Source organism: Martes martes (assembly GCF_963455335.1).
Source record: "Martes martes genome assembly, chromosome: 4".
NCBI classification, from domain to species: domain Eukaryota; kingdom Metazoa; phylum Chordata; class Mammalia; order Carnivora; family Mustelidae; genus Martes; species Martes martes.
Window position 1 is genome coordinate 119,543,849 of NC_137891.1, and position 72,089 is coordinate 119,615,937.

Sequence of the window (72,089 nt, forward strand, 5' to 3'; positions counted from 1 at the left end):
TTGATTTGTTTCTGATGACTTTCATATTTAAAGTTTTTTTTGCATGCTTAGAAACCCTCATTAGTTAATTATAATATGTTTACATTAATTAAGATTGGACTTATCCAGGGAAAGAGACAATTAACTATTATCCAGATATTTTATAAATTTTAAAAACTAAAACTTTAAAGTTTATTTTGTGCTCACCTTGTGCTAAGCACTGTGATCATGCTTTACTCATACTACCTCTTGTGAACCTAACAATAATAACCTGTGATGTATTATAATTCCCCTTTATGGGATGAGAGAACTAAATTTCAAGAGAACTTTACAAGTTTGCTTGTAAAGACACGGTTGAAAATGACAGACTGGGTTTTGATATCAAGTCTTCTGACTCCAAGACACCTGTTCTTATCCACTCAACTTTATACATTGAAACCAGATATTTCAGGCCAAACATTAGCTTTAAAACTTGAATTATTGGGGCGCCTGGGTGGCTCAGTGGGTTAAAGCCTCTGTCTTTGGCTCAGGTCATGATCCCAGGGTCCTGGGATGGAGCCCCGCATAGGGCTCTCTGCTCAGCAGGGAGCCTGCTTCCTCCTCTCTCTCTGCCTGCCTCTCTGCCTACTTGTGATCTCTTTCTGTCAAATAAATAAATAAAATCTTTAAAAAAAAAACAAACTTGAATTATTGTGTTATTATTTTGTAATTGATGAGACTAGTAATTGTGAACTTTTCCCTTAAGTTTGTTATGTAGAAACAGAGCCGTGCACATTTTCACAGTATCACTTCGCAATAGCTTGATATACTACAGTGTGAAGGTACTACAAAGTCTAGAATGTCAGTACTTTTCCAAAGCTATAGAATGAGTTACTTTGGAAAAGTAGTATGATTAACACTTAGAAGAGAGAATTAAAAGTAAGGTTGTAGTTTTAGAACTACACAAATCCACAGAAGTCAAATGAGGGAAGAGATGTTGTTTTAAAAAATTATGTGACATCAGTGAAAAGGGTACAGTTCTACTTCTGAAGAAAAGAAACTGGTTTATAAAAAAAGTTGGAAACTTTTCCAGGCAAACCCTGACACAGGCTGGAAAATGGCTTTTAGTTAATTGTTTGAGTAATCTCCTTCATGTCCTTTGGTATACATAATTTCATAGTAGAAAATACAGCTTCCCTAATTAATTTTTTCTGAAGTGTTCCTTTGTGAAACTAGAAAAAGAAGGTACTTACAGAATTGAGACTTTGCATAAACATTATGGAGTCCCTTGCAGCCTGGGATTTTTCTGGGATAAATGTACATTTTGCTTCATACAGTCCTGTCTGTGAGTCACGCCTGCATGGCCTTGTTATACAGCTGCCTCCCTGACATTCCTTGAAAACCACATTAATGCCGGTAATGTGAGTTGAACATCTATGATGAAAGAATTAAATTATATTTATTTATGAAGACCAGAAATCGTGAGAAAAGACTAACATTCTACAATCTTTCCCTTAATGATAATTACTACAGATCATGGGCAAATACTTCATTTTGACAGAATTAGTCACAGTCCTGCCTCTATTTATAGTTGATGTCAATAAGAACAATCATGCCAGTTTATAGTTATTAACATTCATTGCTCACTAATGTAACCAATGAATCTATTATCCTTGTGACCTTGAATTAAAGACAATTCCTAAGGTATAGGGATGTTGTAAAGATAAAATGAGTTAAGAGATATGGAGGAGTTGCTTCCTAGTGGGGATGAGAGAGTCAGCATAATGCTTAAAACCCTCTTACATTTATGTATATGTGATACAAACACATACATACTGGTATGTAGATATAAATGTATATACACATATGTGTGTATACCATCCATACAAAACCATGTGTGGTTTGTGTTGATAGCATTTTACAATTTACATTTTGAAACCACTGAGCTAGATTGAAGGACAAAGTAAAAATAAACATTGCATGGAAATGCTTGTGCATTCAAACAAACTCTAGTCTTCATGATAAGTGAGATAATTGTCAAGTCCCAGGCAAGGAATGGGGGCTAGAGTTATGGGTAAAAGATTTTAAAGAGTTCTGATTTATTGGATTTACTTTTATTCTGCATTAATATTAAGTGTCATGATATTAATCCACTTAAATTTTTTTTAGTATTGAAAGGATTAAAGGAGATGGTGAGTCATATATTCCAAGAGGGTTAGCTCTAGGGAAAGCCGGAAAATTAAACTTACACTGCCTCAAACAAAGTGCCTGTCACACAGTAGGAGTTCATTAAATGTTACTTTAGATAATTGTTTTTACCAATATATCTCTTTTTATGATTAATAAGAAAACATATTCATTTTCCATTTGATTTATCAAAAATTTGTTATTTGATACACTCTTTGTTTAGCTGTTACTTCACTCTGTGCCAGGCTGAAGTCTAGGGAATTAAAAAACAAAAAAAAGTCTTCAAGGATCTTAAAGTCTAGTGTGGAAAATAAAATTACACAGACAACTTCTGCTCTGTGTGAGAGAAGGCCATGTGTATTGCTTTGGGGACAGTCTCAGATCTTAAACCAAATAGAGGGAGAAGAAAAAGACACTTGGGAAACAAACATTTAAACTGAGTCTGGAAGAATGAACAAGCATTGTTTGAATAAGGGAGGTGGTGGGGGAGGAGTTGCATAGGGTGAGAGCCCTGTCTGCATGATACTCCAGCAGCTCAGTAGGGATAAAGCAAACAACATGGAGAACATGGGGAGATGTGTGTTTCTCTCACGCCTCTTTAATATGTTTTTTTATCCCAAAGACCTGTTTCCAATTACACTGATTTCTATTTTTCTTTAATATTCTTTAAATACTCCATATTTAAATATCTCATCCATTTATTAATAGGATGTGTCTAAGTCTACCCAGAATTATATTCATATTTAAGGAATATAATAGTAAAATATTTATATATTATATGTAATATATAATATAAAATATTTATATTTCAAAAATCATTTACTCACTTATCCTTATGAAAAATACTTTTTTAAAGCTTAAGCTTAAATGAAGAATAAATATACTTAACATGGAGCTTATGTTCCATGATTTCACTGGAACAGATTCACCTTAAAGAGTGGAATCAAATGGAATAAAACATTGGGGAAACTAAATAAATAAAATGAAATAAAGGATATGATAGGAATGAATTCCAGTTCTCAGATATCTTATGGTTTTGGCTACAGCTTTTTCCTTTCTCCTCTGACAATAACATATTTTAGTACAATCCCTATGAATACTGAAATGAATCCCAATTCCAGCTTGATCTTGATTCCAAGGTAGCATCCCCAGAAATATTTGGACATATACATAGTGGGTCTGGTTAGATATTGCAATTAACTGTATGAGCATTCAACCACTAAGACAGCTTTTGTTTGCCTAGTATAGAAGATTTAAAAATAATAAGTGAAAACTTTTGAAAATAAATTTGTTCAATATAATGTTACCTTGTTGCTTCAATAGTGTTCCGTCTGGAAATATAGAATGGCCGGTCCACATTATACTCATCAAATATTCCCCATCGGAGGTGGGCCCACTCATGGACAAACACTCTGCCTATGAGAGAATATTGCCACTTACAAATTTATATTTACTATATTTTAATACAGTGTCCATGTATTTTATGTCTCCCTGCCCCAGATCCTTAGCTTAATTGAGTCAAAGAACTTTAGAAATTGATCTTTTATTAGGTTGAAAATGTTGAAATGGGTTAGTATTTATTACTTATTTTTAATATATTATTTTTTATTAAATTTATTATTAAACACAGAAATATAATTATATTGAACATAACTACTATATTTCTAGATAAAGATATTAATCAGTACTTCTCTTTTAAAAAAATCTTTAAAAATACTATTAATCACCATGTCATATTTGTTTCCATGGAAATAAAAATAGAAGTATAAAATATATATCCCTACCTCGGGACCCATAGATGGGCAAATTATTAGTCAATAAGAAGTTTGGAGTAAAATGTATATATTGTCCCTTTTCCCCACATTGTCCATATTGAAGTGTATAGGGATCATCTCCATATTTTAGGTAAGGATTGGCAACTATGACATCTGCCTAAAAAGCAGAAGAATAAACCAAAACATCACAAGTGATAGAAACAAGGATTTCTTTTATCTAAATTAAGATAAGTAATATTACTAATTTAATTACTGAAGTAGTGGCTAGGAATTTTTTAAAAATTATGAGTATTAATCTTTAGGAAGCATAGGAAGAAAAAAGCAGTGTAGGAGCTAGATAAAATACCCTACCTGGTCATATGATTCTTGTTTTGGCATTAAGTACTCAGATTTTGACTTCCAGGTCATTGGAATTAAGATGCTTACATTCCTGAAATAAACTCTTCGTTGGGTGGCATGAAACAGGTAAGTCGAAGCTTCAGTTACCATTTCCTGACAAAATATGGTAACAATTTCACAATGAAATGAGCATGAAATTGTATACACGAACAAGAAGAAGCAAATCTAAGCTCCCTTTCCCAAAATATTTTAGCAAAGCCTAACTGAAAAATAAGTTGAATTTTACTCTCTTTAGTCTGTAAACTGTTCATTTTCATATGCCCAAAAATCAACTGTATTTTTTTTTAACCTATCCAGACCTGCATTCAGTATTATGGGTTGGAGAGGGGAATGAATTCTGGATGATATATAAAGGTAATTAAGAATGGGAGCTTGTTGGCAAGTTGTTTAATTAAACAGAAGTGTTTATAAATGGGCTGAGAGTTTAAAGTTTTGTAGGTTTTATATTTTTAATTGAAAAAAAAAACACTTTGCTACGTTTGAGTTACTTTTTCATATGGAGTATTTTCAGAAAAGGAAAAATTTTACCAAGCAGTAATGAAAATAAAAATATGTATGTCTCATTGGCTTCACATTCCAGTTTTACCACTTATTTTAAGACTGTATGAATTATTAGCTTCTCTCACTTATGCAACAAGGGTAATAATTTACCTCATAGAGATATTGAGAAGAAGATCAGAGAAGATAGTATATATTAAAATGCTATATATAAAGTGTTTCTGTTATACTGACTAACCCAAATAAAATTAAGAAGTAAATCAACTTCAAAAATATGCAACATTTTCTTTAAAATCAAATACACCAGAGCTTGTTAATTTTTCAGAGTTGAACAAATATGAACAACTGAAAAAATGTACAGTGAAGATCTAAGGCTTAAGTGTGGGTCAGCTATATAAACATTATAAAAATAACTTTACAAAGGTAAATTTGAAAAGAATTCTCCAGTAGGGGGAGCCTGGGTGGCTCAGTGTGTTAAGTTCTGTCTTTAGCTCAGGTCAGGATCCCAGTATCCTGGGACAAGGCCCCGCATTGGGCTCCCTGCTCAGCGGGGAGCTTGCTTCTCCCTCTCCCTCTGCCAGCTGCTCCCCCTGCTTGTGCTCTTTCCACTCATTCTCTGTCTCAAATAAATAAATAAAATCTTAAAAAAAAGAATGCTTCAGTAGGTCTAAGGTCTTTCTGTTAGCTTAGTAAGTCGAAGAAACATTGTAGTTTTGCCTTTTAATAATTTATTAGGGGAATGACTACTACCATAAATATATGAGAAATCATACTTAAACTAAGCAGATATTAATCTTAACAATTTAGATACATACTACATAAATGATGAATACTGTCAAAACAGTTCTGGAAAGTTGTTACTGTGTGAGCATGTGTATGTGCCTTGGCAACAGGGATGGAAAATACTTATTGGAATAAAAATAAGTGCGTAATAAAATTTTCTCCCTTACCTTTATGTTTTGAATGAGTTTTTCATCTTCTGGTACCCTAGGGTTAATTGCAATGACAATGCCGTCATATCCATTGTTATTCAAATGTACCATTGAGTTTTTCACTCCAGGCAAGAGATGTAAAGCTAGAAACAGAATAGGATACAGAGTGAGTACCATTATTGCACATTACAATAAACCTTTTAGAAATGCAAGGAGAGTATTTATGTATCTCCTTAACTCAGGAATTTGAATCTAGACTAAAATATTTGCATAAATATAACATTATGAATTACTAAAGTATTTTGATGAACTTCCTTATCTCACTTCCTTATCCTAAAGATTTAAGTTGTTAAATAGCAATGGGGATTATGCTGAACACATTTATCATACTTTCTAAGACAGTTGAGGTCTTAAGTTCTCATTGAGTTGAGTAATTCTTTAGATTGTGTAGTTGTCATCCTCATCATGGTGGTTAGTAATGGTCATCGTCATCACCATCAAGAGATTGTCCAGTCCTGGGATCTTTTCATAGAAAAGCACTTTATGGAAGGATGAGACACTAAAATAAAAAGCACCAGGAAAGAGCAGATGAAACAAGTGTGTTTAAAAAAACAAAACAAAACAAAAAGCAAATGAAGGAACTGGATTGGGAGTGGCAATGAATTAGGGTCAAAGACTTTCTTTAGGTGGGAGTGATACAAGCATAGTCGTCAGGGACAACTATGGATCAAGAAGAAAATGGTTTTTTTTTATTACCTTCTGTGATAACTATTTGTGTATTTCAGTTTTCAAATAGCATTAAATACTATGTCTTATATTACTTGAAAACTTAATATGCTTTAAAATTTTTTAAAAAGATCTTTATATTTTTATTTAAGAGAGAGAGAGAGTGAACATGAATGGGTGGGGGACAGATAGGCAGAGGGAGAAGCAGACTCCCCCTGAGCAGGGAGCCTGACATAGGGCTCAATCCCAGGACCCTGATATCATGACCTGAGCTGTGGGAAGACACTCAACCAACTGAGCCACCCAGGTGAAACTTAAAATGCTTTGATTAAGATGTCTTTTTTGGACTGAACACAAATCTGCCAATGTCCCTTAGCTTAAAATAGTTCTACACATAACCTTGTGAGCTGGCTTTAGAGTCAGATGAATCTAAAGCTAACCCTTGCCTTGGTCACTAATAGTCACATGATTCTTAATAACAGGTGTATGGCTCTTTGGGAAGGACTTCATACAAGACTTCTGCACTTAATGAGCACTCACTAAATATTACCCATTATTATTAAACATTATATATTATATTATGAATATAAAGCTTGTTATAAATTTTTTCCAATTCTATATTTTCATTGGCTTCTTTTGTAAAATTTAAAATATAGTCTTCCAGTGTTTAACTGGGGAATAGTCTCTGAACCTACTGCAAAAAGACTAGAGCAGGAATTGTCAGAAGTGAAACTGTGAGCTCATTGTAATGTTCTTTGGCCATCTCCAACTATTGATGATTTTCTTTGCTTTTAGTCCCACTTAGGTAATGTCTCACCCATAAAATCTCAAATTATCCACATTAGGCTCCTTCCTTTTGTCCTCATTTGAATCACTTATATAAACTGTATTGCATTTGTTTTTATTAGTATACATAGTATACCTCCCCTACCTCCCAATAGACATTTCCTCATTGGAGGAAAGAGATAGATGTATTTATTTATTTAGTTTAACCCCTCTTATTCTGAATTCTCTAAACTATAAAATGCAGACAGTAATAGCTCTCTGGAAGAAATGTTTTGAGGGTAAATGAAATAACATGTGTGAAAGCTCTTATGTGTACAGGTGCTGGTATAAAATAGGCCCTCAATTAATATTCCTTTATTTTCATTGTCCCTATAAATTAATATAAAAAAATACTTACATGAGTGCTTCCTTGTGCCAGGCTTAGTGCTCTGCTCTTTAAAGGCTACAAAATGAGTAAAAGACAAGCAGTATGTCCAGAAAACTTGCAGACTCATTGGCATGAATTGGATTAGAATAAAAAAAGACTGAAATACAAGGTAGTAAAGTTCTATAAGAGGGATACAGATACAGTGCTAGGGAGCCAGAAGTTGGGGAATAGATTTTATACAATGAAGGGAAATCAGAAAAGTCTTTTTTTTTTTTTTTTAAGATTTTGTTTATTTTATGACACAGAGAGATCACAAGTAGGCAGAGAGGCAGGCAGAGAGAGAGAGAGAGGTAAGTAGGCTCACCGCTGAGCAGAAAGCCCGATGCGGGACTCGATCCCAGGACCCCGAGATCATGACCTGAGCCGAAGGCAGAGGCTTAACCCACTGAGCCACCCAGGCGCCCCCCCCCCCCTTTTTCTTTAAAGATTTTATTTATTTTATGACGGGAAATCAGAAAAGTCTTTAGGGCGTATCATTCTTCAGGAAACTAAGGTATGGAGAAGTTTATTAGTTTTCTCTAGATCACACTTCCAGGAAGGAGCAAATTTGGAATTTGAAATCAGGTCATCCAGTTTCAGAATCTATGTTTTTAAAGTATATATATGACTTTTACTCCTTCTTAAAAAGGTAAGTCAGTGAATATTAACCTTGAAAATTATTGTGAAAGTAGTTTTTTTGTTTCTATTATACTCTAGAGATTGACAGTAGAAGAGTCAAGAGAATGTGAATTGCTATGATTAATTTGTATGAATCAATAGAATTTTTATCTTGTTTTAATTTTAGATTAAATAATAGAATTTTCTTTTGGCTGTTTGTCATGAAAACTTAGAGTTACTAATTCAGAGATTTATGAACTATCCCAACCCATATAACCACTCATGCTCCAGTACAGTCATTCTTAGATGTCACAGTTAATCCCTAGAGAGATTATGCTGGAATTAATGAACTGTTACACAAATTTGAAATAGAAGAATACAGTCAATTTGCAGCTTAATTTCTATGTAGGTATTCCCTTGGAATTTTCTTTTTTAGTTCCTCTTTATCTTTCCTTCTTCTTCCATGTCATCACTTTTGGATCATCATTCTATTTGCTACTGATATTAATGCTCAGCACTTATGAATATTCTCTTCATTCTTTTAATTTATTAATCTGTTTGTTCATTTACTCATTCATTCATTTATTCGACAAACTCAATTGACATTTGCTATGTGTCAGGTCCTCTGCTAGGCAGAGGTATATCAGATTGAGTTATGATCCATATTATCTTCAAGATGTTTCTGGTCTAGTGGACCTTCTGGGCACTGTAATTATTTTTATTAACTTTTTTTCACTGCTCTTCCTACAACATTGAACATTATTTTAATTCAGAGAATACTCTGATTATTATGCAATTTATTATTGTGATTTTTGTATTTAACATTATCATAAATCAACTTTGTTAACTCCTATATTGCTATAGCATACCCTGAAGGGTGATTTGATGTCCATTTACCCTTTCCTCCTTGCTAATAGAACTTTAGTTTTGTTTGGGTATCTTCACCTCTCATGTGACTGACATAAAGGTAACTCCTATCTCAGTCTCAAGGGTAAATTCAGGGTGATCTAAATCCATGGTTCTCAAGTGTGGTTTACAGGCCCCTAAATGTCTCCAAGACCCTTTCAGAGGATCTGAATGGTCAAACGTTTGATAATGATAGTAAGAAGTTATTTCTACTTTACAATGTGTTCACATTTAATGGTGATGCAAAACATATAGAAGATAAAACTGTTGGGACCTTAGCACAAATATAAACAGTGAGATTCAACTATACTTATACTCATTTGAGTTCTTCACTGCCAAGCACTTGCAGCATAAAACAATGACCTGGTGGCTCTGTTGATTAGACATCTGACTCCTGATTTCAGCTTGGGTCATGATCTTGGGGTCATGGGGCTGCATGTTCAGTGGGAAGTCTGCTTGGGATTCTCTCTCTCCCTCTTCTTCTTCCCTTCCCTCCACAAAATTAAAATAAATAAAAAATAAAACAATGCCTGTTTTACTTAAGAATGGAATTGATGAAGCAGTAAAAATTAACTTTATTAAAATCTCTAATCCTGAATACACATCTTTTTTATATTCTTTGTGATGAAATAACACTTTTGCTGCATAGCAAAGTATGATATTTGTACTTGAGAAAAAACACCTGGGTGAAAGGTACGTGCTGAACTAGTCGTTTTCACAAGAACCATTTTTACTTGAAAAAAACAAAACTGGGGCGCCTGGGTGGCTTAGTGGGTTAAAGCCTCTGCCTTCAGCTCAGGTCATGATCCCAGAGTCTTGGGATCGAGCCCCGCCTCGGGCTCTCTGCTTAGCAGGGAGCCTGCTTCCCCCTCTCTCTCTACCTGCCTCTCTGCCTACTTGTGATCTCTGTCTATCAAATAAATAAATAAAATCTTAAAAAAAACCAAAAAAACAAACCAAAACTGATGAACTATGGTTTTTCAGACTTAGATACTTTGTAGACTGTTTTCAAAAATGTCATCATGGAGGAAGATAACCAACCAATGGTATTTGTTGCCAATGATAAAGTTTAAGCTTTTAAAAATTAGAATTTTAGAAACCTTGTGTTATAGCAAATTTGACCACTTTTCTATACTTAAGGACTTATCTGATGAATTTGGTGGTGGTATTAATTAATGTGAGTTTTTGGTGTTGAATAACAAAATATATCAACGTTTGGAAGATTTGTATGTCTCACTGAACCGATATTTTTCAAATTACCAATGTGTGGTATTAAAAAATTATGCAGAGCTAATGCCATTCAAAATATAAGATATACCAATTGATATTTATTTGGCAGAGAATTTCTTGCTTTGTGATATGATTTCTAAATCAGTGGATGTTTAAAAAATACTTATTTCTAAAATTTCAGTAAAACCAGTATCACTTAAAATTTAATTACCAGTTAATAAATATTTTGTTTTAGTGCTATCTTTTCATTAAATACTCAAAAATATTAATAAATAGTAAATAGTTTCTAAGAAGCCACACTTGGCTTGCATTTTAATCATTCATTCCTTAAAAGCCAGGAAAAAAAATTTTTTTGTTGTTGGTATATTTGTGGGTATACTTATGGATGACATGAGGAGAAGTTTAAAAAAGTTTAAAAGAAGTTTAAAAAATTTGAAAGAAGATGATAACCAAGGGAAGGACCCAGTATTGAACCACTGAATCATTTCTTCATAGTCATTTATCAGGAATCAATATTTGCTACTTCCTTGAAATTATTTGGGTAGTTTGAAGAGTATACATAAACACATATTAAATACATACAGTAAAATATAGGCATGATGGGTTAGGAAGACAATTTATGGTATAGAAAATAAGCATCTTGAAAGTTAAATATTTTGTAAAGCATTGTGATTAAACTACTTTTGGAGAAATTTAGTTAAGTTTGCCACTTGACTTGGGAATATTTTAGAGTTTTATAGGCAGCCAGGAGACCAGTGTTTGAAATCTATATATACAACTAGTTTACTCTGTACAAATTGTTTCAACTTCTATAACCTGTATTTCCTCATTTATAGCATAAATTAACATCTACCTCTAAGAGTTTCCATGGAAATTGAATGAGATCATATACGACATACAAAATGCAATTCAAGTAGGAAGCATTATTTTTTAGGGTATTCAGTGGGGTTCCCAATAGCACAAGTCTATTCCATACAGTGAGTATAAGAAGTCAGGGATAGCTCTTGATTAATGAAGAGACCTCACTGTTGAGAGGCATGTGGTCTGAGTAGTTTTTGACATAGTAGTGATATATTTGTGCTGAAACACAGTTATTTTCTGATATCTACTTAATAATTTAATTATCCATACATAACATATATTTTACTTGAGTTTAAAGCCCAAAGTGTCAGCCATAGAGCAAATTTTCTCTGTAAAGTCAATTGTTCTGTATACAAATAAATCATGCAGAAGCAGTCTTCCTTGTGGTGAACCTTACTGGGCTCAAGACTGTCAGACAGTTCCCTTGCCATTTTTTTCTCCTCTAATAGTTTAGAAGTTATATGCTCTATTTCTATTTTTTTTTTCTAGAAATTTTAACATGAATGTTTGTCTTAAACTCTAAAGTTACTAAAATTATCTTTTGTTCCAATTAAACAAGGACCTTAGAAAACCTGAATTTCAATCCCCACCCCCAATTTATATTATCATTTTCATATATCTTAATTCTACATATTTAAAACCACAAGACTTTATTTTTTTAATTTAATTTAATTTTTTTAAAAGATTTTATTTATTTATTTGTTAGAGAGAGAGAGTGCAAGCACAGGCAGACAGAGAGGCACGTAGAAGCAGAGGGAGAAGCAGGCTCCCTACCGAGCAAGGAGTCCGATGTGGGACTCGATCCCAGGATGCCGGGATCATGACCTGAGCCGAAGGCAGCCGCTCAACCAACTGAGCCACCCAGGCGTCCCAAGACTTTATTTTTATTTATAAATAATCAGTAATTGTTTATGTTTACTCACATTTTGGCTAACTTTGCTCTTCATTTCTTTTTGTCTCTCAGATCTTCTAACTAACGTTATTTCCTTCTCTCAATTCTTATTTCCCTGAAATATCCTTACTTTTTACTCATTCTTAAAAGTATGCTTCCTGTGTATAGAATTCCAGCTTGACAATTCTGTCTGCTTAATGAAAACAAATGTTCAACTTACATCTGGCTTCCATTGTTGCTGTTGAGAAGTCATCTGTCAGTCTAATTGTTATTTTTGAGAGCCTTCTATTATCTCTCTCTTCAGTGTTCTGCCACTGTCACTGTGATGTGATTAGGATTAGACTTTTTAAAATTATCTTGCCTGGGATTTTTGGAGTTGAGGTCTTCAGTATTTCAATTGGTTCTTTAATCAGTTCTGTACATTTAGCATTCATTATTTTTTTCCATCTTATTTCTGCTTCATCTCTCTCTACTCCCCTTCTGGAGGGACCTAAATGTGTTTTAGTATTACTCACTCTATCTTCTATGTCTTTTAACTTCTCAAAATCCCCATTCTTTTGTCTTCCTGAGCTGCTCACCTGGATATTTTCTTCTAATTTAAATTCCAGGCCAAAAATTTTGGTTGTTGTTTGAAATTGTTTGGATCTGTTCATTGAAGTTTTAAAATTTTATTACAATTAAAAAATTATTTATAGGCTTACTCTTTGGTACTTAAAAAAATGTGCTTGTGGGGCACCTGGGTGGCTCAGTTGGTTAAGCATTTGCCTTTGACTCAGGTCATAATCCTGGGGTCCTAGAATTGAGCTCTGCATTGGGCTCCCTGCTCAGTGGGGAGTCTACTTCTCTCTCCCCCCCCTCCTCATGCTCTCTCTCAAATAAATAAATAAAATCTTTGAAAAAAAATCTGATTGCTTTTGATCATGTGTTTTAAGTCTCCCTTTTATTTCTTTAAACTTAAAAAAATATTTTAAACATTCTTAGTCTATATTCTGTGTCTACTAATTCTAATAGTTATATATATATGTACTTATATTTATATATTTACAAATGTGTGTACTAAAGTTTTTCTTGAAATATAGTTGACATGCAATATTATATTAGTTTCAGGAGTAAAACATGATAATTTAACATTTATATGCATTATAAGCATTACTGTATTCTTACTAGTTACCATAAATGTAGTTACTATCACCATAAAAAGTTATTACAATATTATTAACTATATTCCCTATGTTATAATTTTCATCTCTGTGAATTATTTATTTTAAAACTGGAAGTTTGTACTTCTTAATCACCTTTACCTATTTTGCTCATTCTTCTACTTGTCCTCCCTCTGGGAACCACCAGTTTGTTCCCTGTATTTCTGAATCTTTTTGGGTTTTTGTTTGTTCATTTGTTTTGGTTTTGATTCCATAATTACTGAAATCATATGGTATTTGTCTTATTCTGACTTATTTCATTTAGTATAATACCTTGTAGGTCCATCTCATGTTGTTGCAAATGGCAAAATTTCATTATTTTTAATGACTGAATAACATTTCATTGTATGTGTGTGTATATGTGTATGCACATGTGTGTGTGTGTGTATCACATCTTCCTTATCTATTCATCTATCAATGGACATTTGGGTTGCTTCCATATTTTGGCTATTGTAAATGATGCTACAATAAATATAGGCATGCATGTGTCTTTTTAAATTAGAGTTTTTGTTTTCTTTGCACAGATATATAGAAGTGGAATTACTGGATCATATGGTATTTCTATTTTTATTTTTCTAGGAATCTCTACAGTTTTCCACAGTGATTGCACTAATTTACATTCCCACCAACAGTGCACTAAAGTACCCTACTCTCAACATCCTCCCCATCCACTTGTTACTTATTGTCTTTTGATTCTAGCCATTCTGACAAGTGTAAGATCACATCTCATTGTGGTTTTGATTTGCATTTCCCTGATTAATGCTGTTGAGCATTTTTGTATGTCTGTTGGTCATTTGCATGTTTTCTTTGGAAAAATGTCTATTGGGTCCTCTATTCATTTTTTAAGTAAGATTGTTTATCTTTTTGGTGTTGAGTGGTATATATTCTTTGTATATTTTGGATGTGAACCTCTTATTGGATATATCATTTGCATTTATCTTCTCCATTCAGTCAGTTTCCTTTTTGTGTTGTTGATAATCTCCTCGCTGTGCAAAAAACTTTTTATTCTGGTGTCATCCCAATAGTTTATTTTTGTCTTTGATTCCCTTGCCTGAGGAAACATGGCTAGAAAAGTGTTGTTAAGGCCAATATCAAAGAAATTACTGCCTGTGTGTTTTTCTAGAAGTTTTATGACTTTAGCTCTCACAGTTAAGTCTTTAATCTATTTTGAGTTTATTTTTAGTGTGTGGTATAGGAGAATGGTTTAGCCTAATTCTTTTGCATGTAGCTGCCTGTCCAGTTTCCTCAACACTATTATTGAAGAGATTGTTTTCTTCCCACTGTATATTCTTACCTCTTTTGTCAGAGATTGATTGACCATATAAACATGAATTTATTTCTGGACTCTTTATTTTCTTCTATTGATCCATGTCTCTATTTTTGTGCCATAGTATTTTGCTTACTATAGCTTTGTAGTTTAGTTTGAAATCTGGGATTGTGATACCTCCAGCTTCATTCTTCTTTCTCAAGATTGCTTTAGCTAATCAGGGTCTTTTGTGGTTTCATGCAAATTTTGGGATTATTTGTTCTAGTTCTATGAAAAATATTATTGGAATTTTAATAGGGATGACATTGAATCTGTACACCAATTTGGTTATTATGGACATTTTGACACTATTGATCCTTCTAATCCATGAGCAGGGTATATCTTTCCATGTATTGGTGTTGTCTTCAATTTCTTTTATTAATGTCTTATAGTTTACAAAGTACAGGATTTTTACTTTCTTGGCTAAATTTATTCTTATTTTTTGCTGCAGTTGGAAATGGAATTGTTTTCTTACCTTTCTGTTACTTTTTTTTAACAGATTTTATTTATTTATTTGACAGAGAGAGTGAGAGAGCACAAGCAGGGGGAGGGGCACAGGGAGAGAGAGAAGCAGACTCCCCACTGAGTGGGGAGATGGATGTGGGGCTCCATTCCAGGACCCTGAGATCATGACTGGAGCTGAAAGCAGATGCTTAACCAACTGAGCCATCCAGGTACCCCTCTACTAGTTTATTATTAACATTTAGAAACACAAAAGATTTCTGTATATTAATTTTGTATCCTGTAAGTTTACTATATTTGTTTATTAGTACTAATAGTACCACTTTTTGGTAGAGTCTTTTTTTTTTTTTTTTGTGGAGTCTTTAGGGTTTTCTACATATAAAATCATATTTCCTGCAAATATGCAGGATACTTCTTCCTTGCCAATCTGAATGCCTTTTATTTCTTTTTCTTCCCTGCTGTGGCTAGGACTTCCAGTATTATATTGAATAAAATTGGAGAGTGGTCATCTTTGTTTTGTTCCTGATCTTGGAGGAAAATCTTTCAGCTTTTCACCATTGAGCATGTTGTTAGTTGTGGGTTTATTTATGAAGCCTTTGTTATGTTGAGGTATGTTTCCTCTACACACACTTTGTCAAGCGTTTTTATAATGTATAGAGGTTGAATTTTGTCAAGGGCTTTCTCTGTATCTATTGAGATGCTCATATTATTTTTCTCCTTCAAATGACAGAAGCTGAAGTTTGCCTCTTGGGAATGGGAAGGAATGGGAAAAGATATAGGTAGGATATTATAGAACATAAATACTTACAATAATCCTCCTTGACCTGATTTTATGTCCTCATACAGGGGAAGATACGTAGAATAACCAGTTCATTCTTCCCTTGTCTCATTCAATAGTTAATTTCTGAGGATTTATTATGAGCCAGGTCCAGTTGTAGTTCATGATGTGAGCAAAACCAGCAGGTCACTGTTCTTATGGAACTTATATTCCATTGGGGACGATTAACAATAAACATTCTAATGTTTCATTCAACATTAAAATATATCAGCTAGTGTTAAAAGCTATACAGAGAAATTTGTAATGAAAGATGATGGTGACAAAGTTGTTGCTTAAGATTAGGTTGACAGAGAAGGCCTAGGTATAGAGATATTTAAACAGAGATGTGAAAAGAAGGAGTCAGCAATGAAAAATCAGGTTTTTCAAAGAATGAAAATCACTTCTGAATTTGAATTCAGGCAGCTGGGTGGAGCAGTGTTGCAATTTTTTGTAGAAGTACAGGAAGAGTGACAGGCTGACAGCAGAGTAAGGAGGGACTGCATTTCTCAAGTGTGAAATCAGTTTTTAGTTGCTTTTGAATGAGCCTGGCCTTGATATCTTTAAAATAGATTTAAAGGACTAAAGTAAAGCCCTGAACAAGTGTAAACATGGTTACAGAAGGGATTAGTGTTAGAGGATTAGGCAGAAGTAAATTCACATAAAATTTGAATCAAACTAAATAGAGGCTTTAAGGCTAGATGGAAGATTACTTAAGAGGAAATGTTAAACCAAAATTTGTTATTGCAGTAACAGTAAGGATATAGTTCAAGATAGTGTTTTTTTTTTTATTTTTTTTTTAAAATTTATTTATTTGTTAGAGAGAGAGCGAGTGAGCGCAGGCAGACAGAGTGGCAGGCAGAGGCAGGGGGAAGGAGGCTCCACACCGAGCAAGGAGCCCAATGTGGGACTTGATCCCAGGATGCTGGGATCATCACCTGAACTGAAGGCAGCCGCTTAACCAACTGAGCCACCCAGGCGTCCCAGTTCAAGATAGTTTTTCCTCATTAGTTGGGTGACTCAATATTCCTGTCTAAGGGTATAATGTTGTCTTCCTATGGCTAAAGCCCATACAATAAGGTAGCAACTGGTTTCTTTTAGTGGTATTTTTGTTAGCTCTGGGATGGATTTATTACAACTGGTAGTCTGGAGAAGACAAATTCTATGCTTTCTTTTTTTTTTTTTTTTTTTTTTTTGAAAGAGAGAAGGAGAGAGTGAGCATGCATGGGTGTTGGGGGAGGGGCAAAGGGAGAGGGAAATAGAGAATCCTAAGCAGGCTGCATGCTCAGCACAGAGCCCAATGCAGGGCTCAATCTCAGGACCCTGAGATCATGACCTGAGCTGATATCAAGAGTTCAGTGCTTAACCAACTGGGCTGCACAGATGCCCCTATGCTTTTATTTACTGAGCATGGTGATAGTCATTGGGGATATAATGGTGATAAGAGACTGTCTTTTGCCCTCAAGAAGCTTACCTTCTGGAAGGGAAATAAGGACAAGTAAATTGTCAATTAACACACAGAGGGTTAAATGTTATGCCAAGGGTGAGGATAAAGTGATGTGAGGGAACTGAACCCAATCAGAAGGGGGATTAGAGAAGTATGGGACTGGTTCTACGGAAGTGACACCAGGTCTAAGACCCGAAGTATGGGCATGAGTTATCCTTGTGACTGTAGGATGTGGAATTGGAGAGGTGGTAGAGAGGGGACTTTCCAGGAGAATGAAAAGCACTTCACAGCCTGGGGTTGATATTACTGCAATATATAGAGAAAGGGTGGATGGAGGCCAGTATATACAATGTGAGAAAGTGTGAGACCTTAGATGGGAGTGGTGAGCTGAAGGTGAAACATGGAAGGCATTCAGTCATATCATTGGGCTTGTACTTCACACCAAGAACAAAGGAGAGTGACAGGATCATATTTGTACTTTAGAAAGACTCTGATAGTAGGGTGAAGAATGGTTGGAAACAGGGCCACATTGCTAGCACATATGTCTTGTGTTAATTAGAAAAAAACTTGTATGAATTATAAAAATGTGCTCTTTCTTGGCAGACAAATGATCAAATAGTGTTCCCTCAACCTTGATCTTGGGAGCTGAGTTTGGACTGTATTTTGTCCTTTTCTTCCTTATTACCAACATGACTCAATGCTTTTGGGATGGACAAAACAGAAAAGGGTTATATAGGAATCCAGGTGACAGCTCCTGGGGGAATGAACTAAGGGATAAAGACAGGTGGACAGCTTTTTGAGATATTCAGAATTGACAGGAATTGGTGACAGATTGGATATGAAAGGTAAGAAAAGGGAATGGGAAAGTTTCTGTATTTGTATGTGCATTTGCATATTCAGCACTTTATCCTTCCCTCTCTCCTCTTTTATTCCTTCTCCTGAGGACATAGTTCTGTTCTCCAGAGAGCTCACAATATAGTTAAGGGGGCTAAAGGAGGGCTTCTGTCAGATAAGTAACCAAGTAAATATATTTGGGAGTTAGAATACTATAAGAAGAGTGGAGAGTAGGACACAAAAGAAGTGGTCCATTCTCTTTGAGAGTTGGGAAGGCAGCCAGAAAAGGCAGTAGGACTGGAATTTTAAAAGAGGCGCATGTGGGGAGCCCAAGCGGCTCAGTCAGTTAAATATCTGCCTTCAGCTCAGGTCATATCCCAGGGTCCTGAGATCAAGCCCTGTGTCTGACTCCCTGCTCAGTGGGGAGCTTGCTTCTCTCTCCCCCTCTGCCTGCTGCTCCCACTGCTTGTTCTCTCTCTCTGTCAAATAAATAAATAAAATCTCTATAAAGATTTAAAAAAAAAAAGAGCATGTGGCCAGAAGACACACAAAGGAGACTGAAGATGGTAGGGTTTGAAGTGGGGAAGGATAAGGCAACCGTGGTGGCCTTGACAAAGACCCAGAGATGTAAAACAATGTAGACTTTTGGAAAACTGAAAGTCTTCACCTGACTGAAGCTGTGAGACCAATGGGTATGGTACAATAAGAGATAGTGAAGTTGAGTCAAGGGCCAAATGATTGGGGCCTATTCGCTTGACAAATATTGTGGTATCTTTGTGCTAGGTGCTTGGTAAAAGTGATTATAAATAGACATAGTCTCTACCTTCATGGTTTTTAGGCTTTATTGTGAAAGCAGTTCAGGAACTAGTATAATCTTTCTCTGATTACTTTGGGGGCAGTGTAGTAGATGTGTTGTGGGTAGACTGAAGACAGAGAGATCAGGTAGGGACTGTCTTTATCCAGGAGATGATGATGGGTGCTGAACTGAGGCCACCTCACTGAAGGTGATGCAGGGAGAGATTAAAGTTAAGGAGAGGTCACTGATAAGACTCATTGACTAATTGGATATAAAGTGTGAGGAAACTGGAGGATCAGGGGATGGTTTCCTGGTCTCTGATATGAATGACTGGGCAGTGAGATATTTTTCTCTCTTGAGATAAGAAATTTAGAAGGAGGTGTGAGTGAAGAAAATAAACTCTGTTTTATAGAATTATTTTGTTTCCTGACCAAAAGTGATAAATTTATATCCAAATAATTCCCTAAACTACCCACATTCTTCAGGTTGGCTCAAAATTGTGTGTGTGTGTGTGTGTGTGTGTGTGTGTGTGTGTGTTTGTAATGTTCATGGTGATGGCACAGAGAGTGGAGGAGGAACAGGGAACTCAAAGGGGTTTTTTCAATAGTACTCTGCCCTGACATTAGGCTCTCTGGAATCTGGAAAACAATGATTTCCTCTGTGAAGTAAGCTGGCTGATTAAGTTTCTAAATCCATTTGAGACAGCATGCCTATTTAGAGAAAAGCAAAAGATTTTCATAGTTGTTAGTTTCAAGCTTAGCCAGAGCTTCAAATTATGAAATAAGTGATGGCTCTAGGTTCATGTCATCAAACTCCCAGTTTTCAGTTTCTCACTTACCTCTAAAACAACTTTATATAAAAGACATTCCCTTATTTGTGGACAACCATATGAAAATAAATAGCAGGACACACAATTTGAGGTACTTTGCTTACATTCCTCATGGGGTCAAAGCCATCAGGAACTAATGTGCTTATCATCACATAAATTATTAAAGAAAGCAGTATCCTGGGATCATAAATCAAATAATTAATTTATAACATATCATTTGAAAAGGTATTTTATTAGAATGTTATTATAGGTGCTTAGGCTTTAAGATAACTTCCTGGTTCATGGAACAATATAAAGTTATTTACAAAGAATACTTATTTTTTCATATGACAGCTTTAAAGGTAGGATTACCACGTAAGGATATAGAGACTGTGCTTTGTGAAACTCCAGAAGTGCCATTCATGTAAGGTATGATTTGAATGGATCCCTTTAGAGTTGTGTATGTGGTGGTCCTAGATAAGGTTTAGGATTCTATGGAAACAGAAACAGAAACTGAGGGAAATGAGACCAATCCAAAAGAAGGACCCATGCTGGGCACCAGAAGTAAAGGGCTGACTAGAGATGAAGACAAAGACTTGCCAAGAAGTCCAGCATGGAAAATGACTGGACCTTTACCTACAGAAGGAAGAATAGAGGGGAGGTAAACACAAGTGTTTTTTTTTTTGTTGTTGTTGTTTGTTTGTTTTTACAAGAGGGAATAAAGTGGAAAGGTAGTAGGAGTTTAGTGTCTAGGGAATTGGTCTATGTATCAGTTGATTTGTCACCATAAATTTGTTTAGCGATATTGTTGAATGTGGTTAATTATTGTGATATCCATTTATTGAGCAGTATTAACTCATTGGGATATAAACATGAAAAAAATGATGTATTCCAGTAGCTATACTGAGCTGTGCTCTACTGAGGTCCCTATCTTTTTGGGTAGCAAATTCTCTTACTGACATCATAACCCAATTCTATTACTATTGTCAGTTTTGGTTTTCAGACAGTCCTAGTTTTATGGTTAAGACCCAAATCCTGTTGATATTAAAACTTGTGTCTTTTATTTGAGCTGTAGCTCTTTTCTTTCTCTTCCTCTAACTCGGACTTTTCTTTAGTGACTTGAAATAGTGGGAGAAGGGTATATGGCCTCAGTCTCAATTAGCTGTGTCTCCCTTTTCTTAGGTACATTCTACTTGAGTCTTGGGGAGGAGGAGTAGGAGAGACTAGTGTCTTGAGCCTGTCCTGCTGTTGAGTGGTTTCAGGTGTCACTCAGGGTAGTGGGTGCTCAAAAGCTAGTCTCTAGCAGGTTCTTAGGTGGGTCGTATAAGGCTCTTCTCACTACGCAATTTTTTGGCATGGGAGTTCCCAAGTAAATTAAACCCAGTCATCTTCTACAATTCCCCTCAGCCAGTAAGAAACTACATTCTTGGGCGCCTGGGTGGCTCAGTTGGTTGGGCAACTGCCTTTGGCTCAAGTCATGAACCTGGAGTCCTGGGATTGTGTCCCACATCAGACTCCCTGCTTGGTGGGAGTCTGCTTCTCCCTCTGACCCTCCCCCATCTTGTGCTTTCTCTCTCTCAAGTAAAGAAATAAAATATTAAAAAAAAAAAAAGAAACTTCATTCTTTAATGTACCAAACATGCATGAAATCCTTAGTGCATGAAGATAATTCCATTGGAAGACCTCTCTTTTCTATCTTCTCTTTCTTGCCCGTTTCTTTAGTCTTAGCAACATCTAGAACTCTGCTCATCCAGTGGTTCAGCAGTATTGGTATGAGAGGATTACCATCTCTTAATTTATGTGGCTTCCTGAGATTTACCACTAACAGACCAACCCCCTTTTCTCTCTCCTAGTTCTTTTCTTATACTGTGGAATGGTTAGGGTAGTGGGATTGGTGAGTGGTGATAGCATAGCTTGGCTGACCCAATCTTTCTCCCTTACTGTAAGGAGATGTGGCTGGCTATATTCTAAGCTTGAAATCTGTGATACATAGATTACCTCATTCTTGGAATCTGGGGATTCTTTTTGTTCTCATATTTGGGGCTTCAAAATTGATTTCAGGAAAATGGAATTGGGGTGAATACTAAATTTTATCCTGTTTTAATAGCAAAGGTCCCATACTGAGCACAGAAACAAGAGTGCTTCTGGGAAATCTGAATATGAATGGAGGATCAGATATGTGAATGGGTGAGGATTTTATTTGTGACAGACTTGATGAGTCTCATTCGGTAACTTAATGATGCTTCAGATCACTTTGAAAACACATAATTATTTGTATCTTGTGATTTGCCTAATATTGGGCTTTTCTGCTAGACTGTAACCTCTATGAGGACTGAGAGTGTCTTTTTCATTCACCACTTTACCATAGCACCTACTGCAGATTAATGGCAAATAGTAGGAGCCTAATTGACTGACTGACTGACTGACTGTTGGACAGGTGGCTCTCAGTGCTAGGATCCCTGAGTTTGGGATACAACAATACAAACCTTCTTAACATAAAGCTGCCTTAAATTGGGCACTAACTATGTGCGGGAATGGGGCCAAATCACCTCCCATTTTCTAATGGGATTCATGCAGCTCTTGGAGGTGGGTACTAGTATCTGATTTTTCATAAAAGAGAAAAACTAAGGCTTAACCGTAGTCCAATTCTATACAAAAGTCTGTCTCCAAAGACTTAAACTTTTTTTCTATCAGTTTACATATATGAAGCTTAAAATATCAAATATTTCTATGGTACTTATAATAAAATATAGCACTTCCTTGTTCCACAAATCAAAACTCTCTTAACCACATATTACCTCTTTCAATTTCTATTCCTTCTTTAGGCTGTATTTCACAGTCAAGATTCTTGAAAGGATTATGTATACATACTTTCCCGTTTACTTTCAACTCATTTTTTCTTTAGCACAATGCCCTTATTTGTAGGTTATTTTAACTTTGTGTTGTTATTGTTAATGACTACCTCTGAGCTTCCCTGTTCTGTATTCACTCCACATGTGGAGTGAGTAATTAACCAGGTCACAGGAGTTCAGAGCATACTGCTTGCTGTCTCTTAAATTATTTATTTTAATATTTAATTCATTTAATTTCGTCATATATTTATAATTATTTTGTAGTTATGTATATATTTGTTATTTGTAAATAATTTATTATTAGTCTAGAGGAGGTTCCACACACCTCCATATAAGGAAATTCCTTGCTGTTCCGCAATTGTCACTGTTACATTCTTCATATTTGATGTGGTCTTTCTGAGGCAATTTGGAGAAACTACATTACATTTCCTAGAAACTGTGTAATTTGGGGTGAAAGTTGGTCAAAAGGGATATTCACTTGAAATTTGGAAGGCAGAAGTAAAGCAGCAGCCATCCATACTTGTCTGAAGGTGAGGCAGTAAGAGGCAGTAAGAAGGAGATGGGCTGGCATCCTCCAAGTCTTCTTCCTGAATCTTGGCCTTGCAGACTGTAATGATGCCAGGACCACCACAAGACGCTCAGCAGCAAATCCACAGAGGTGGTGGCTATGCGAGACAACGGTTTTCTTTCTTTTTTTTTTTTTTTTTAAAGGATTTTATTTATTTGGCAGAGAGAGGTCACAAGTAGGCGGAGAGGCAGGCAGAGAGAGAGGGGGAAGCAGGCTCCCTGCTGAGCAGAGAGCCGGATGGGATGCGGGGCTTGATCCCAGGACCCTGAGGTCATGACCTGAGCCGAAGGCAGAGGCTTTAACCCACTGAGCCACCCAGGCACCCCGAGACAACGGTTTTCTTATATGAGACTCATTCACAGCCCTACTCCAGTTCTTGGTCTTGCTGAGCTTCCAGCTTCTACTACCAAAAACCAACTCCAGTGCTTCAGGGAAGCTTGGCAGTAACTTTTTTTTTTCTGGATCCTCCAACTTCTTTCTTCAGTTCTTTACTTCCTCAGCTTGACTCCTTTAATAAATTTCCTACTTTGTATTTTTCATAGTGGATCTGTTTCCCTGATGGAACTCTAATACCATTATTCTTTCGGTTTTCTGTTACTGTGGACCAACTATCCCAAAGCTTAGTGGCTTAAAACAGCCATTTTACTATTTTCATGTTTCTCTGGGTTGACTGGACTAAGCTAGGTGGCTCTTCTGCTGGTCTTTTTTTTTTTTTTTTAATATTTTATTTATTTATTTGACAGAGAGAGAGAGAGAGATCACAGGTAGGCAGAGAAAGAGGGGGAAACAGGCTCCCTGCTGAGCAGAGAGCCTGATGTGGGGCTCGATCCCAGGACCCTGAGATCATGACCTGAGCAGAAGGCAGAGGCTTAACCCACTGAGCCACCCAGGCACCCCATCTTCTGCTGGTCTTAACTTGGAGTTTGGTGACTATGAATGGAATTGTGTAGAGGTTTGACTCATAGCACTGAATCATTTGAAAACTCAGTGGCTTAAAACAACAACCATTTTTTTTTTCTCCATGTGTTTTTGTTGACTGGGTTTAAAAGGGAGTTTCCTTTGTTGGTCATGCTTCTAGTCTGGTGATTACAGATTGAACCGTCTTGCGGTTAGAACAGGAAGTAGGGATTTTGGCCTCTTCTTTCTCCATATAGTCTCAGAACCTCTTCAGTGGTCTCTTCATCACCATAGCTGAAGTTTGTATATGGAAGCTCAGGGTTCCCAGGAACACACAAGCGGAAGCTTTTATCATTTCTGCTATGTTCTAAATTAGTTAAAGCAAGTCACTGGGACAACCAAGATTCAAAGTAGAAGGTATGATAAGAATGAGAATAAGAATAGGAGATAATAACAATGGTGATAATAGGAATTGTGGATCTTTAGAAACCATTTTTATGATTAGGTACAAACTTTTCTGTTTGGCCTACAGTAGGCCTGGCTCACTTCACTGTTACTTTGAGCTGTGCTCTTCCTAGACCCATTTTATGCTGGTGTCACAGTACATGTTCATCAGGCACTGTGTTTGGGTCCCACCATTTATACATGCTTTATTAGATCATTCTGGCCTGAAACACCAGCCACCACAAATAGTATGAATAAGTGCATCAGAAGGTATTTCTCTCAGTCCCAGTTGAGCAGCTATGATTGTGAATGTATACCACCCCTCAGTATTTAGCTTGTGACACTGCCCACTGCCTGCCTCTAGGGGCAGCAGCCAGTTAGGTGGCTCCCGATGTGAATCTTTTTCAGGATTCAGGAATCCTGCAGTTACTTGATTCTCTGAGGTTGGTATAGAGATTTTCCTTCTCCATGTAGTCTCTTTTCCTTTACTAGGAAAATTTAGATTTATTTTCTGTAGTTGGATTCCCCGCGAAAGGCAATAGCCCTGAGGTTCCTTTTCCAAACCTGATACTTTCTTTGGTGATTAACTAGATCAACTATTAGACTGTGAATGATGCCATGGGGCCATTAAAGAAAGCCCATGCAGAGATCCCATGTTATATATACCCTCACCAGTTGATTCTAGACTACAGCCAGGATTGGCTTCATGGGCATGAGACCTGTGCATTTGCACAGAGAATAGGTCTCATTCACTGCTTTGCCATTGCCATCTTGAAATTCCTTTTGATTCTGAACAGGGATCCCTTATTTTCTCTTTTGCATTAGGTCCTTTGAATTATATAGCCTATACTAACTCTAACAATGTAACCATTCAGTTATTTGTCTGATTCTTACTAATTCAACAATTAGCGACTGATATAGATCTGAAAATAAAACTAAACTAGGATTTAACCTGGAAGTCTGACCTGAGCGTGCCCTGCTGAGACCTTCCTAAGCATAGCTTTTATGCTGGAACATCAGGGAGGATAATAACCTGGTTGGTGGGCTTTGGTTCTAGAGCAGGGGGCTGGGTAGAGAGGACACAGAGAATGTCTGGTTGTCACATATTATTTCTGTTGCCAATATAGAATTTTAGGCTTTTATTCCCTGCTTGGTAAAAGGCCAGATGTCTTATACTTATCCCTTTCCTACATTTTCTCCATAAAGCATGTAACTATGGCTTTCCACTGTGCTGAAAGAATTCCTATGTAAGAGAGTAGGTGCTTTATGTTGTTTGTATCATTATGGTCTCTGGCAGATCTGGCCATGGATTATAATGTGAACTTTAATGCTCTTTCCAATCTACATTCTCTCTTTAATTGATTTAATTTAATTAATCTCATTTATTACTTTGGTGTAACTTTTAGGCTATAATTGGAGTAATAATTAAAATATTATATTTTAAATTTTTTAGTTTTCTTTCTTTATCTGAAAGCAGGGCAAAAGATAGTACCTTTAGTAATTCTTTCCTATAATAAAAGAAAAAGTACACAGGGAGGAATGGCTTTTTAAGTGAAAAGATTATATATATATATATATATATATATATATATAGTATTGAGCTGAAATAAGGATATAAATATAAATATATATATTGATATATATTGTGTATATATATATATTGTATTGAGCTGAAATAAGGAAAAACATTGGTTTGACAGATGGTTATTGATTTTTATTTACTAGTATTTTCCATGTCAATGAATTATAGTAAACATGAACTTATTCATATTGTATATATATTGATATATAAGTGGAGACTTTAGGTGAAAGCAATAATATCAATTTAAACTTAAAAGTACCAAGACCAAATTTATTTTTTCTCAAATATTATTTACTTGCTCTCTTACACTTGAATTTTTACTACTGAAATAGGTAATTTTAACTTCTTGACAGAATTTGAATTATCGTTCTAGATAATATCGTTCTAGATAACTTTTCTATCAGATAATCAACATGAATATCTTGTATCAATATAAAAAAATCTTTATTCATCATTCTTTATGACAAATAAATAAATAAAACATTTGAACTTTAATATTAACTTATCAATTTTCCAAGTACCCCTGGACATTTATATTTAATCAAAGTATCCCTGCTAGAACTCTTAAAATTATTTTTATAAATTCATGGTCACATGAGTGAACTTAGAAATTCAGGTTTTTGTTGATGTTTTTTAAAATCCTGTTCTAGGTCTTCCTGAATTTTTTTTCTTGTGTATGATGCAAATGGTGGCACTTAAATAATACTAACAATTGCCACAGATCCAACCACTAACAACACCAAAGAAGAAATGCTAATTCCAGAATTAGGATGACTTTCATCAGGACCAGGTTCTGCTTGAGGAATAAATAAAGCTACTTGTGCAATGTTGGATAGTTTTGATCTCAAATTGCTTTTATCCACACTTTGAATGGCAATAAATATGTGAGTTGTGTTTTCTTCTGAGATATTTCCTGGTTTAAATGCAAAGGTTTCTTTGGAGTTGGCCTCGTTTGGTAACAGACCAGTAGTGTTTACTTGGAAAGCATTATCAAAATTGTCTCTTAGGTCCAGGATACTTCCACTTATTCTTATGATATACTGTTCAGCTAAGAAAAAAAAAATTACATATAGCTTAGAAACTGGAGAATATCATGTTAAATTCTTTTTTTCCATTCTCCTCAAAAATGTTTAGTTGTGCAAAGCTTATACTCATAGCCAAAGCCTTACTAATTTTTCAGTGAAAGCTTAATTGATTTTTAAACTCCTAAGTGCTATCTTCTTTGTTTGAAAAGTGGTACCACTTTATAATGTGTCATGTTTGATTGATTTGAAAATATCAGATTATAAAATTAATACTTCACTGAGCAGTTAATTAAAAATTCTTCTCCTCCCATCTACCCTTATACCCTTGCTTTTGCCATGAGCACCTTTCACTTAATCAACACTACATGTCATTTCATCCTTACCTTTTCCAACATCAAAATTATCTCCTGGTGCTGTCCACGTTAGACTGATCTCATCCCCCTCAAAGGTGGCTTCAAGGTCTGTGATTTGACTTGGTGGGTACAGGTCAGGCAAGGGAAGTTTTGAAACATTTGCAATCACAAATGCACCTCCAGATGCTATTCTAGTGAAACTCTCCAAGGTTGTTTGAGTATCTTCATCAATTTCAACTCTTGGTGGATTCCCTTCAATTTTTCCTGTATTTAAAATTTGTAGTATTTAATGAGCAAGTCTATACTAGTATTTTTAGAACTAAATGAATTGAATTCCTCATTCTATATTTCCCTGCTCCTCCCCTTTTTTCATATGTAGTGAAATATGAAATATACACAGTCACATTTTACTAAGTTTGGTGACAAAGTCATAAACATGCAATTGGTGGCAGAATTTTTTCTTTAGCATCCTGACCAGGATATTGTGGGATAGAATCAGATAACAAATCACTTTAGAATTAAGGCTGCACTGAGTGGGAATAATGTTATATAATTCAATATATGTCCTTTAAAAAACAATTGCTTTATTTCTCAAATTATCTCCAAGCTAGGAGTAAATCTGGGGAAATTTTTACTGTTTCCCTTTAAACCATTTGTGCCAGGCTTCTCTCTTCTTCCCTGCGACAAGTCTAAGGAATAATACTTCAAGTTATATCCCGATTGCCAACAGAGAACCCCTAAAAGTCACAAGATAAGGGACAAGCTGAAGGAAAGCTAACAAAGAATGCATTCTTAATCCAAATAATCGTCATCTTACTCTACACATTTTTGCTTTTGACTTACTAAAAACATTTAAAATAAATATTTACTTATTTAGTATCTTTATAAACTGAATCAGGTATCTATGTAACCCGAAAAATAAATTCTGCCACAAGCGTGTATTTAGGTACATAACACATTAACCTGTTTTCTTCATCTTGAGTTAGAAATTTGATATATTGTTGTTGATGTTGGTTTGGTGCTCCAAACTAATATATAATGGCTGACATTTATTGAGTGCTTGCTAGATGCCAGACTCTATACCAAAGCTTAGGTTATTTCGGAGGCAAACACAGTATGACTGAGAACTTCATTTCAGAAATGAGAAAAGCTGTACTTTGAGTTGTAAAATATTCGAAGCTTTAATCATGTTAACTCACAATTATTCAAGCCAGATATCAGATATCATTACTCACCTTCCACTACCCATCCTGGTATATGTGCAGCTCTAGTCAGTGGATGCCTTAAGTATTGTGCAGCCACATTTGTCCCTCTGTGAGCCCGTACTTTTAAGCTATATCTGCCGTTTTCTGAATAAGCTATAAAATATCTGGAGTACACCCCATCATTCTTGAAAGAATCGGCACCTTGTTATAGAAATGAAGGAATAAAGTACTATTGTAAAGAAAAAGAAAAAATTATGCATTTTCTAAGCCAAGCATATGGACTTTATAAGCACATCCCCTCAATCAGGCTATTTTGTGGTCGACTCATTAGGGAATATTTCCATTATGCTTTACCAACCAGTATATTGTTAAATTGATATACCTTTGTGTTGTTATATATATGCATATATATATAAATCACGTACTTATATATGTGTAGTAAATACCTTCACCATATCAGCTTCTATGCAGACTATTATAGTACTCTTCTTACCATATTTTAGCCAAATAGTTTTCTTGCAGCTCTTATCTAAACACATAATTATCTCATCTCCTGTTCAAATCAAAAGGATCCCCACTAAAGAAAAAGCATCTGCATAGGATTTAATTCTTACCATAGTCGCCTCAAAATGACTTACTTTGACTTCAGCTACTTTTTGTTTTGTTTCTGTTGTTTTTAAAGATTTTATTTATTTACTTGACGGACAGAGATCACAAGTAGGCAGAGAGGCAGGAAGAGAGAGGGGGAAGCAGGCTCCCTGCTGAGCAGAGAGCCAGATGCGGGGCTCAATTCCAGGACCCTGGGATCATGACCTGAGCCGAAGGCAGCAGCTTTAACCCACTGAGTCCCCCAGGTGCTCCATCTGTTTTGTTTTGTTTTTATATCCTTACCTCTTGCTCTATGATCCATTAACTCCCTGGTCTGGTGATGGAAAACCCCCATTTATTATTAGAATAAACATTTAGGTGAGCTAAGGAATATTGTATCATAAGTATATTTCTTGATATCACCAATACTAGAGTTATTCATCAAATTGCAAACACATTTCTCAGGGGGTTCAACCCTCTAAGACAGCAGTTCTTGAAATGGGATCCTTAGACCAGCACCACCTGCATGCCTCTTGATCATATTAGGAATGCAAATTACTTAGATCTTCGAGGGAAGGGCGTAGCATTCTGTATTACAACAAGTCCTTCAGGTGATTCCTTTGCATGCTAAACTTGGAGAACTCCTGATCTAAGTCATTGTTTATCACCAACACTTTCTTAGGTAAAGGCATACCAGTAGCCATCTGGTGAAACCTTGAGAAATGAAACAAGATGCAGCTTAAGTTTTAATGTAGCATGTCAGGGGTTGGGAAAAGAGGAAAACTCAGGAAATAGTTGAGGAAAATATTATTATATCAGATAATGGCACTGAGATGCCAAAGAACATTTTTACCTTCTCAAATTTTCACAGGGCATATGCTAGTTGATGATAGGATTATAAATTGACTGAATTAATTACATTGCAAAAGATACTGATAGAAAATTCTGACAACTCAATATGGTAATTTCCTTGCTCACTGCCCTCTCAAAAGAAGGATCAGTTCCCAGAACAACCCAGAGTCTGGGAAAAAGGTACTGTTCACCCATACGGACCAGGGAGACAGAGCATGGCCAACTCTGTGTCTTGCTTTCTGCCATTCAGACCTGGTATCTGATGCTCTAGTGATGTCTGCATCTGTTTTGGTGGTTCTACCTGTCCTTGGGCCTCAGTTCCCAAGACTACATGTTGTACTTTTTTCCAGCTGCTGGGAATTACTCTAACCTGTTCCCCCACTTCTCTGCCAGGGGCTCAGGTTCTATCACTTAACCCCATCTGCTTGCTTGTGTTTCACTCACTCCGCCTGGGCTTTCTTAGTGATTTGCGCCTAAGAAACACTTGTTCGGAATTCTTGCTGTTCTCAACTTCCTGAATCAGACCTTCCTGACTGATAACAGACATTGGTTGTACAGATGACAAAATAATAGTGACAGTAAATAACATTTATTGAGTGCTTACTATATGCAGGACACTTGCTATGTACTTCATAGGTTTTATGTGGACAGAACTTCCTGCTGGTCCTCCTGTTCACCCATAATTTACATCAATTCTTCTGGTGTCTGTCCTACTGCCCCATACTGCTGCAGGGACCCATAACATATCCTGAGTTATGAAAGTACAGACTTATTCATAAAAAACTGAGTTACCTGCACCATTATCCAAAAGTTCCAAAACTTCCGTTTTTCCATTATTTGATTCAATGGAAGCAGTCACATTGGCTCCAAGAACTGGCACATTCCCTTGTAGAACTTCTGCATAAACAATCATTGGGCTGGGAAAACTGTTTGTGTCTTTGTTCATTTTAGCATTCACTGTGATTGGAGGCACAGAAGAATTGGCTGCCTGAGAATTTACTGTAATAGTTAATGTTTCTGGGTATGCTTGGGCTTGAAGACTGTAAGTCCAAACACCCACCTAAAAATTCAGGAGAAATATAGTAAGTAGTCAAAATCAAGCTTTTCTGTGTTTTTACTATCCAACTCTGAAATAAATTTTATAAGCATGTTACTGAATACACAGGTTTTCGAGAGTTTTGAGGGTAAAGGAGGAGAACTGAGGCAGTTTAGACAGGGCATCCTGACTATTGTCATGCATGATGTCCAAACATTGGGAAATCTCAGCTGGGAAAAATAAGTTTGGGAAAGTTTGCCTTGATCTTGGCCTTATTCTTTGACCTCAGTGTCCGTAGATCCTATGATCTGGTAGTGGTAATAAGGAATGACTCTATAGCGATCTAAACACCAACTTGCACAGATTCTCCTTTCATTGCCTCTTTAAAGTTCTTAGCCTACCTAATTTGTTTTCCTTCTGTTTCCCCTAATGTATATATTCTTTCTTCCTTTTTCCTGCTACCATAATTTTGGAGACCACATAGGCATAGGAATTACATTCTATTTTATTATAATTCTGAAGATGATACAAATATTGACACCTATAGTTGTTATAGTAAACAATGTATTTTCAGCTATAAAACAAATGTGGGAGGAAGCCTAAAAGTTAACTGCTTACCTCTGCAATTCCTGGAATACTGAGATAGGCCATTTTGGAAACTGCGTCCACTGTGAAATTTCTCATTGGTGTTCCATTGGGATCCCAGAGAGAAATAACAGGAGCCTGTCTGGTCCATGTGATGAGAAAGAATGTGTCCTTTCCCACAGTGCTATCAATTATTACAGTGCCATTCATCCAAGGATTATTGTTGAGTGTTAATCCCATACTTTCAAGCTGTTTAAATATATTTTAAAAATTAATGACTGGAGAAGAGAGCAATTTTATTCTGTTTTCATTTTTCATGAAGTTTTTAATTTCTGGCCTGAGAACAAGCTTATATAGTGCATCCTACCTTAGGCTTGTGATCTCTCTGAAAGCTGACTGGGATGTGACAGATAGTGTGAAATACAGAGTCTCAGGAAAGGATAGGGTATAATAAAAGCTTTAAAGCAGGAGAATGGGTTTTATAGTTGGAGATATGACCCTATTATTTTTTTGCATTGTCTTGGCAAACACCCACTCAAGTCTTTAGCAGTAAAGAGTGCTACAGCCTCAGAGAAGAATTAGCTGTAGGGTATATGTGTGTGCACGCGCACGTGTGCGTGCATGTGTGTGTGCATGTGTGCGCGCACGTGTGTGTGTGTTATCCTCAGTTTTATCCATCTAAATGATGAACTATAAAAAATTTCTTATTGTGGTGGCTAGAGTATTTGAGTAGGGACACAGTAAAAAGGGGCCTCAAGAGAGACATCAGGACCAGCAAATGATGAAACAAGGAAACATGGATTTTTCTCCTGATGTGAAATCTTGAAATAATTTTCACAAATGAATGGAGTGAGTAGCATCAGACAGTAAACATGTCCAACAAGAGTGGAAAGGGGACAAACTGTGAGGATTGGAATCCTGAAAAGGGATGTGAAAGATAGGATGTTCTCTGAGAGGAGCTTCAAAGAAAGCTTTTCAAGTCTTTGTGGGTGGCTCTTAGTCAAGGAAAGCCAAGTCTATCCAGTGACCAAGAAGGTGCTTTCTCTAAGTGTGTCATTTCAGGAATGATGAGAAGTCTCTTTTCTATTCTAAACCAGTCTTAAAACAAAAATACTTTCACACCAGTGCTGATAGAAGAGAGTGAATTCTACCACTGAGACATCATTGTAATGACAAAAATCTCAGTCCTATGTGAAGTGAGCATGTGTTTGAGTGGACCAAGTATTATCAAGTTACATCTGAATTGGTACAGGTACCCCGTGAGCAAAGTCTAAGAAAGTTGGAAGGCTTTGGCTACATGGTGGTACTAGGGGAAAATGACTGAATAAAGAGTGAGATGCAGCCTTTTCTCTGTATTCTAGCTGCCATCATCCAAATTCAGGTTCCCATCTACTCAGATTATTGCAACATACCTCTAACTATTCTCACTATTCTCTCCCAAGACCTATATATCATTTACACAAATCCAGGTTAACCTTTCAAAAATTTGTTTTATTTTTGTTATTTCTCTATTTAAGGACCTATAGGCATTTCAGGTGAGGGGGACAGAACTTTCTGCCCTTTCCACATCATTTAGAAAGCCATTCTTGAAACTTTGAGCGTATTCTGCATGCATGTGCCTCCTTTCTGGATGATATCCCATATTTCACTCTTACTTTTAAAACTCCTTTGGAATATTCCATTTTAATGTCCCACCATCCACTCAAAACCCAAGGTTAAAAGAAGCAGAAAATAATAGCCTCAAAATCACTTCTCCCTGTTTACATGTCAATTTTATCATCATTTTCTTAGTCATCCAGATTGAAACCTTCAGAAATGAACTTTATTCTCTTTCAGTTTATTCTCCATACACTGCCAAGCTAGATCTCAGATCAATTTTTAAACTGTTTCCAGGGTGAGGCTGCAAACCCAACTTCCAAACCAATCTGCACATATTGTCTTAACTCAATCTTATACCTTCTGCTCTTCGTTGTTGGAGAATAGAGGAAAATAGATTTGTTTCGGTGATCATGGCAAGTTGTAATGTGGAAGGTAACTTGATGAACTGGAAGGTGAAATGACATGATACACACTTGGTGGGAACGGATATTGATAGAAATAATTTTGTAAAAATATTTTGAAGGAAACAGGCTGTGTTGACATTTTACATGAGATGCGAATGAAGAATGAAGAAGGAAGTTGTCAAAATTTTTTAATCTAAATAGAAAATGGTGGTATTGTTGAAACACAAATGAGCAAAGAAGTAGAATTCAGAAGAGAGATGAATAAAATAAAAAGTCAGTGGAAAAAGTGGTTGAAGAAGTAAGATAAGCCCTAAACTTGTAGATATGCAATGAGTATTCACTATCTTTTTTCTGATAAATTATTTCCAAGATACTTTGTTTCCATTTCCAAACTGGGTTCTTAAACGCATTAATCTAATTTAAATCTATTTCACAGCAGTGAAGAGTGGAGGAAATCTTGGAAGTGTGAGATACTTTTATGCATTCATAGACAAATGAAAGCTATATTATGAGACAAAGTCTATTTTTGGCAAAAAATTCAACATTGTGGAGTTTTGATGTTATCCCTTAACCAAACTCTGTGGGAAAAGAAAAAATATATATACATATATATTTCACTACTTAATTTAGTCATATTTAAAAAATAATTTCTATTTCATACTGAAATTTTAATTTTAATTAAAAGTGTACTTTGAGAAAAATATAGGACTCAAAACTTGTAACAACTGAATTATTTTTTTTTGGTTATGGCTAAATGTAAACACAAAGACCTGAGGAGTGGGGACTCTGACCTGAAGAGGCTGTTGGGAAAGATCAGTGTTTCCTGATGCAAGAGCCCCGAAAGCATCAATGAGGCCGTTGTTCTGGGCTTCATCGGAAGCATAAAAATGGTTTCCTCCTAAAATGTAAATACATTAAGTAGGTTGCTTTCTGGAAAATACATACCTATCACATTTTAGTGATTAATAAGGTAACAGGGTGAACAAAATCATAGTTTCAGTATATATTATTAATATAGAACAAGTCAAATATGTGTAAAGATAAACAATAAAATGTTAATTTAGGGGCACCTGGGTGGCTCAGTGGGTTAAAGCCTCTGCCTTCAGCTCAGGTCACGGTCCCAGGGTCCTGGGATCGAGCCCTGCATCGCATCGGGCTGTCTGCTCAGCAGGGAGCCTGCTTCCCCCTATCTCTCTCTGCCTGCCTCTGCCTACTTGTGATCTCTGTCTGTCAAATAAATAAATAAAATCCTAAAAAAAAAAAGGTAACCTATAAAAAAAATGTTAATTTAAAACTGTCATAACTAGGAAAAGTAAGCGGTCTTTATATCCCACTTACAGAAATATTCCTGGCTGAAATGTGTGAAATAATCACAGAATATGAAAGAAGATATTATAATTCCATGTATTAGAGCTCACAAACTATGCAGCCCTTTAGGGTAATTATTGATTCTTAAGGTACGGTTATGGTAGTTCTGGCCTTCAGATTTTTCAGCCAAAGTGGGTCAGAATCAGTTCAGAAAGGTTGAAGAGCTGTCATATTGAGGTATCCTGACAATAACTGGCAGTGGGGAGATAGAAAAGTGGTATGTAATAGAGACAAATTGAGATGGACCCTTGGGACAGAAATAAATTTTATAACGGCCATGAAAGTACTTTGAAATTATGGAAGTTTGTGCAACTAAGCATTACAAAGCAAGTATATATTTGGTAGCATTAGAAGTCAACCCAATACAATAATTAATATTCACAATGTTATAAATTTTGTTTATTCTACTACGTTTAAGAAGGCACTGAAAACATGTGGTCCATTTTCATTCGGTCGCTGTACCCAAGATAACATCTACCCTGTAGTTCATCAGGAAATTTTGTTGTTATTTAGATTTTTTCAGCCTGAGCCTCTGTTAATCCCATCTGGCCCCTACCCCCAACCCCAAAGCCTATGCCCTGGTTTCATGGATTTCCCACTATCTCTCCTCTATCACCCGACATGATTTTTTTGCTCATGACCTGATCATCTTCTCTCACTCCTCCTGTCTCCAGAAAAAGTAAACACCTTGTTCAAGGCCCAGCTCAGAAGTCACCTCATCTTTCATTCCTTTTTTCTCTGACTCTGTACAACCCTGGGAGAATTTATGGTTCCTCTGCTCACATAGTGCCTTATTTCTATATATTTCTCCTGTCATGAAGGGATGTTATCTGATTATGCTATTTGATTAGTAGTTTTATATGTCTCTCCAGCCAGCTGGACTGTGAGCACCTTGTGAACAGAGATCAGGTCTGGTTTGACCCCGGTTCCAAGGTCTTGCAGAGCACTTGCGGGGCAAGAGCTTGAGAGAAATCATTGTGAGCCTTTACACTTATGCATTGCTATCGAAGGACTTATATATATGGGTCATACTTCACCTGTTATAGCACTCATCTCTATGACGGCTTGATCAGCAGATGGTCCCAAAGCGATCAAATGAATGATAGCCCCACTTTGTTTCACTTCATCAATACAGTTCTTTGCAGAGTTATCCTCCCCATCAGTCAGCAAGACAATTTCAGATCCATCTATTTGAGGGTATACTTCTCTAATTACCTGCAGATACAATCAGAGCATAACTATTGGTGTTCCTAGACCAAAAGACTTACAGGATACTAGAAAAAATGTGCAGAGAAAATAAAAGTGTGCAGAAAAGAAGAGATAGCATCTGTTTTAAATAATAGAATCTACAATCAACAACTTTTAGGGGAATTTAAACATGCTTTTATTTTCTGTCTGTCTGCTGCAGGGAAAGTTTGCTCAAATGAAGTTATGTGGGTGCAGGGCTATGAAAAATTCTACTTGGGTTAAATGACAATGACATTTCAGTCTGAGGAATCAGGTCAATCAGATACCAAAAATACATCTGCAGAATGTAGCATTAAATAGTTCTCTGCTTTCTCTGACCAGACTACACTCTAACAAGCCTTCAGTGTATAAAGTTTATTGCATATACAGCTAGGTGCCTTAAAACTCCACCTCTACTTTTAAAAAAGGTTAATGATTTCAAATTAGGGAACCTTTAGTATGTTTATAAAGAAAAGATATGGTAAGTTCTAAACAGGTCAAGATTAGGAATCTTGTTATATAACTTTCATTTTACCTCTAGTAGTAATGAGCACAAAACTAAGAATATTAGTGGTGCTCAGAGAATACATGTATTTTATTTATTGAAATTGAGTTCTATTTGGGGCTTGGACCCATTTCTTATAAAGCCAAATAGTTTGAAACTCAGAGTGCTGAATCTGGATGCCTATAAGAGAGGATAAAAAGAATTTATTCTTGGTTAGAAACAAATGACAGATTATTGGTGGCTTTCATGAACTTGGAGTGGAGGTGTGTGTAGATTTGCAGAAGAGGGTTTGGATAATGAGCACTGGGTATTATATAAAACTGATGAATCACAGACCTGTACCCCTGAAACAAATAATATATTATATGCTAATTAATTGAATTTAAATAAATAAAAAAAGAAAAGAGTTTAGAATTTAGATATTCCTAATAAAGCTGGTGTCAGGGAACAAAGTGACCAGACTCATTGTAATTTTTGCATGTTTTTAGGTGAACAATGGCTTTTATATATTGTAATATATGTGAATATGCTCTGACATACATTAAAATCAGACTAAAAGATAGAAAATGCTTTATACATTTATTGCATTTATACAGCATTCCCATCATACTCCCCTACATGTCTGAGTGAAATATATATTATATATTGTGAATCTTATTTTTATCCAAATATGCATGACCGTTGTCATTATTATGACATTTGTGAAATATATATTTACTATATAATATTTTTCTGTATATGTAAATATAGCATTTTATTTAATCTTCATAATAGTACTGTGAGATAGGCATTCTTGTTTTCTTATATTTTATAGATAAGTCACTGGGAGTCCAAAGAGATTGCAAATGTTGCCTAAGATCACGTAGTAGTAGGTGGTAGAGCCAGTACTCTGATGTTAAAATTCATATTCTGACCAGTATTCTTGACCCTAATCATGACTAATAGCCCCTGCTACATCTGCTTGGATAAACTTCTGTTTTCCCCAGCTGAGTGTCATAGAAACTGAAATGAAGATTGGCCCAAAGTGGTATCATACCATATAACTTACTTCATTGTCTTAGGAGTTGTCAAGTTTTGCTGCCCAAACATACATATTTATTTAATATTTATTGAATACCGACTACTTCGTGGTAACAAGACAAAGTCCTTGACTTGATTTGGTTTATACTCTAGTGGCATTTTAATAGTCATTTATTTACCCATCAGCTTATTCATTGATTTACTGATCCATTAAAAAAATCATTCAATAATTTTTTTCTATAAGCTTAGTCCTGTGCTTCTTTGTATTAGTCATGTTAAAATTAGGCAGTATGTATGTGTGGCAGTGTTTAACATAAAAATGTCCTAATCATAAAAAAAGAAGAAACTACAGTTTGGCTATTATGGACTTTGCTGCTATGAGCATTGGGGTGCAAAAGGGAACAGAGAGGGAAAGAAACCGTGAGACTCTTGAGTCCAGGAAACAAACTGAAGGTTGTGGAAGGGGACGTGAGTGGGGGGATGGGGTAACTGGGTGATGACATTAAGGAGGGTTCTTGATGTGATGAGCACTGGGTGTTACAACTGATGAATCATTGAACATTTATCAAAAATTAATGACATATTATACATTGGCTAATAGAATTTAAATAAAAAAAGAAACTAGGTGAATGGATTATGAGGTACAAACTTTAAGTCATAAAATAAATAAGTGATGGAGATATAGTGTACAGCATAGGGAATACGGCTACTAATACTGTAATAATTTTGTATAGTAACAGGTAGTTAACTAGACTTTTCATTTTGTAATGTATAAAAATATCAAATCACTATGAAACTAGTAAGGTATTGTATGCAAATTAAACCTTAATTTTTTAAAAAAGAACAAACTACATTTGCAATATGGTTTGCACCTGAAATGCTGATCTAATTCCAGCACAGATGGACGTTCCTCCATTAGCTTCTGTAGGTAAGCTCTCCAAGAGGTTGTTTCTTTCCTTGCTGCTTATTATTTGGATTAGATTTCTTTTAATATTGGCAGTACTATCAAAGTGCACCATTCCCACCCAGGATCCATTTTCAATGGTCTGCAGCAGGAAATGTTTTGTTGCTTGATTCATTCGATTTAGGCGATTAAAACCCTGAATAAAAAAGATCAAGAAAAATAACCAAAGCGTTTTCAATTGGGATATAATAGCAGATCACATAAAATGAGTGAATAACATTTGTTGTCAATTTTTTACCACTAGTAATTAGTGTTATTAAGGAACACAATTTTCTTTCAATTGATAAAACTGAAAAATATATTTATACATATTATGGAACACTTATGGCATAGTAAGGAACATAGGCTTTAACTAAGCTATTCTTGGTTGCTAAGCACCCAGATTAGAGGTGGAGGATAGGTGGGGGTTGGGTTGGAATTGGGGGGTGGTGGCTCACATCTTAGAGACTGCCTAATAACTCCTGGGATCCTCCATTCCAGTTGTGTCAAGATGAAACCGCTCCCCAGATCCCACAGTATCAAACCAGACTATCAAGGATTCCATCTAGAGACTGAAATCCCCCTTCCACTTGGGGACTTCCCAAAAGATGAAACTTACTCCATCTGCAATCTGAGAGGCCCAGTACCTCTCTCCCCCATTTACTCTTCTGCTCCTAACCTTTCCTCACCACTTCCCTACCAATGGATTAAGTGGAATTAATTGGAATTAATTATCAAAGAACTCTTTAAAACTCACATCCCTCTTTCCTAGATGAATGCCCAGGATGTAAGCCCTTTCATGTGTTTGTCTTTTCCAGTCCCTCATCACCAGCTGATCTGTGGTACCCCCCACCCCCAACACAATCCAAATTTCCTCTGAACTACCTAGAACAAAGTCATCATGAAAAACTGCTCTTACATCTCCATCTTTGAGGGCTTTCTCTCTACCACTTTGTTTTACCTTTAAACTTAGCTCTACCTGTATCTTGTCCAAGGGAGGTTGCTCATCTTTTCCCAATTAGGAGCTTCCTCTCTTCCCAGCAACACTTCCTAGAACAAATCTATGGATAGGTTTCCAGCATTCTGATGCTCTTTCTGAAACTCTGCTATTGTGGATTATTTCATTCAGCTGTGTCATCTTCTGTGCTTTTCAGTAACCACCCAGGACCCTTTTGTTGAAGACATTTCTCTTGATCTTTACCACACTCTGTTCTGCCTCAAATGTGCCATCCTTCTGGGTGCCTTATCACATATGTCCACTCATTTGTAGTCCATTTCAGCAATTATTTACTGAGTGCTTATACATGATAAACCCTGTTTCAGGCAAAAGGGATGCAAAGATGAAGAGAACACTTCAAGTCCTAGAGGAGTTCCTAATCTAGTGGGAGAGAAATGTGTAATTTCAATATAATATATGGTAATAAAGGTTTGCACAGGTCATTGTGGGCGACTGGCAGAAGGACCATTAGTCCAGCCTAGAGCCCAGCCCATCTCCTCCGGGAGGAAGTTTGAAGAATATGTATGAGTTAACCAGATAATGGGGAAGAGAGAGAAAATTTTCAACTGTGAACTCTTTAAGGATATGAGTTCTATTCCTAGAGCCCTGCACAGTGCCTTCCATTCACTGAATGATAAAAGAAGGAATGAATGGCTGAATCTGACTGTATCTTCATTATAGTGATGCTTTTTGTCTGTGTCTTTGAGTATAAAGAGGTCATTTATATAGATTATGCAAATAAGATAAAGCCACATTAACAATTCTCCTGGTTGATCTTGTTCCTTGACTTGGAACGGAGTTCAGAGGCCCTAATCCACTCTCCCCTCATGTCTGTTCAGTGTTTCCAGTAGAAAGCATGGCCATGTTAAAAATCTTTAGTTCTGATCCTAAGGCTTTACTAAGGGGTCTAAAAGTGCCCCTCAATAAACTCTCCATTTTCTGGAGCTGGATCTTGGGTTAGGTCTTTTTAACTCTGTTGCCACACTTCTTTCATTTACAATATCATTGTAGGAGGTGATAGTACTTAGGCCACCATGCAACTTAGAACAAGCAGGTAGTGTTCAGAGTATTCTTAGCTATTCAATCACTTCTGTGTCCCCACATCCAGGGAAAATGGGCCCACACACTTACACTCATGCTTCCAGACTTATCAAGAACTAAGCACACAATTCTTTCTCTGATCTTCAGCAGTGAGAAGACAGGTGGAGGGGGTGGTGTCACCAAAGATGTTGTGTTTTTAAAATCCTCAGAATTGCTGATCACCTCCCATGTACTTCTGGAATTGCACATTTTGTTTTGTAGGCTTGGAGCTTCTCTGTTATGGTTTTCTTTATTACAGAATTCAACAACCTAAAAGGTTAATAAAGTGAAAAAAACTTTTTATATACAATGCATTTAAAATTCAACAACAAACCTGAAAAATAAAAAATCTGTTTGGCAAATATATCATTTATTTAATGAAATAGGACTTGTTTAAGGAATCATATAATAGTAATAGATTTTGAATAATTGTAATAATAACTAACAGTAGCTAGCTAACACTAGCTAACAGTAGTTGTGCTTACCATATGCCAGTTAATATTTAAAGAACTCTATTATTGATATGTCTAATCTATCAGGTAACCCGCACAAATATTTTATAAAGATGATAACATGTCCTTTGAGTATAAATATATGCTGTTAAATTACAGTTGGCATACTTACAGAATTAATACCTTGCATGAACATTATGGATGCCTTTTCAGTTTGATCTTTATCAGGGAAGAATTGGCAATCTTTTTCATACAGTTTTGTCTTAGAATCAATCCTGCATGCTCTAATTGTACAACTGTTTCCTTGACACTTATAAACTCTGTTTATACCAGTAATGCCTGTGGAACATCTGAAAATATATAACAATCAGTCTTTGAGGCAACTTAACAATTAAAATTTTTGAAAAAACTGCTAGAACTTGTACAGGAATTCAGCAAAGTGTCAGGATATAAAGTCAATACACAGAAATCAGTTGCATTTCTTTACGCTAACAAGACAGAAGAAAGAGAAATTGAGGAGTCAGTCCCATTTACAATTGCACCCAAAACCATTAGATACCTAGGAATAAATCTAACCAAAGAGGCAAAGAATCTGTACTCAGAAAACTATAAAGTACTCATGAAAGAAATTGAGGAAGACACAAAGAAATGGAAAAATGTTCCATGCTCATGGATTGGAAGAACAAATATTGTGAAAATGTCTATTCTACCTAAAGCAATCTATGCATTTAATGCAATCCCTATCAAAATACCATCCATTTTTTTCAAAGAAATAGAACAAATAATCCTAAAATTTATATGGAACCAGAAAAGACCTCGAATAGCCAAAAGAATATTGAAAAAGAAAGCCAAAGTCGGTGGCATCACAATTCCGGACTTCAAGCTCTATTACAAAGCTGTCATCATCAAGACAGTATGGTACTGGCACAAAAACAGACATATAGATCAATGGAACAGAATAGAGAGCCCAGAAATAGACCCTCAACTCTATGGTCAACTAATTTTCGACAAAGGAGGAAGGAATGTCCAATGGAAAAAAAGCCTCTTCAACAAATGTTGCTGCAAAAATTGGACAGCCACATGCAAAAAAATGAAATTGGACTTTTTCCTTACACCACACATGAAAATAGACTCAAAATGGATGAAGGACCTCAATGTGAGAAAGGAATCCATCAAAATCATTGAGGAGAATGCAGGCAGCAACCTCTTTGACCTCAACCACAGCAACTTCTTCCTAGGAACATCGCCAAAGGCAACGGAAGCAAGGGCAAAAATGAACTATTGGGATTTCATCAAGATCAAAAGCTTTTGCACAGCAAAGGAAACAGTTAACAAAACCAAAAGACAACTGACAGAATGGGAGAAGATATTTGCAAATGACATATCAGATAAAGGGCTAGTATCCAAAATCTATAAAGAGCTTATCAAACTCAACACCCAGAGAACAAAGAATCCAATCAAGAAATGGGCAGAGGACATGAACAGACATTTCTGCAAAGAAGACATCCAGATGGCCAACAGACACATGAAAAAATGCTCCACATCAGTCGGCATCAGGGAAATACAAATCAAAACCACAATGAGATACCACCTCACACCAGTCAGAATGGCTAAAATTAACAAGTCAAGAAATGACAGATGCTGGCAAGGATGCGGAGAGAGGGGAACCCTCCTACACTGCTGGTGGGAATGCAAGCTGGTGCAAACACTCTGGAAAACAGTGTGGAGGTTCCTCAAAAAACTGAAAATAGAGCTACCCTATGACCCAGCGATTGCGCTACTGGGTATATATCCTAAAGATACAAACGTGGTGCTCCGAAGGGGCACGTGCACCCGAATGTTTATAGCAGCAATGTCCACAATAGCCAAACTATGGAAAGAACCTAGATGTCTATCAACAGATGAATGGATAAAGAAGATGTGGTATATATACACAATGGAATACTATGCAGCTATCAAAAGAAATGAAATCTTGCCATTTGCGACAACATGGATGGAACTAGAGGGTATTATGCTTAGTGAAATAAGTCAATCAGAGAAAGACAACTATCATATGATCTCTTTGATATGAGGAAGTGGAGATGCAATGTGGCGGGGTTGGGGGGAGGTAGGAAAAGAAAAAATGAAAGAAGATGGGATGGGGAGGGAGACAAACCATAAAAGACTCAATCTCAAAAAACAGACTGAGGGTTGCTGGGGGGAGGGGGGACGGGATAGGGTGGTGGGGATATGGACATTGGGGAGGGTATGGGCTATGATGAGTGCTGTGAAAGGTGTAAACCTGGCGATTCACAGACCTGTACCCCTGGGGATAAAAATACATTATATGTTTATTAAAATAAATTAATTAAAAACAATTTTTTTTAAATCTCAAGTAGTCTTTCTATCAAGGTTTTTAATAATGACCTGTATATCAAGACCCTTATCCTTATTTATGTACCATACACATCCTATTTTTGACAGCAACATTTAAGGGTTCCTACCAGAGCAATTTTCTGTTTTTCAAGAAATTACAGAAAGAAATTTTAAGTGGGATGTCTAGTATATGCAAAGGCTGAGTTTCCTGTTGTGATTAAAGCTGCTGCTGTCCTGTTACTAATAATGGCTGGAGATTCCCCTTTCCCAAACATCTCTCCGGGGGGCCTCGTGATGATAAATGCACTGTTAGCATCTGGAAGGGGCAACTTGTGAAAACATTTACTCTTGGTACTACCTCAGCTTGAAGTTCTTTGTAGAATTATTTTCAAAGAAGTTATCTCCAAACGAATGGGATGTGACATAGTTACAAGTGTTTTGGTTTTTCAGGGCTATTTTTATCCAAAGTGAAATGTGGCTTAAAGGAAAGGTTGAGGTACTGCCTAAGACAGTAGTCTTTACTGGTAGGGACATTTTTGACATAAGTGTTATTGCATGGAATTGGCCACAGGTTGCAGTGCTTATGACATATATGCTAGAATGTGAATGTATCCCATCTTTTCAATGTGTTTCCAGTTCAAATTTAAGAAGCAATTACTAGATTTCATTCAGTCATTTAGGGAGTCTCCTAAATATGTGTATGCTTCTATTGCCCCAGAACTGAGTGAACATAATGGTATCTATGTTAATAACCATGATGACTATTCTATAGCAGAGACTAGACATTTAGGGGGAATATGATATAAACAAATGTAATCAATGTAATACTTCTTAAATATATGTGCTAAAACTGGTGGAGCAATAGGGCAGAGGAATGGCCTTCAATGAACTCAAGTATCTTTCAGTATACTTTTTCTGATAAGTCCAGAGACCCAACAGGGCATCTAAGATTGATTAAGCTAATGGTATCTAATTTAAACTACCTACCAACAATCATTTTTCTCTCTTGATCTCAGAACTAAGAGGATCATCTATGATTAACCATGATATTTTTAGATCAGTATTTTTAAATGAACTTTACAAATCCTAAAAAATCCTGGCCCTTTGAAGATTGATTTTTCATTTAGTGTACATTTACTACTATTTATTAACCATTTTTTGTTCTTATGTAGTATAAATAATTTTGACTTGGCATATACTGTACAACCCCTTACAAAGAATACAATTTCAGCACAAATGAGTTCTGGCAGCTATGGTAGAGAGGTATAAAAATATGCCAAATTGGCTACCAAAGGCTCTTGAAGTTATGTGTATTTTAAATAGACAAGTGGTTACTTTAAGGTACATTTTCAAAAACAGGAGGAGAGAAAAATAAAGAAAGAAAAAAAAATAGAAGAAGAAAACCCAGAAAAGCACTCTTTGGTGACATCACATCTATTATCTGCAATGGGATTTAAAAAAAGAATGATTGGCATTGAAAAGAAATCCATCTAAGGAAATTAAGAAGTTATAACTTAAAGTAACTAAGAAAATTTAAATGGTCATGCCTTGTTGCTTCGATTTTTTTTGACTTAGCACTGTAGAAAGGTGCATCTTCATTGTATTCATCAAACACTCCCCAGCGGAGATGGGCCCACTCATGGACAAACAGTCTATCTGTAGGAAAACATTTCAAATAAATGATCATAATTCAAGTGACAAAGTTGTTCCTCAAATACTTTAAGAAATTTTTCAATAAAAAATTATATTTAGGTATTAGGTTTTCTAGGCAAATGGAACCAGATTAATAAGTGTGAAATTGTGCCTTTCAGTATGGGAGGAGAAAACCCTCATATCAGTGACTGCAACAGGGATTTGGTGCATGGCAGGTTGCCCTGCCTCCCATGCCCACTTTAATTTATTAAGAGAGTAGATTTCAGGTTCTTTCATCACAAGCATAAAATAAAATAAGATAAGATAAGATAAAATAAGATGGAAAGGATATGTAAATATGTGAGGAGATATGTCAACTAGCTTGACTATAGGGCTCTGTTTTCTCTATCAAGTCATCGCTGATGGGATTGAAAAGAGTAGTTGTAGAACTTTTTTTTTTAAGATTTTATTTATAAATTTATTTGACACAGAAAGAGATCACAAATAGAGAGTCAGGCAGAGGAAGAGGGAGAAGCAGGCTCCCTGCTTGATCCCAGGACCCTGACACTATGACCTGAGCCGAAGGAAGGCACTTAACCAACTGAGCCACCAGCCACCCCAAGAGTGGTTATAGACCTTGAGAAAAACAGAAGTTTGAGAATATCTGCTAAGGGGAATGAGAAAGGGACCCAAGAATAAGGGCTTCCCTGAGCTTGGAAAACCTGTTTATGTAATGATAGCATTAGTTTTATAATTTTCTTTCACAGTCTTGGAAATTCATTAACAGGAGCCAAAGGAAACTGGCTGGAAACTCAGTACAGAGGATTTGGCAAGTTGAATGAAACATAAGGATATGAATGGTGAGGGAATTGAGGTATTTACACTTATAGTTGAAATGACTGATTTTGCTGGATATACCAGCTAGGAAAGAGACTATATATTAGAAAGGTGCAAAGGATTAGAGGTGCCAAGGAGAACAGACATGATCACTCTAAAGTTTGAGGGACAGATAAGATTGAGGTGGGATAGGATGATAGAGCTTTTAAGTTGGGGTGGGGAACAGGTCCAGGTGACAATAAGGACCAGGGCTAGCTGAACATCTGACAGAGACAAGAGACTTACTATGTGCTCATTGAAAGGCAATGGGAGAAGGAGATTTTAGGATTTAGGAAGGTTTCCTCTGAATGTTACATGTGAGTTGAACCTTCCTTTATTTATTTTTTTTTTAATAGTTCTTTGAAAAGTCAGGGTCTTTTTTTTAAATATTTTTTTAAGATTTTATTTATTTGTCAGAGAGAGAAAGATCGCGCGCGCGGAGCACAGGCAGACAGAGTGGCAGGCAGAGGCTGAGGGAGAAGCAAGCTCCCCGCTGAGCAAGGAGCCCGATGTGGGACTCGATCCCAGGATGCTGGGATCATGACCTGAGCCGAAGGCAGCTGTTTAACCAACTGAGCCACCCAGGCGTCCCTTGAACCTTCCTTTAACAATGACTTGTATCAATATGCTTTAGTTCATTTGAACCAATGATTTTAACTTTTAGATTGAATTAGATGAAATTGTCATTTTTCTAGGTTAGAGTGATCACTTACAGAGAGTTCATCTGGTTAAACCAAATAGGTTTAATAATAATATCAGCAACTAATAGCCTATGAGTCTTTTCTTTTGGCCAAGAACTGACATCCTGACTCTTTCTAGCTCGCCTTATATTTGTCTTCCATGGAAGCAGCTGGTGATTGATTGATATCCAGCTGTGGAGAACTGAAAAATTTAAATCTAAAAAGTAAGCCTTAGGGCACCTGGGTGGCTCAGTGGGTTAAGCCTCTGCCTTTGGCTCAGGTCATGATCCCGGGGTCCTGGGATCGAGCCCCACATCGGGCTCTCTGCTCAGTAGGGAGCCTGCTTCTCCCTTCTCTCTGCCTGCCTCTCTGCCTACTTGTAATCTCTGTCAAATAAATAAATAAAATATTTAAAAAAAAAGTAAACCTTAAAAAATATATTGTTGTCCTGTGTTCAAATTTCTGTAGACATTGTTCTGACTACGGTTATATAGATCATCTAACTCAGTGTTTACAACAATTCCACAAGGTTGGAAACATTCTATTTACTGTCTTATAGGAAGTAAGAACAGAGAAAATAGGTCATTTGCCCAAGGTCACACACAATTGAAAAGTCAGGATTTGAACCTAGAGACTCTGACTCCAAGGCCTGTAAGCTTAACATGGATTCAAAGCTGCATGTTAGAATCATTTGCAAAACATGTGTTTTAACAAAAATTCCTACCTGATGGTCCATATTCATTTTGTTTTTTTCCAAGTATGAAGTCAGGGGTGAAATGAATGTATTCTCCTTTTTCTTCACAGGCTGTGAACTGCCTGGTATATGGTTCATCTCTACCTGGGAAGGTAGGTGGTGCAACTAATACATCAGCCTGAAAATGTTTAAAAATATTTTTAAAACATCAGAAATAGAAACATTTAGTTTAAATGTTCTAAAACATTTAAATCAAGAACGACCAATGTACTGCAAAACTGGGGATCATCAGAAAATATAATTTTTTAAGAGACACATTTCCCTCTTACGTGTTTGTAGCTTTCATGTTTTGGCCTCTTGTATTGTGGATTTTCCTTCCAGTTGTTAGGAATTAGTATTGATACATTTTTGAAAAAAAATCTTTTTTCTGTGGCTTCAAAGAGGTAGGTAGAAGCTGTAGTCACCATATCCTATTATTAAAGGAAAAAATACATGAGATGGCCAAGTAACAGTGGACTAAGTGAACAGGGCTTTATTACAGACATTTCTCAATTTAGGGTGGATAGACAAAGCAACTGACTAGTGAGCAGGATCTCTGTTACACGGTTCCAGCTCTGCTAACTGTCAGTCCAAAAATGCATCTTAATCTTATACATTAAAGGCTTTGAGTTTTCTGTAACCCTTCATCAAAAGGCAAATTATGTAAAATGACATAGACTTTTTTTTTTTTTTTTTCATTTTTAGAGAGAGTGAGAGTGCATGTGTGTGAGCATGGGGGGTTGGAGGGACCAAGAGGCAGAGGGAGAGAGAGAATCTTAAGCAGCTCCATGACCAGCATGGACCCCCTCACAGGGCTCAACCTCACCACCCTGAGGTGAGCCAAAATCAAGAGTTAGATACTTACTTGATTGAGCCACCCAAGTACCCCTACAAACGCCTAGATTTTAGAGTCATCTATTTGGTTCCAATATTGGCATTAACAACTCCTGGGTAATAGAGTTTGGCCAGTTTAGCACTCTGAGGCTCAGTTTCTTCATCTTTTAAATGAACTATTACAGCCTTTCTTTAAGGTTAATGTAAACATGAAATGAGTTATATAGTACCCTACACATAGGCAGTCAAAAAACTGGTTGGTATCATTACCATTAATAATATAATAGAGAGCAGGCTTAGCTGATGCAAGCTGAAACAGTCTATAGGGATGGGACATAAGAGCTTTTTCATTATATTCCTACTATCCAGGACAGGCAGCTGGATTGGGGGCTCAGGGGTAGAGTGATAGAAAAATTCATAGGAGATAAAGAGCTTTTTAATCATGGGCAGAGCTTGCTGCTCTGCCAACAAGCTGAAAATATCACTTTATACTGTTCAGTATCCTGAACCCAAAGATGCAATGATTAATAAGGGAGATAGTCCCTTTCTAGAACTTACTAACTAGTAGGGGAAATACATGGATGAATGTTCTTAATGGTGATCTATCCTGCATAATCAAAACCACTGAATAATTGAGGGATCCAGGGTGCTGGATGATAATATCAAACTCTTCGTCTTGATGGCAGTATCCCATAACAGTGTTGTTTCCTTCAGGATGGGCTCTTCTACTCCATAATGCTTCCTGACCTGACACAAGCCCACAGTAGAATTATTCTTCCTCAGGAATTCCAGGGCTCTCTGTCTTGTTCTCTTGAAGAGAGTCCAGTATGCTGACTCATATGTATCAGCAAACTGATTGGGTTCAGAGCCATGGGATCAGTCAGAAGCCAGAGTGCAGAGACCTGAAGGCCCAAAGAATTAGCTAAGAGTTAGGAAAGGGGCTTCAGAGATCTCCTAAAGTAGAGTGGGAATTACTTCATCACTGACCTAAAGTGGATGAAAGAATTCTCTACCTGTTCCTTAAGGATGCCTTTCCTCATTTTTTGTTTTGGAATATTTAGATATCAGCCAGTTGTCACATTTTCCTTGAAGCAATTGCTATCTGTTCTTCTATGAGATAAAAAATATATATGGTGATTTGAATTGTGATACAGACTGGAAAAGTAGGTTGCTATATACAGTTGTGTGGGTTGTGCATTGTATAACTCCAAGGGATTACATTTAGTTTGTAGTATCCTTAGCTCTGTGCAACTGCCTTGGGTAGTGGTATATTCTCAAGTCATTGAGGGATTTTACAAACCCTGTGTCAGATGACTGTGATCCCTTAGGTATAGTAGGGTGGCTAATAATTGTACTCACAGGCTTTCCAAGCAAAATTTCTATAATATTCTTTCAAAATTCCTTCTCAGAATTCCTATAATATCCTAATTGGATCAAAGATCATTAATATTACCAATATTAAAAAAAATAAGTACTTTCAAACCAAAAAGACACATGAATAAAAGGAATAAGGGAAATTGACAACTGACATCTCAGATCATGAATTATGAGTAAATTTAGCATGAATCTTATTATGGTCAGATAATATCCCCAAAGTAATGTATTGTCCTCAAGTTGGTTCACCAGTTAGAAAAAAGGAGTAGTTTTTATTACCTTATATAAGCCAGAACTCAAACCCAGATTTGTCACCCTTCAAAGCCCCTGGGTTGGATCTCAGATGTAACTGTGTGCTACTTAGTGTAACCTTGGAAAAATTATTTACTTCTCCAGCTACCAGTTTTCTCTTCTGTATAATGTGGATGAGAGATTTTCACAAGGTTGACTCATAATATAAATGCAAAGACTTTGTAGAGGGTTGGGAGAATATCAGGAAACATTGTGTAATCTAGAGGCATGTCTACCTACTAATAATTGAACTTTTACTTGTGGTGTTCAATAGAGAACATTTTAATAAGTTTTTCCCCCTATAAATAATTCTTTCAAATACTGATTTCCAATGTTCAGAAAAGTTTGAAACCGACTGATTATTCTTGAATACTAAGAAGCCATCATTCAGAATCAGTTAAATTAACTGCTATTCAAGCCTGTGCTCTTCAGTAAAGAAATCTTTATATTTCCCTGAAATTCAAAAGTTATCAATAAATGAACCACTATGCTTCAAGAGTTTATTCTGAGTGAGTAATAAGTGGCAGCCATAGAGTCACCTGCTCACGACCCAGGTCAAGCACATCAGCTTCTGATGGGTAGCAACACACACACAAAAGGCTAAATCAGTGAGCCTGAGGATACACTCGTGGAGGAATTGAATGTAAGGAATTAGTAACTGTTGATATCAGGGACAGGCAGAGCTAATTTGCATGACTGTAACACCAATCTCTTTATTATGTGAAATGCTATAATTAGAAGAAACTTTAGAAATCAAATTCCCTGGAGCAGTCTTGGAGACTTTCCCTTTTCCATCTGCACTTCCTAATGTACTCATTTAGTCCCATGGCTTTAAATCTCATTCTACACACCGATGACCCCCAAATTTTTATCTCCACCCACATTTCCCCCTTGAATTCAGATTCCTATCTCCATCTATATGGATATCTAATAAGCATCTCAAATTCAAAATGCTTTGTAAAAGTCCTGATCTCCCACCTGCCATTTTTCCCCCCATTTACAGTCTTCACCTTTTCAACTGATGATAATTCCATCCTTCTTAATGTTCAGGCCAAAACCCTTGAAGTCTTCCTTGACTTCTATTTTTCCCTCCTCCCCTCCCCCATGCCATATCTAAACCATCAGCAAATCTGTCTATGATACCCTCAGAATATGTTCAGAAATATACCACCTTAATGATCTTTAGCACAATATCCCTATTCCTGGTCACCACCACTTCTCTCCTATAGTAGCTTCCTACCTGGTGTCCCTCCACACCTCTGTGCTGCAATAGAGCCATACAGGATGAATGATAAGTAGAAGCCCTTTACAGAATTTCTTCAACACTGCAGTCAGAGTGATACCAGAAAATGCATGAAAGAGCATACCCCTCCTCTGCCCAGAATCCTTCCATGGATTCTCATGGCACCCAGAAGAAGAAAAGCCCAAGTCTTTCCAGTGGTCTGGGCCTCCTGTGTCTCCCATGTTCAGCTCTCCCCATCCTTCTTCCTGGCCATCATCTCCTGCTGGTCACATCAAACACGCTTACTGCACCTACTGTTCCCTCTTCCAGGTTTTCATCTCAGATTGCCACTCAGATATCACCATCAACAGTGAGGCCTTTCCTGACTGCCATACATGAAACAGTAACCCACATTTTCCTCCCACCCAGCCCCACCAGCACTGCCTATCCCCCTTTGCTGATTTACTTTATTTACTCCATGGCAACCTACTATCATCTGACCTGCTATATTTTGCATGTTTTTATTATCTATATTATATGAAAAGAATGTGTACTGCTTGAGAGCAAATAATTAATTAGGGCAAGGAATGAAGTCACTCTTTTATCTCCCTGACATGTCCTGAGTATTCATTAAATCAGTGTTCAAGGAACAAATGAATTCAATTGCTCATTTACAGATGAAGAAACTGAGGATCAGGGAGGCTCTGTGCCTTGTCTCTGGTCTTACGCTGAAACAGGATACCCCCCTTGAATTTCCAATTTCCTCTGCCATTCCAACATTATTTTTTTACTGTACCATGCTGCTTTTAAGCTTCTTGCCGCATTCAGCTGTTTCCATAATTATTAACTACGTTTTTCCTTCTCCACAATTCAAATAGAAACCCCATTTCTTTCTTACCTTTATCTGTTCAATTATTTTTCCATCTTCCGGCACTCGAGGGTCTATAGCAAAGATAATGCCTTCATAGCCATTGTTATTCAGCTGAACGAGGGAAGCATTGGACTCCTGCAGTTGGTATAGGACTAAGAGGAAGACAAAACTTAAGAACCCCATTGTTCCTGTCAAGGCATTCCTGGCCCCAAAGTTGGTTTGTTCAAAGGCTTTTCTTTCACCTTGTTTCTCTCTCCATATATATAGTCCTAAACCTTATCAATGTTGGGACATCGCCTGTGTAAAGGTCTATGTTATCACTGACATCATAGCAAAATGTTTGACTTCAGTTTACACAATCATTTTATTGCATTGACTAAGAGGAAGACAAAACCTAAGAACCCCATTGTTCCTGTAAAGGCGTTCCTGGCCCCAAAGTGGATTTGTTCAAAAGGCTTTTCTTTCACTTTGTTTCTCTCTCCATGTAAAGGTCAATGTTATCATATGAAGCAAAAGGTTTGACTTCAGTTTACACAATCATTTTATTGCATATTACTGTAAAACTGACCTAAAACAGAGATCTGATTTTTTTTAAAGATTTTATTTATTTGTTTGTTGGAGAGAGAGAGAGAGAGAGAGAGAGAGTGTGTGTGCACAAGTACAGGGAGCAGCAGACAGAGGGAGAGGCAAGCTCCCCGCTGAGAAGGGAGTCCAATGCTGGCTGGATCCCAGGACCCTGGGATCATGACCTGGGCCAAAAGCAGATGCTTAACCAGCTGAGCCACCCAGGCATCCTGAGATCAGATCTTTTTGTAAAAAAACTGCCCATTTTCCTCATGAAACATATTTTCTGTACTTTCTATTTCTGGTTAATTTTCTGCATATAGGAAGACTGTATTTTCTGTACAGTACAGTGTGAAAATCAGTAAAATTTTCTAATTAAATGAATAGAAACAATAATGGGAATGTTGTTACTCTGTTTTACAGAGAGACTTAATAAATATTTAGATTATTCACCAAGGGTATAATTAATGGAAAAGAATATAAGATTATTAAATGTAAATAACACCAAATGAGGTAAGGTGGCCTTGAAACCTAACCTAAAATTTATTTTATTTTATTTTAAATTTTATTTAAGGATGTCTGAGAGAGAGGGAGAGAGAGAATGCAAGCAGACGAGAAGGAGAAGGGAAAGAATCCTCAAGCAGACTCCCCATTGAGCACGGAGCCCGAGGAAGGACTCAATCCCAGGACCCCCCCAGATCATGACCTGAGCCAAAATCAAGAGTTGGTTGCCAACTAACTGAGCCACCCAGGCACACCCTAACTTAAAAATTTAAAGACTTTGACAAATTAAGGAAGATTTGATAGTTATTAAAGTAAATTTAAAAAAATCCTATTCATAAAGAATGAATAGAGTATGTTTTTAGGCAAGTATATCAAAAGAGTCTGGTATATACTAGTTATTATTGAAGCAGAGTGAATAATTTTGATAGTTAACATTTACTTAGTGCTTACTAGGGCAGAGATTCTCTTAATCTTCACTGGAACTCTCTTAAGTATGAATATTATCTTTTTTTAAAAAATTTATTTATTTGACAGAGAGATCACAAGTAGGCAGAGAGGCAGACAGAGAGAGAAGAGGAAGCAGGCTCCCTGCTGGGCAGAGAGCCTGATGTGGGGCTCGATCCCAGGACCCTGGGATCATGACCTGAGCTGAAGGCAGAGGCTTTAACCCACTGAGCCACCCAGGCGCCCCAAGTGTGAATATTATCTTCATTTTATGCGTGGGGAAACTGAGGCACACAGTTTCAGTAACTTACCAAGATCACATAGCTAGTAAATGGCAGAGTCAGGATCTGAATGCAGCATTCTTACCCTGAAGCCCATGGATTTAATTATTCCACAGTAAAGCAATATGGTTTTACAAGGCAAATAATATAAGATTTAAAAAAAGGGGGGGGGGAAAGGGGGTCAGCTTAGGAACTGTACTGATGGATAAAATAATGTCTAATTCTAAAACAAAAGAACCAGTACTCATCAGAAATCCAACGAGAACTGGAAATAGAAGACCAGAAAATATGTTTAAATTAAGAGTTTCAATAGGAGGGTAACTATGTTGCATTCTGAACAAGTAACATCCTTACAAGAGGCATTTTATTACATGTGTCTAGACTTTGCCCTTTTAGGCAGTATCCTACACCATCACTCTATTTTCTCAGGAATATTGTGAGATAATTTTACATTTATGAAATTAATATGTTGTACAAGATACAGTATGGAGCTGTTATACTGGTAACTCCATGGAAATGTGATTATTTGGAGTTGGTAGGGGCTGAGCATTAAGAAATATATCTGAGGCAGTCTTGTCCTGGTTCCCTTGCTGACCTCTCTTCTATTGCCCTCTACCTCTCCCTGAATTCTATCTTGGGGGCTTCAAATAAACAAAGTATACATCCATCCTGTAGAGTTTGTGCTCAGAAAATTATTTTTGACTGATGGACTCACTGAATTAGTAAATGGTTATCATTTTAACCCCAAATAATGACATATCACAATGGCTAAATAGAAGTTTGTCCAAAACCTTTGAAAGTTGGAGAAACCTGAGGGACTCAGATCCCCTTTGGCATTTGCGTGATATTTGAGGAGGTGCTATTATTCCCTCAATAAAAATGAGAGTTATAAGATTGAAAGAAAGATGCTTCATCTTTGCCAGAGGAATTAGGAAAATTAGGAAAATCTCCCTGGGCACATGTGGCTCCATGAAAATAGATGAGTATTTGTAACAGTCCCCCTCTACTTGTCCCTGGTGGCACAGAAAGGAATGATGCTTCATGGGTCCTGAAAAAGGACCCCCATGGAATTAGAGATAAATATATGCCCTTGACTTATTTTCCATCTATATCTCTTACAGAATTTATAGTACTCTTCATAAAAAGGAAGGTAGGGGGCTGCTCTGGTGTCTCATAGCAATTTCTGCTTATTGCTAGTCTGCCCTTACAGATTTTCATTTGGCTGGTCCAGTCTCAAGGGCCACTGTCTCCATCAACTCAGCATGAATAGACATTCTGGGCGAAGCTGGCTGGTCACAAATCAGAAAGGACTTTGCTAAATTGGTCTAAACCAAATCCTGCTCAGGCAGACAGGCTCACGTAGGGCATTCAAAAGGGTTGGGTTTCCTTATCTATTGCTGGGACAAGGAATTTTGAAAACATGTAGTCATTTACCAACATATGATTTCACAGATACTACTGTTAGAAAAGCAGGGTTTTTCTTTTTTCGAAAGAAACATATATTAAGATTTAAACATATATTTAGAAAATGTAAACATGTATTTAGAAACATTTAAACATGTTAAGAAAATTGTAGAATGGGTTTATGAACATGACAGCAATCCTAAAGATGATATGTGCGTGGATGAAATTAGGAAACCTAGTGTATAGTAGTTCATGTAGAATTAGCTCATTCTTCTAATTATCTATTACCATTTTTATTTTTTTATTCTTTTAAATAATATAATTTTTTAGTATGGATTAACTGTCATTTAAGAGTTCTCTCACTGGTGAACAGTTAGAGGCATTTATGTTTCTATTTGTGGGGTTATATAATGTAAGACAAAGTTTTCTCCCTATACTTTTGCTAGCCCCAGAAATTATACATTTCAAAACTATTTTTGCTGTTTTTGATTATTATTGTTGGTAATGCTCATTATTTAATTAACTCCTTTTATTATTAGTCATTGCTTCCATTATTTTTAGATTTATAATGTAATTATTTTTCTAGCCTCTTAGTTGATTGTAGGCTAATTTATTTTTATTTTATTGTTGTTTAGGAATAAATACTACAACAAGTACATGGGATATTATTTTGGCTGTGTCTCACAAGTTTGTTTTTTTCCCACAGTTTTAACATAACATACTCCATTGTAGATAGCCTATTTTATTTCACTGATATGATTGACATTTATTATTACATAGCTTTTAATTTTAGTTTCCTCTTTGATTATACACCAGATTGGGGATATGTGGGCCAATAATGCTGGTGCTTTTTTGCTTGAATCTTCCCCATGTCCTTAATTATCATATAATAATTTCAGATTTGGTGGTATTAATTTTTATTTCACTTTTTTATAAGATCTCTAGGTTGATATAGCAATACTGCAAAATTGGTTAATTTTTTGGTAAATATAATTACTATGCATTGTTTCTGTATAAAACATTTAATATATATAAAAAGTCTATATTAAACTTCAAAATACATTTTTTTGTAAAGTTTAGTTTTTAGATCTTAGCCCCAGAAGGAAAATAGTTGGTGAAATTTGAATAATAATTAATTCCAGTGGATAACATTTTCTGTTATGCAGTATTAATTGTTTGGCTGTGCATTTAGGATCTCAGGAGAATTTACCTTTACTGTGTTAATAATTCCCTATCCTAGTCTCATTCTATCTCTGACACACATTTTATTGGCTGTGTTAAGCCAAGGTGTATTTACATTTGAATGAGTAACACTGTTTCCGAAAAGCTATAAAAGAAACAGATTTCTCTTTTCCCACATTAAATTTGTCAATGAGAGAAATTCCTTGTATTCCTCACAGGTTGAATGTCAAGTTAAGAAAATGGGATACTAATTGGATGTTCTTTCTTTCTTTTTAACATCCCATCCCAGATTTTCCTCTTTTCTGGGAATTTCACTGAACAACTCTGAATTATCCAGGGAAAGAGATTTCTGATCACCATGGTGACAGAGGTTTCTTCATATGGGACATTTAAATTATGAGTCAATCACATGCTAAGAGAATAATAGCAATTTTTCCTTATGGGAAGAGGATTTGGATTGTTATATTGAGGCAGGCATATGGTCTATGATTTCATTTTTTATTTCCTGGATGGAATGGTATTTCTTCCTCCTTTTCCTTTGGATCTGCCAGTCCACAGTATATATATTCTATTCTAAATTTTTTGTGCTAAGCACACATGGGTCTGGATTCATTCCTGCTTTCTGGAACCAGATCTGGAAACCAGTCTCTTTCCTTATGACTAGTGTTCATTTTATGTGAGGTTGTGATTCTCTCCACACCTAGTCAGGTAACTTTGCAGGCTGTGTTTGCCACTGTTTTGGGGATGGCAGAGGAAGTATCTGAGTTCTAGACTTGGAGAGAAGCATTAGAAATCCCAATTGTGGCTTTAGGTCAAGTCGTATTTATTTGTCCAACTTCACCACTGATACAGTCGGTATTTTGGTGACCTGTCTGACTCCTAGGTCTATTTCCAAAACAGTTCCAGTCTCTGAAAGGGAAATGACTGTTTTTTGTTTTTGCTTTTTACTTTAAAGCCCAATACATTAAGTGGGGAACAATGTGAAATCACATGTTTTTTTATGTTTTGGAGACATGCCTTCATTAAGGGGATCTCATATGTTTTTTCTTTTTTTTAGACAGAAAGAGACCACAAGTAGGCAGAGAGGCAGGCAGAGAGAGAGAGGAGGAAGCAGGCTCCCCACTGAGCAGAGAGCCCGATGCGGGCCTCGATCCCAGGACCCTGGGATCATGACCTGAGCCGAAGGCAGAGGCTTTAACCCACTGAGCCACCCAGGTGCCCCTCATATGTTTTTTCTAACTAGTGCCTAGCTCTCCCTTTCCTTCTATCACTCTCTGCTTCTCACTCTTTCCTTCCAGGATTGTTAATTTCCTAGAACTCCAAATAAATTTTTTCTGTTCCACAAAGTGGTACTTAAACTCTCCTGCCCCTACTCCCAAATGTGCATATCCAAACACATAAGGAGATATATTTATGGTTGTAAACAGCTATATAGTCTTACATAATCAAGGGAAGTCTACTTTCCTACACATTCTTTCCATGGGGATGTACAGATGGAGATGATTCCATTTTCTCTCCCTTTTGGGGAACTATGCCCCATTCAACTGATTACTTTATAATATTAATCTAATGATATAAACACCTCAATTTTTAAGGATTGTTCATCTCATAACCAGGGAATTGGGCAGCTTTCTTACAGATTTCTTAGTCAACAATAATGTGAGTTCAAGCCAACATGGTGCTTGAACTCATGAGCCTGAGATCAAGAGCTGCATGTTTCACCAACTGAGCCAGCCAGGAACCCCTTTCTCTAATTCTTCAAGAGCTTATCATTACCCTAGATTGACACAATTCTGTCCTTGCTGCTCAGAATATACCACAGTCTGGTCAATTTATAACTTCTAGTTTTATTTCCTAATACTATCTATAATAAACCTTTCCCTCTAATCAAAAAGGTTTCATATTTTATGAAAAATTATTTTTACTTTCCACTATTATGCCCTAGACCATACTTATTTTTCTAGTTCTTGCTTATTCTTCAATATCTAGCTTGAATTCTACTTCCTTAATCCAGCCTATCATTTCCCTTCTCTGAACTTCTATACATTTTATACATAGGAAGTCCTCCAGATTTCAGGATTTAGGACTCGAGATTTGAATATCCATGTATTAGAGTTTTGGTGCTGGAAGATACGTGACAGACCATGTAGTGGAACCACTGATGTTTTAGAGGACATCACATGTCCTAGGAAGGTAAGTGGCAAAGCTCAAACCAGGGACATCTAGCTTTTAGCCCAGTATGACCTCTTCTAATGTCTCCCTGCTCACCAAGACTGAGCCAGCCCCTCCTTGCTCTTCCCGGCTGCTGCTTCTGCTGCTATTTGTTAACTAGCTGTAATCTGAGCCCAAGGCACCCCTTTCTTTTTAGAAGTTGTAAGGTTAGTGGAATATTGTAATATTATAAAATAGAATCCTAAATTGAAGAATTTCTCTTCATGTAATCAGAAGAATTGGAAGAGCCGTAAGGAGAAAAATCCTTTGAACAAAATTGCTTTCAACAGAAAATTTGTCCAAAGAATTTTATGCCATGAGGAAGTGCTTACAAATTCATGTGTTCAAAGTGATCTTTATAATCCATTCTTCTTATATAGAGTGAATATGTAAGATTAGGTAGAATTAATGTTTGTTCTGTACCCATTCTAGCTCAGATACTCTGCTACTTTTTGAGAATTGGTTTATTTAAGATTTTTTATTTGATTTTTATTAATTTACATTAAATTTTGTGAAATTTTTTAAATCAAAATTTCAGTTAACATACAGTGTAGTATTGGTTTCAGGTGTATAATACAGTGATTCAGTACTTCCATACAATCCTGGTGCTCGTCACAACCAATACACTCCTTAATCCCCATTACCTCTTTAACCCATTTCCTCACCCACCTCCCTTTTGGCAGCCATCAATTTGTTCTCTATAGTCGAGAGTCTATTTCTTGGTTTGCCTACATCTCTGGGTCTTTTTTTCCCCTTTGCTAATTTGTTTTGTTTCTTAAATTCTATGTATGAGTGAAATCATATGGTATTTATCTTTCTCTTATTTCACTTGACATAATACATTCTAGCTCCATCTATGTTGTTGCAAATGACAAGATTTCATTCTTTTTTATTGCTCAGTAATATTCCATTGCATATATACACCACATTTTCTTTATCCTTTCATCAGTTGATGGACGTTGGGTTCTTTCCATAATCTGGCTATTGTAGATAATGCTGCTATAAACATCATGGTGCATATATCCCTTTGAATTAGTATTTTTATATTCTTTGGGTAAACACTTACTAGTATAATTGCGAGATTGTAGAGTAGTTGTATTTTTAATTTTTTGAGAAACTTTCATACTGTTTTCCAGAGTGGCTGGACCAGTTTGTACTTCCACAAACAGTGTAGGAGGATTCCCCTTTTTCCACATCCTCTCCAACAACTGTTGTTTCCTGTGTTAATTTTAGCTGTATTGACAGGTATGAGGTGGTATCTCATTGTCTTTTGATTTGTATTTCCATGATGATGGGTGATGTTGAGGATTTTTTTCATTTGTCTATTTGCCACCTGTATGTCTTCTTTGGACAAATATCTGTTCATACCTTCTGCCCATTTCTTAACTGGATTATTTATTTTTTGGGTGTTGAGTTTGATAAGTTCTTTATAGATTTTGGCTTCTAGCTCTTTATCCGATATGTCGTTTGCAAATATCTTCTCCCATTCCAAAGGCTGCCTTTTAGTTTTGCTGATTGTTTCCTTCACTGTGCAGAAGGTTTTTGTTTTGATGAAATCCCAACAGTTTATTTTTGCTTTTGTTTTCCTTACCTCAGGAGACATCTAGAAAGAAATTGTTATGGCTAATGTCAAAGAAGTAGTGTTCTTTGCCTGTGTTCTCCTCTAGGATTTTTATGGTTTCAGGTCTCACATTTAGGTCTTTAATCCATTTTGAATTTGTTTTCCTGTTTGGTGTAAGAAAGTGGTCCGGTTTCATTCTTACATGTTGCCATCTAGTTTTCCCAACACCATTTGTTGAAGAGACTGTGTTCTTCTAATTGGATGTTCTTTCCTGCTTTGTCAAAGATTAATTGACCATATAGTTGTGGGTTCAGTTCTGGGTTTTCTATTCTGTCCTACTGGTCTATGTGTCTATTTTTGTGCCAGTAACTACAGCTTTGTAATATAACTTGAAGTCTGAAACTGTGATGCCTCCAGCTTTGCTTTTCTTTTTCAAGTTTGCTTTGGCTATTTGAGGTCTTATGTGGCTGCATACACATTTTAGGATTGTTCTAGCTCTGTGAAAAATACAGTTGGTATTTTGATAGGGATTGCATTAAATGTGGATTGCTTTGGGTAGTATAGACATTTTAACAATATTTGATCTTCCAAACCGTGAGCATGGAATGTTTTCACATTTCTTTGTGTCATCTTCAATTTCTTTCACTGGTGTTTTATAGTTTTCACAGTATAGGTCTTTTCACCCCTTTGGTTAGGTTTATTCCTAGGTTTCTTATAGTTTTTGGTACAATAATTTTCATAATCACTTTTGAGATAGTATTGTCATTCTCCTTCTATAAATGGTGAAACAGAGATTGAAGATGTTAAGTAAATTGTCCATGTTTACATAACCAGGAGAATGAAAGACATAGAGGTGACGACACTTTGCCTGGTTGGTTACAGCTTGGGGTATGGTGGTAGATACTCAGGGCTCTCTCCTAATGCCCTCATATTCCTTTTACTGTTCCTGAATACTCCTTCCCCCCTGCATCAGGGTGCTTTTGCTTCCAGTTGTCCACACTGAGACAACTCTTCTCTGGAGAATGGTCATCAGGCTACTGGAGTTGCTTTGTCCATTTATGCAGACAACCAGAGATAGCTTACATTCTCCCAGGTGGTCCTTAGCCAGTGAATAACAGATGCAGAGATGAAACTCTCAGCGTCTCTGCTTCAGATTGAAACAAATTCCAAAGGGTAACTTATACACTAAAGACTGGGATCAGTCTTTAGTGTACTGATGGGATCAGCCTGAAACCACTTCCACTGGACTTTACCTTCAATCAGCACACCTGCTTGATTTATTCTCTCCCTGTCCTGCTTCTCCTCCTCCCTTACATTTTTTTCCTTCAAGAATTCCCTTAGTAAATCACTTGTACCCAAATCCTTGTCTCAGGATCTTTCTGGTAAACAGAACCCAAGATAGAGCATCATACCTTAACTTTTCAAAGTAATATTTACTAAATATTTACTATGTACCAAGCACTATGTGACATTCTTTGAATCTGTCAACTATTTAATACTCATGATAACCCTATGAATACATGTTTTTTCATTTAAAAATGAGAAAATTGAACCTTAATACCTTGCTCAAAGTCCACAGCTAATAGGTGTCAGAACGAAGCAGAAACCCTGTTCTGCTTCCCAAGCGATATTTACAAGCCCCATGCTGTACTTTTGAGGACACATAATTTTCCCTGGTAAGGAGGCCAACTCATCATCTGCCAAGCCCTCCATCTGTGGAAGACTGTTAGAAATAAACGGTGAAAATTCCGGTGCAAAAACCAGAGTCTCACATATTTCTCATATTAAAATATTCTTTTCCTAATCCAGAAGATTAGATTTTTATAACTGGGGAGAACAAGCAGTCTTATCTGGGGAAACATATTACAGCCATTCCTTGGAGATATTTCAGGTTCAGTTCCAGATCACTGCAATAAAGTGAATATCCCAATAAATTCAAATGAATTTTTGGATTTCCCAGTGCATATAAAAGTTATGTGTATACTATATTACAGTCTGTTAAGTGTGCAATAGCATGATGTCTGAAAAACCACATACATGCTTTAATTTAAAATATTGCTAAAAATTGCTAACCGTCATCTGAGCTTTCAGTGAGTCGTAATCTTTTTTGAGGTGGAAGGCCTTGCCTTGATGTCAATGGCTATTGATTGATCAGGTGGTGGTTGCTGAAGGTTTGTGATAATTTCTTAAAATAAAACAACAAGGAATTTTGACACATTGATCCATTCTTCCTTTCACGAATGATTTCTCTCTGGTATGCAATGCTGTTTGATAGCATTTTACCCACAATGAATCATCTTTCAAAATTGGAGTCAATTCTCTCAAACCCCACCACTATTTTACTAACTAAGTTTATGTAATATTCTAAATCCTTTGTTGTCATTTCAACAGTCTTCACAATATGTTCACCAGTAGTTTCCATCTCAAGAAATCACTTTCTGTGCTTATCCATAAGAAGCAATGCTTAATCCACAAGACTGCAACAGTTCAGTCACATCTTCCAGCCCCACTTCTACTTCTAGTTCTCTTTCTGTTTCTACCACATCTGTAGTTACTTCCTCCACTTTGAGTCCCTCAAAGTCATCCATGAGAGTTGGAATCCACTTCTTCCAAATTCCTGTGAATGTTGATATTTTGACCACTTTTCATGAGTCACAAATTTTTTTGTTTCTTTGTGTTTTTCATTTGTTTGTTTGTTTGTTTTTACTAAACTCTACACCCAACATGGGGCTTGAACTCACAACCTTGAGATTATGTTCTATCGACTGAGCCAGCCAGGCATTCCACCAGTGTTCTTCATGGCATCTCAAATGGTGAATCCATTCCAGACGTTTTCAATTTACTTTGCCCAGATTCATCAGAGGCAGGTATAGCCTTAAGATATATATTTCTTAAATAGTAAGACTTGAAAGTCAAAATGATTTCTCAATCCACGGGCTGCAGATGTTGTGTTGGAAGGTATGAAAACAACATTAATTTCATTGCACATCTCCATCAGAGCTCTTGGGTAATCAAGTGCATTGTCAGTGAGCAGGAATATTTTGAAAGGAACGTTTTCTTCTGAGCAGTAGGTCCCAAAAGTGGGCTTAAAACATTCAGTAAACCATGCTGGAAACAGATGTGCCATCATCTGGGCTATTGTTCCATTTATAGAGCACAGGAAAAGTAGATTTAGCAGAATCCATAAGTGCCTTAGGATGTATGGAATGGTAAATAAGCATAAGCTTCAACTTAAAGTCACCAGCTGCATTAGCCCTCAACAAGAGAAGCAGCCTGTCCTTTGAAGCTTTGAAGCCAGGCATTAACTTTACCTCTCTAGAGATGAAAAGCCCTAGGTGGCATATTCTAATAGAAGGCTGTTTTATCTACACTGAAAATCTGTTGTTTGCTCTAGCTGCCTTCATGAATTATCTTACCTAGATCTTCCGGAAAATTTGCTGCAGCTTTACATCCACACTTGCTGCTTCTTACATTATAGAAAGAGCTTCTTTCCTTAAACCTCATGAACCAACATTTACTAGTTTCCAACTTTTCTTCTGCAGCTTCCTCCCCTCTCTCAGCCTTTACAGAATTGAAGAGAGTTAGGGCCTTGCTTTGTCTGGCTTAGGCTTTGGCTTAAGGGAGTGTTGTGGCTGGTTTGATCTTCTATCCAGACCACTAAAACTTTCTCCATATCAGCAATAAGGCTATTTTACTTTTTAACATTTATGTGTCCTCTGGAGTAGCACTTTTAATTTCTTTCAAGAACTTTGCCTTTGCATTCACAACTTTGCTAACTCTTAAGCACAGAGCCCTAGCTTTTGGGGTGCCTCGTGGCTTAGTGGGTTAAAGCCTCTGCCTTTGGCTCAGATCATGATCTCAGAGTTCTGAGATTGAGCCCCGCTTCGGGATCTCTGGCTCAGCAGGGAGCCTGCTTCTTCCTCTCTCTCTCTGCCTGCCTCTCTGCCTACTTGTGATCTCTGTCTGTCAAATAAATAAATAAATATATTTTTTTAAATAAAGAGCCCTAGCTTTCAACCTATCTTGGGTTTTGACATGCCTTCTTTACTAAGCTTGATAATTTCTAGGTTTTGATTTAAAGTTAGAAACACGTGACTCTTCTTTTCACTCGAACACCCAGAGGCCCTTATAGGGTTCTTAATTGGACTAACCCAATTTTGGTTGTGTCTCAGGGAACAGGGAGGCCTGAGGAGGTGGAGAGAGATGGAGGAATAGCTAGGATAGTCAGTCTTTGGGGAGCCAGAACATGCAAAATATTTATTATGTTTACCGTCTTATATGAGCACAGTTCATGTTGCCCCCCCATTACAATATTAACATCAGAGTTCACTGATCACAGATGATAGTAACAAATACAATAGTAAGAACAAATTTCAAAGATTACAAGAATTACCAAAATGTGACAACAGAGACATGAAGTCAGCAAATGCTGTCAGGAAAATGGTGACAATAAACTTACTCAATGCAGGGTTGCCATAAACCTTCAATCTGTAGAAAACACAATTTCTGGAAGTGCAATAAAACAAAGCATGGTAAATAAGTTATGACTATATATACATGTCATACAGCCTTTAGATTTGTTCCCGGAATTTTTGCAGGGGATTTGCTTTGTGATAAGCTAGAAGATTAAAAAAAAAAAAGTGCTTGCCCTTAAGAAATCTATAGTTCAGTGAAGGAGATTGACCTATGAAGTTCTAGAATACAAGGTGATAAATGGGGCAATAAAAATATGTGATAGCTGGCGGACAGAAGGAGCAAGTGTTAGGTCCCTCAGTAATGGGTCCGTGATTAAAGGAGCAAGACTGATACAAAGCAAAAGTCAAGCAAAGCTTTATTTTGCGCCAAGCATCAAGAATCAAACCTAACGTTGGGGGCCGCGCCTCTTACAGAGAGGGCGACCTCTCTCTGCTTCACAGACTAGCTTTTAAGGGCAAAGGCCGTGCGGTTGGGCCTGGCCACACACAGGTAGCCAATGAAATTGTAACACACAGAAAAAGGTGTACAGTCATGTTAGGTCACACATAAGTGACCAATTGAAGTATAATTTACCCTAGGAGATATTTGAACCAGCCTATCACCTTGGTCAGAATTGGCGCCCAAAAGGTGCCCCAAGGGGTGGGGCCCGTACTCCTTGGTAACTAGGGAGACAGTATGCGCCCCCCCACTGATTGGATGTCTCCCCCTGGCCTGACCCACCCTTGTATTTGGGCTTTGTTACCTGGGACTGGTTTCTGGGACTTGTTTTTAAGTAAGTCCCGTGGGGGAAGTGGGGCAGGGACAGTTTAAGGGTTAAACAACAAGGTTATTGTTTAACCTGGATGGAAGTGCTCTGGCTAAAATAGGTCCTTACACAAGGAATTCTGAGTCAGGGCTAAAGATGGATTTAGGGAATCAATCTGAGTCTTAAAGAATGGATAGGATTTTAATGATTTATTTTATCTTACTTTAATTTTACTAGTCTAATTTTTTTTGTTTTATTTTTAAATTTTATTTATTCTTTTTTTTTTTTTTTTTAACAAAGGAAGAACATGTACCAGAATTGTGTTTGCTCTTGTAGTCTGAATAACAATGCTTTTTCTCTAATTGACTGATAGAGTAGTCTGGGTCACGACTGTCTTTAAGATGACCCCAAATTATTTTATAATTAGAATTTTTGTGCCCAAACAGGGATTGGTTATATTCATAGCTCTATTAAATGTCTGATTCTAAAATTGAAGTTTTAAAGTTTCAAATGTTTCTTATCTGGAGAAGACAAACTAGAGATGTTAATGGCAGAACCAGATCAGGAGAGTAATATCCTACCTGTGGACTAAGCCCCTCAGGGACTGAAGTTTATTGAGATGGATGTTCAACTCCATATGCACATATGCATTCCTTTTTCAAGCCACAGATACCAGAGGTCTTATCTCGTATGGTTGAGAACACAAGGTTTTGGAGTTGTGCTGCCTGAATTCAAATCCCAGCTTTATCATTAAGTGAGTGAACTTGGTTAAGCTACTTAATATTTCCATGCCTCAATTTCCTCATTAGTGAGGAGAATATTAAACTTGCCTCAAAGAATAGTTTTAATACTTAAATGAATTACAAACATATATGGGACACGTAGAACACTGGCTGACACATGGTAACTACTCAGTAAATATCAGTTATTATATATGGGAGTTGGGAAGGCAGATCACTGACATTATTTTGACATTAAAAGAAATTCATGGGGCGCCAGGGTGGCTCAGTGGGTTAAGCCACTGCCTTCGGCTCAGGTCATGATCTCAGGGTCCTGGGATCGAGCCCTACATCGGGCTCTCTGCTCAGCGGGGAGTCTGCTTCCTCCTCTCTCTCTCTCTGCCTGCCTCTCTGCCTACTTGTGATCTCTCTCTGTCAAATAAATAAATAAAATCTTAAAAAAAAAAAAATTCCTTGTGGGTTTTTTCTGAAAAAGCCAGGGCTCACTTGTCTACAGTAGATCCTTGCTTATTCAAAGAAGCCTATCTCAGTGGATTCCCCAGGTCCTTTGCTCCTCTTCCTACTCCCTTCCTTTCCTACTTGTTTTGTTTTGTTTGTCTGTTTGTTTTTTGGTCCATAGTTTACACATTGGTACCTCTAACCTGTATGTATTAACTAGGAGTGTTTTCACCTAATTAATAGTGGTGTCAGGGAGGAAGACCTGATTGCCCTTCAAGGTCCTTCTAGCTAGACTTAGAATCAAATTGATATGAGACGGGAGAAAATAAAATTTAATAGACATACATAGAGGGAATCCACACAAACATGAAATTCCAAAGATGAAGCAATATGAAGCTTACATGAGCAAAGGAGAGGAGTATAGCTTAGGCAACAAGGATACAAAGGGGAGGAAGGCCATAGCAGGAAGGTGAAGGGCGATGATTTGAAAAGCTGAGGTCTCTCTATATGCAGATAAAGCTCTTAGGTAAATGGGATTCTCTTGTTAATAGCTCTCCTCTCCAATGTAAATTTAGGTAGTTGAGGGGGAGGTGGAGAGCTTTTTCTGCATCTGCAGGGTTTTGATGACTTTTAACTCCAAATAATATTCACGCTAAAGTGCCCTATCTTGGTGCATCCCGGCTTTGACCTCTACAGTTGCTTAACCAAATATGGATTTATTTTCTTTACAAGGCAGTCCAAGGCTGGTACAGTGGCTTAAAGATGACATCAAAGCCACAGGCAATTTCTACATTTCTTTTCTACCAACCTTAGATTGGTGGCTTTTTACTCATGATTGCAAGTGGCTGCTGCAGAGATAGGTCCTGTATCTGTGCTGTAATCAGAGGAATATGGTGGCCTCAACAATGTCTGCTTTACTATCAAAAAAGCAAATACTTTACCAAAAGCCCTCAAGAGTTCAATTTCCACCCAATTTTTCATTCCTTCTGATTGTATACATTATGCTGTTAAAACTGTGGGCTATGGACCACCTATATTAGCATCACCTAGGAATCTGTTAGAAATGCAGAATTACAAGCACTATCCTAGACCCACTGACTCAGAATCTGCATTTTTACAATGATTTTACAATTACATTTTACAAGATTTCCAGGTGATAAATATGCACATTAAATTTGAGAACTGGTGTTTGTTATATTGACCATAGTTGGTGCATTTTTACCTTGTGGGTCTGACTTTGAGGCAAATATATTTTTATTAATCACCTCTATGATAAGGTAAAATAGACTATGGTGGCATTCCTGGCACCTACATAATCCTTCATGCTTAACCTGGTTTCTTTACTAGACATTTACACTTTGCATTTCTTTGGTAGGCGTGGCCTTGTTCTTGGTACAGAGTCAACTTGTACCTTTGATGCCTTTGCATGACTTTCTAAATATTCTTGTAAAACCTCCTTTGATGCTTCTCTTCTTTCTGGTTGATCCTTACCACCCAAGGTAGGCATGATTAGAAGAGGAGGAATAGTCCTCTTTCACTGAACCATTTGTGTAATTTATTATTTGTTGAGCTGCTTGTTTGTTTTCTTTCTGCATTTATGTGCTTCAAAGTAATCAAGTTCAAAGTTACTGAACTCCTTATTTAGTGAAATATATTGTTCTGTGCACTGGGTTTTTCCTCTATTTAGCCTATTGCTATATACTTTGAGATATTTTATTAGGAAAGTTGTCAAAAAAGAGATCGATTTTAATTTTCTTTTAGGTAAAGTGCCATTCACACATGAAATCAATGAACTCTGTTCCCTTTCTTCTTAAAAGTAAATTTTCTTGAAACAGTGATTAAAGCAAATATACCTATAACTTCATAAAGTTATGACAACAGTATAATACAAAATGTTTTAAAATTTGCTCTTAGATTTTAAAAAATGCAGTTGATAAGTAATATGTTTTTTTCATTAACATGCCAGTGACTCTTGGATACAGTTACCTGGAGAACTGGATGAACAGAAACAGAATAGGATCAAAATTAACTATATCATTAAAGAGAAGACAAAGGCTAATTTAGGACTGACACAGTAGGAAAAAGCTGTGTATTGACCACAAAATATCAGGTATTTCAGCACCTCCATATCACATTGCAGAAATGAAGGAAATATTATTCTGTGGGAAATGTCCCCATTCATATGATTTCAAAGAAGCTGTCTTTCAGTTTAGGACTCAAGAGTAGTATGAGATTTAGAGTGGACTTAGAGTGACCAGAAAAATAAACGTTGGTCCAAAAACCCAAGGAACTTCACAATGAGGTATCACTTCATACCCATTGGTATAGCTATTATCCAAACATAGACACACATGTACACACAGAAAATAACTGTTGGTAGGATGGAGAAATTGGAACCCTTCCTTGTGGATTGCTGGTGGAACTGTAAAATAATGCAGCTGCTATGGAAAACACTATGGTGACTCCTCAAAAATTAAGCTTAGAATTAGCATATCATCCAGCAATTCCATTAATGGGTATATACCCCAGAAAGTTAAAAGTAAGGACTTGAACAGATATAGGTACACTCATATTCATAGCAGTATTATTCATAATATCCAAAAGTAGAAGTAACCCAAGTGTCCATCAATGGATGATGAATGGATAAACAAAATGTAGAGTATGCATACAATAGAATAATATTACTCAATTTTAATGCTACAACATGGATGAACCTTGAACAAATTATGCCAAGTGAAATAAGCCAGTCATCAAAGGATAAATACCATATAAGCCCACTTATAAGAGGTACCTAGAATAGCCAAATTCATAGAGACAGGAAATAGAATGGTGGTCTGGGGGCTAGGAGGAGCGGGGAATAGGGAATTGTTGTTTAATGGTTATGGAGTTTTAGTTTTAGAATATGAAAAAGTGCTGAATGTGGATGGTAGTGATAGTTGCACAACAATATGAATGTACTTAATGTGACAGTACAGTATACCTAAAAGTAGTTAAAATCACAACTTTTTATGTTGTGCATATTTTGGCACAATAAAAAATTAGGGACTTAAGAGAATGAAGGTTTAACATTTTTCTTTTATCTCACATATTTAAGTTCATAAGCTAGCACTTACCACAGTATTCTTTCCTTTATTCAGCAATTTGACTGCAACTGGGGTTGCCAGTAGTTCAACAAACATTAGTTGAATCCCTACTGACTATAAATCAAGCATGGTAGGCCTTAGCAATACATAACAAATTAAATATAGTCCTTGGTTTTAATGAAGGCACAGATTAGCATGTTAGATGTGGAGATCAATGATTACAATTTAGTGCAGTGCAATATGTTACAGAAATACATATGAGATTGTGGTTGAGAGTGCAGATTCTAGAATAAGACTGCCTGAATCCGAATACTGGATTAGTCACTTTTACCAGTTGGAGATCTTAAACAAGTTGCTAAAACCGTGCCTCACTTTCCTCATCTGTAAAATGAGAGTAATAACGCTTTCTACCTCACGGGATTATTGTGAGGCTTAAATGAGTTTATATGGTAAAGTGCTTAGAATAGTGCCTGGAACACGAATTCTTTTTAACTCTAACCAGCATCAGCATCATGGATAGGACGGAAGTAGCAATAGAATGTAAGAGATTTTATCTTTTTTCTTCACTGCTGGATCTCCAGTGCCTAGGAGATTACCTGACACATAAACAGTGCTGAAGAAATGTTTTTTAGTTTATGATGAGAAAAGTGAGGCTCAGAACAAATACAGAGAAGAGAGTTTGAGGCCTGTGGGGTAGGTGGCTTGAGAAAAAATCAAGAAGAAGTAGCACTTCAAAGAATTTGATAGTTGACTCTGTTTTCCTTGTAACAATGGGGAGCAAGCCTTCCTGACAGAAGGAACAAAACTGCAGTCATGTGGCTGAAACACCATCGACCATCTGGAGAATAATGATGAGTTTGGTATTGTCATATTGTAAAGAATTATGTGGGGAATGGTCTGAGAGGAGGCTGGGAAAATAGAGCATTTTATATTTAAATAATTATTTAGTCATTACTGTTTGCTTGACAATGTGCCAGGTGTCAGGATTGAAATGGTGATCATGGCACAATGGTACCCCTCAAGAGCTCATGTGAGAGACCTGAACGCCATGCAACAAGAGTTAGACTTCATTGGGTTAACTATGGAGTCGATGAAGAACCCCAAAAAGATTTTTAAGAAAAAATATGACTTGCTTAGAATGTAGTTATAGGTAGAACTCTAGGATCAGGTAGAGGATGGGCCAGGCAGGGGCTGGGGTGTCCTGCTGCTGGTGGTGTTTACATGGCCACTCATGATGAGGTTTTGCTCTGACCCAGATAAGAGAGTGTAATGCCCAAACTAAGGTGGTATCAGCAGGGAGAGAGAGGAGAGATACGGATTCATTCTCTATGATTTGGTGACTGAGAGTGAAGAGACAGAAAACCAGTTTTCTGGCTTGGCTGTCTAGATGGAGAGTTGGGACTACTGACTCCCACTCATTTAAGGAAGAAGATAAAAAAGAAAGTAGATTAGAGAGTGAGAGGCAGAGACAAAGTCAGTAATTCAATTTTGGACAAATTATGTTTGAGGTATCAAAGGCTTATCTAGATGGAAAAGACCTGTACAGCATATGCGTGCACATGCGCACATGCACACACACACTTATTAATCTGTTGTGTGTATGTGAGTTGGTACTTGGCGGGATTATTGCTAGAAACAGAGATATGGAAGTAATATAGCACACATTTACTTACCCAACAAATCTATTTATTAATATCCTTTGATATACCAAGCTCTGTGTTCAAAGCTAGATATGTGAAGTTCTTGCCAATGGATATGTGTAGCATCTTAGCTTGGGTTGAAAAATCTGAATATTGGGGTTAAATATAATGAGAATGGAGACCTATCTCTTAAAATCAAATCACTCCTATCCTACTGTATTAGTTTCCTCTTTCTGTTGTAACAAATAACCACACATTTAGTGACTTAAAACCACACAAATTCATTATCTTATGATTCTGGAGTTCCTAAATCCAAAAAGGGTTTCACTGGGCTAAGCTGTCAGTAGAGCAGATTTCTTCTGGAGGCACTAGAGGAAAATCTGTTTCATGGCCTTTTCCAGCTTCTAGAGATGACCTGCATTCCTTGGCTCATGCATGGCCTCTTTCTCCATCTTCAAGGCCCAAAGTACAGCATCTTTAAGTTCCTCTTCCTGTATGTCTCTGTTTCCATCATCACATCTTCTCT

General features: G+C 36.7%; 2 protein-coding genes across 2 annotated transcripts in view; both read right to left on the reverse strand.

Annotated features, from left to right (window-relative positions):
- LOC308340631 (calcium-activated chloride channel regulator 1-like) overlaps positions 1–5,926 on the reverse strand; it is a gene marked incomplete at both ends in the record, with an annotated part of 22,306 nt that extends 16,380 nt beyond the window's left edge. Inside the window, 5 exons of the mRNA XM_080799942.1 lie at positions 1,212–1,392; positions 3,453–3,561; positions 3,930–4,077; positions 4,272–4,412; positions 5,768–5,926. Of these exons, the coding sequence (XP_080656068.1) occupies positions 1,212–1,392; positions 3,453–3,561; positions 3,930–4,077; positions 4,272–4,412; positions 5,768–5,926 (738 nt within the window). The remainder of the gene's footprint in view (positions 1–1,211; positions 1,393–3,452; positions 3,562–3,929; positions 4,078–4,271; positions 4,413–5,767) is intronic.
- A 20,952-nt stretch (positions 5,927–26,878) lies between these two features.
- Positions 26,879–52,473, reverse strand: LOC308341413 (calcium-activated chloride channel regulator 4-like; the record flags this gene model as incomplete). Its single annotated transcript, XM_080801341.1, has 14 exons — positions 26,879–27,231; positions 27,592–27,825; positions 28,797–28,967; positions 30,999–31,266; positions 31,861–32,076; positions 34,622–34,728; positions 36,236–36,413; positions 38,823–39,050; positions 41,022–41,240; positions 41,595–41,772; positions 45,325–45,433; positions 47,690–47,837; positions 47,989–48,129; positions 52,318–52,473. The coding sequence occupies 14 exons, from the start codon at positions 52,471–52,473 to the stop codon at positions 26,879–26,881; spliced, it is 2,706 nt and encodes a 901-aa protein (XP_080657467.1).
- Between the last annotated feature and the right edge of the window lie 19,616 nt (positions 52,474–72,089).